At 42.9% G+C, this 63,813-nt stretch overlaps 3 protein-coding genes across 5 annotated transcripts; 2 read left to right on the forward strand and 1 right to left on the reverse strand.

The window, feature by feature from the left end:
• Positions 1-6,474: 6,474 nt before the first annotated feature.
• LOC135206143 (uncharacterized) lies at positions 6,475-17,366 on the reverse strand. Its single transcript, XM_064237400.1, has 4 exons — positions 17,269-17,366; positions 9,893-10,088; positions 8,888-8,967; positions 6,475-7,481 (listed from the first exon to the last, which is right to left on the reverse strand). Exons 2-4 carry the CDS (start codon positions 10,005-10,007, stop codon positions 6,579-6,581), a joined length of 1,098 nt encoding a protein of 365 aa, XP_064093470.1. The 5' UTR covers positions 10,008-10,088; positions 17,269-17,366; the 3' UTR covers positions 6,475-6,578.
• Positions 17,367-27,416: 10,050 nt separating this feature from the next.
• LOC135206144 (electron transfer flavoprotein beta subunit lysine methyltransferase-like) lies at positions 27,417-32,946 on the forward strand. 3 transcript variants are annotated; one of them, XM_064237403.1, is made up of 5 exons: positions 27,417-27,538; positions 28,586-28,761; positions 29,476-29,606; positions 30,019-30,199; positions 32,346-32,946. In XM_064237403.1, exons 1-5 carry the CDS (start codon positions 27,500-27,502, stop codon positions 32,515-32,517), a joined length of 699 nt encoding a protein of 232 aa, XP_064093473.1. In that variant the 5' UTR covers positions 27,417-27,499; the 3' UTR covers positions 32,518-32,946. The 3 variants fall into 3 exon arrangements, with proteins under 3 accessions (XP_064093473.1, XP_064093471.1, XP_064093472.1); XM_064237401.1 differs by lacking the exon at positions 27,417-27,538 and adding an exon at positions 27,642-28,095; XM_064237402.1 differs by lacking the exon at positions 27,417-27,538 and adding an exon at positions 27,643-28,095 and having other exon boundaries at positions 32,365-32,946.
• Positions 32,947-34,405: 1,459 nt separating this feature from the next.
• LOC135206145 (protein fuzzy homolog) lies at positions 34,406-55,608 on the forward strand (the record flags this gene model as incomplete). The annotated part of the gene is given in 4 exon segments (XM_064237405.1): positions 34,406-35,348; positions 37,096-37,217; positions 54,766-54,919; positions 55,492-55,608. Coding segments are annotated over 4 exon segments (474 nt in total), but the record flags the coding sequence as incomplete, so codon positions are not given.
• Between the last annotated feature and the right edge of the window lie 8,205 nt (positions 55,609-63,813).

Below are 63,813 nucleotides of genomic sequence, written 5' to 3' on the forward strand. Positions count from 1 at the left end.
CTAGTAATAATACATCTCGAGAATTTCCCTCTGGGTACTTTTCTTGATAAAATATCTGTGCTCCCGTTGATTTAAGACATTTTTATGTGGTGGTCAGTTGATTGTGGTGGGTCACAGTAGTGTAGGGAAGGTCAGGGTGCTTGAGAACTGCATCTCAAAAGACTTGCTAGGTTGCTGGCTGGAAGATTGATACCCTCCAAAGCCAGCTACCCTTTCCCAGGGGAATATATATATTTCATATATATATACTATATATTATATATATATATATATATATGATATATATATATATATATATATCCTTCGACACCAGTTAGATAGAACAGAGGGGGTTAGGTCGGAGGGGCCCCACGATTTTTAAGACGACCATTGGCAAGGAAACGGCATCTTATGAAAAGGTTTTTTGTCAAATGTGAAATAAAGTCAGAAACTTATTTTTACGCAGGTTATGATTATTATTATTATTATTATTATTATTATTATTATTATTTATTATTATTTACCATGTTCCCTAGAATTGCCTCCCTCCACGGAGGCAGGCAGTAAAACGTCGCCGAATTTCAGTGTCCAACTATGCGAGGACTATAGTAAAAGCCACTTCCCATTTCAACCGAGAGTCAGATTAAAGGTAGGCGCATTCGAACCAATGGCGCAGGAATGTTGGTCACGTCGTGATCTACGACACAGTGAGAGAATATGACTCAGTCCTCGCCTATGATTTGTAGAAGGGGCGGCTGGGAAATTTCTGAGTGGGTGGGAGGGGGATGTGTTGTAGTCTGGGACGAAAGATGGAAGTAGTTTGTGTTAGAGGGTGGGGGCCCATTTAAGTAATGTAATGTATATTAGCTCAGGGAGAAGGTAAAGCGAAGCCTCTTTGGCGGGCGTAAACGCTGGTAATTACGTAAATTGAAAAGGGTCACTCGGGCGATTGAAAACCAACTCTATTTTCCCCCGGCAATTTATTAGAGTGAAGAAGAAAAAATGACGCAAACTTATTATTAGAGTGTTATGAGGCGAGGTTATTCTGTAGAGTGAAATAACCCTTGTCAAAAAGAAAAATAAGGTCGATCCGTTGTGAACGAAAACACGATCGAATTAAGACGCCATTACAACTGAAGCTTCGGGGAAAATTAAGCTTGAGAGATGATTGACTTAGGTACATTTTCGAAGAAGAGATGGATTGTAAAGACCAAAACCCAGAACCTCGATCTCTGTGCCCCGTATTGATTTTTGGAAGTTACTCTCTCAGTCACAGATGCGTTACCTAGATACACACGTGGATACACAGGCCAACACGCATACGGACAATAGAGGCAGAGGTACGCTTTGTGAAATACGGAGCGGAAGATGAAGACAAAGAATATGCGACTCTCTCTCTCCCTGTTAAAAGAAGCTCTCCCAGAATCCGTGGCTCACATTCTTACAAAATAACCTGTGCAATGCCCCCCCATTCTCTCTCTCTCTCTCTCTCTCTCTCTCTCTGTCATAAAATAAGCTGTTCCTTCTTCACCCGCCCACCCCCTCTCGCTCTCTTTCTCTCTCTTGGAATGAACTTGCAGTCTCACCCTCTCATCTCTCTCTCTCTCTCTCTCTCTCTCTCTCTCTCTCTCTCTCTCTTTTAATAGAAACAGCTCCACCAGAATCCCTTTCTCTCTTTCGCTTCAAATAAGCTTTGCCTTCTCAGTCCCCCTCCTCCCCCACCCCCGCGCTCTCTCTCTCTCTTAAAAGAAGCTGTTCTTTCACAAACTCTCTAAATCGAAACTGGTCAGCCCTTTCCCTCCCGCTTCTCTTTCTCTTTTCCTTTCTCTCTGATAAAAATAACTCTCTCTCTCTCTCCCTCTCTGAGCTGCTCTAATGTTGTCCTAAAAATGACAAAGTAGGTACCACTACGGTGACTTGATTAGTAAATACATAATTATATAAATTGAACGTAGACGACAAGGTTATCTTTAATTTTCTTTCGCGCGAAATCTGAGAGCAGATCTAACGAGATTTTCCTGTATATGATTTATTCGTCTCATACTTTTCTAGTCCTGAATTATCTTGGGTATTAAATCGGCATGTATCCACCTTGGTCAAAGTCCAAGGTAAACTTTGCAAAGTAGAGTAGACGGCCGCACGAAGATATCGTTTACTAATATAATTCGTCGACCACACAATATAGAAATGAATGTATTATAATACTTTGATCCCTGAGGGGTTAGTACTAAACACGGCGTCCCAATAAGGGAGCTTCCTCCCTGCTTAGTACTATCTCACCTCGGAGTAGGTGGATACACCCATGCTCCGATTACTTCTCTAATTTCTGTATGAAAGATGAACACACTGGAGGGACATTCCCAACACTTGTCACGTCACTTTTGATGCTCCATTTACTTTGATTTGTATGAACTTTTGTGTTAATAAAGCTGCTGTATAGGTTTTATAGATTATCATTATCATTCCGCCACTCTTTACCTATTTCCCCCCAGTAAGGAGGGAGTGTCGCCAGTGCGCCTTACGCGGTGCACTGTAGGTATTAAGGTTCTTTGCAGCGTCCCTTCGGCCTGTAGCTGCAACCCCTCTCCTTCCTTTTAATGTACCTCCATTCATATTATGTTCTTTCTCTTCCATCTTACTTTCCAACCTCTCCTAACAATGGCTTCAAGGTCTACCTCCTGTTACACATTCATAACCTATTTAGTCTTAATTTCCTTGTCCACGCTCCATGACCTCATAGTACCCAGTGTTTGGCCTTTGGCATGTTCGTTCTCGCTTTCAAAATAATCGAATTACAATCGTGTTGCGAACGCCTTGGCTCCAGTTGGATTTCAAAATAAATTCGATATATATTTTTTCCTTTTGCCAGCTACACCTTTCTCTCTATCCCCTTGGGTCTTTGTTTATCATGCTTCCGATACCTCCTACTTCAAAGCCATGTGCGTAACAAACAGTACACCCCTGAAGATCCCAGTCAATTCATGAATATTTAACACACACACACACACACCATTTCTCGGCTTGGAATGTTAACAGTCTTGTCGTACTTTTTCAGGATTTGTCTCCTTTCATATTTCTCAGTATGAAACACACACACACACACACACACACACACACACACACACACACATATATATATATATATATATATATATATATATATATATATATATATATATATATATATATATATAATATCTAGACAAAGGACTAATTGTTGGAATAATGTCAAATGTTGTACGGAACTTTATAGGTGATTTATAACATCTTAAACGTATTTTATGTTTCGTATTTTTTTCTTCATGATTCAGTGCTTTCAAAAGCAGGCTTACTCAAAACGCGAAGGGGTTAAGTAATTAAAATACATGCATCACTTTAATGGGACTAATAGGTTTCGTGCTTTGCCTTCCTAATATTTACCAGCTAATTTTCCTTGGTGTGTATTTCTCGAACTGTTCCAGTGGAAATTGTATTTAAGCGAAACACTGAGCTTTGTATACACCTCCTCTTTGGGTAGTACCAATTTTCGAACTATGCTCTAATGTAAAGTATACCGTTTAAAAACCCCGGGAAGTTTGCCTGCTAATTTTCCTTTATTGTGTAAAATTCAAACAAAACGGTTTTACAACCGCCAATTGCAATAAAGTTCATCGCGCAATAACTTCTCGAACCTTTACTCCGTTTTCCGGACGCTTAGGTAGCAATATGCGGAGACATCGAAACATATTCACTTCAGTCAGCGCTCAAGGCTTGCGTCTACTCCAAAAATGTCTTGACGAGGAGTGATAGCTCTGGGACCTTCATTCGTTGAATTATTAGCGTCCAGTTGACAACTTTCATCTTCATGCTTGGGATTCACAGTCTCGATATCAACTGTACTACATTCTATAGAAGATCATGGGATCATTGCAAATCATGATATAACAATTTCTATATTTGCCGAGTCAGAAGATTCATGCAGCTTCGCAATAGAGAATATAGAATGACAGTACTTTTGGGTCAGAACTTGCCAAGGTTACCTTGAAATTTTAATGATTCACATCTCGAGCAACCGCTATTAGTTAAAACAAACTTATTAACTAAACGGCTCTAAAGAAATTCCCTCGTTAATTTGTGAATTTTGTAAACAGTTTTGTGAATGAATCCGGCAGCCATATATATAGATGTAGTTGTCTTGAAGTTGTCTGTCAAATCGTATGTTATCCCGAGAAGACGGTCGAATGGTCAACCTCCAGATCAGTGCTTCTTAAAGTGTGGTCCATGGACCCCCAGGGGTCCGTGGAGTGTTCCAAGGGGTTCTCAGATAATTTGGCCGTCGGTGTCGGATAAATTTTAAGCCAAAACGTGGCTCACTTTGTGTGCAAAATTGCAAAATTAACAATGTTGTGAAAGTTATTATAAGTGAAATATAAACATTCATGTTGAAGATAAACCATTAATAAAGAAATCAGTAACAATTTTAATACTATATATCATACACTGAAATCACTTTTAAACCCATGAAGAAAATTATCATAATAAGGGGTTCGCTGCACAAGAAAGTTTAAGAAACACAGCTCTAGATTAAATCCTTCCTGTTTTACTTGGAAACCTTCGCCCGCCTCTCCTGCATACTGGAATTAAAGGCTTGGGTGTAGCCATAGATATAGATATATCTAAGGGTGTGGCCTCCAGTTTTTACTTTATTTTTAAACTCCTCTTTTAGCTTTGATGGGGTGTGTAGAAGGTTATCACTGTGTGTTTCAGTTACTCTTGAAAGAGCGACTATTGTAAATAGCCACAGCGGCCTGTAGGAGCTGGTCAATGTAACCAACAGACTAGATAAAACTATAGACAGGCACTGATATTAGCGATGAGAGCGAGTGAGCTGAAAGCCAATTACCTCCCCGAGGTGTAACTGCTTGGCCATGAAGCACATAGGTGAATATACCTATAGACTATGAATAGTTTTCCGTATATTTAGATTTCGTTAATACATCCCGCGAAATAGCGAGCATTTTCACATCTCTTGACCAGGCGAGACCTTATAGGCCTACTGTAAAAGGCAAAGGAAACTTACAATCTGTGAAAATCTTTACTTTTTTATTGGTAGAAAATATCACACACAATGATCGATAGGATCGTCCGTTGAACATTAAGGCAAAGATAAGGTATATTTACAGTGTAAACAAAAATACATCTAATCTATTTTAAATGTGAAACTTGAGCTCACATTCACCACTGCTCGTCAGTAGCATCGCGTAAACACACAAAATATATGTATATGTATATCACACTGCTTGGCCATGAAGCACATAGGTCAATAACTATACTAATTTATATTTTTCAACATGTTTTGATTTCGTAAATGCATCCCAAGAAATGGCGCGCTATTTCATATCTTGACCCAGCGAGACCACAAAGGTCTATTGCTTCTTTCGTTGTTCAGTCCCATCCAACCGGCTGGGAGTTCTTTCTTCTTCCTCTTCCAGTTTTCCTCAGCTGTGTGCTAGAAATGCTATTATCAGAGCATTGTGTTACACATCGCACAAGTCTTTGCACTTCAAAAACGTTACGGGACATCTCACGTTACTTTTGTTTATGTTACTTTTCGGTCGTACTGTGAGGGACATGATATAAACATTGTAACCTTATACATCAATACACATAGACACCTTATAATTCTAGATGATTTTGATATTCCACATACACCTGACACCTACATATAATCAGCTACCTAGTGTTGTCAGTAGGAAGATCGGCTAGAGTTATCACGCACAAAATGACTTCGATAGTTATATTGTAAATTGATCTAATGCCAAAAAAGTCATTCGAGACAAATATTTTTAGCATGCTACTTACTATGATTATATTTTCCTTAAGGTCAGCACCAGTCATAGTTATTACAAGCAATGAAGCGTAGGGTCGATATGCTTCTTGTCTCACTAGAGTTTGGCGGCGTTGTAGAAAGGCTAATCCGCAAGAAACGATTAACCAGTTGTCACCTGATAATTCAAATGTTTTCACCGCTGTTTTGCAGTTCTTGTCATTATTAAAAATATCATTATTAAAGTATTTACAATTTTGTACATTAAACCTCACTTACAGCTAGAGATTCATTTTGCAGCCACGGAATTGTAGAAAACTGATTTTCGAGAATATCTAAGATGAAACGTTGACTGAAGAACAGCTATAGCACCACGGTTCCCGCTAATTTTAAAAACAGCCGAATCAATGGGCTCTGACTCACTGGGCATATTTCTCTCGGTTCCATTTATGTTCACTTATAAAAATACAAATTAGCACCCAGCTAATGATACCCAGCATTTTACAAAATTATGCTTTCCGCAATTACCTGTAATGATTAAAAAACGCTCTATAGATCCCCTTTTACTACGTCAGAAATATACAAAAGGAAAACATAGGTGTATATATATATATATATTATCTATATATATTATATATATTAATTATATTTATATTATATATATATATAATATATACTATATAATATATATTAGCATTTGTCCAGCTCGGTTAAAATGGAAACTTACCACTGAAAAACAAAATGTGCAATCCTGGTTCAGATCTTGATAAACCCAACTCTGCACCTGCAGAGCTCAGCTTCTGTGGGATCTCCAGACCTCTTCGAAGTTTGTTAGCGAACGATGACTGGCCCCGTCGTGCCTTTTCGAAGAGGGGCTCTTTCTCGGGTGGTTCCGCTTCCTTGACGAGACCTGCTTCCACCAGGTTCTGTGAAGGTTTTCGTCGCTCTGCAGGTACCGTCTTGCCGCGTCGGACGACGTGTCTCTCCTGTGGATTTTGTGCAGTCGTTGGAATTCTGTCTCGCTCTGCGACAGAGCCCCATTAAGACTTTGGTGGCGGGTTAGGCTGGCCCTCGCAATGAGGTAGGGTTTAGCACCGGTATTGTAGAAACTCTGATATTTATCAGCTCCCTGGTTCCTGTCTCGCCTCCGTCTCGAAGGGTTTCTTTCAAACTGTTGCTTTCCGCTGGGTACGCTCTGTGTCTCTGTGTTCTCGGATGTATCTTCGTCTTCATCATCACTCGGGTCTCGTGGGTCCAGCATCACATTTCTTATCAGTTCGGCTAAATCGATAGGTCTACTGTCGGAATTTATCTGTATTCTTGTCATTTGTTTCGCATTGCTTTCCTCGGCTTCATCATCGCAAGCCGTCCCCGTGTCCTCGTCATCTCGGCTCCCTTCTAAGGACACTGGGCTTTCCACCGGGGTTGTAAAGTAATCGGGCTCGGGTATGTAGACACCTTCGGCAGGTCCCGTTCCTCTAGAAGGACCTGGAGCCTCAGTTTCGGGTTGGGCGTTTTCAGGGTCAGGAGGGAGGCTGATGTAAGTCTCTGCGAAAAAATTTTGATTGTGTGCCGTTCCTTGGTCGACGATGCCCAAGGAAGCGCGTCTCTGCAAACTCTCGCGCCATCCATAACTCCTCGGGGGTGGTTGAGCACTGGGGGTATTAGTGTCGTTGGGTTGCGTCTCTGTCTCTACCTGTGGTATTAGATAAAGTAAACAATCACTTGTTTGTTATTCACTAATATAGATGTTTCAGTAAGCGTGAATACGTTCACATAATATTGAATAAAAAAATGGAATGTTGCGCATACGTTACATATCTGTTTTATTGTAGGTATATATATATATATATATATATATATATATATATATATATATACACACATATATATAGAGATATATATATGTATATATATAATATATATATATATATATATATATGTGTGTGTGTGTGTGTGTGTGTGTGTGTGTGTGTGTGTGTGTGTGTGCGCGTGTGTGTGTATATATATATAGATTAGAAAGAGAGAGAGAGAGAGAGAGAGAGAGAGAGAGAGAGAGAGAGAGAGAGAGAGAGAGAGAGACTTGAATTGAATGACCAAACATTACCTCGACGAACATAGCCTAAACTTACTGATCTTTTATTCTTTAGTTTATCGACGAACAAACAGTTTACGTCACTTCACAATATTCAATAGAACTGCATCTGTTATGAACCTATGAACAATAAACACATCGGACTCCATTACTTCTCTAGTTAGGAATCACACAGCCAGACAGTGTATTATACCTCGGACGGCATAGTTGCTGTTTGCCGTGAAAGGTATGTAAATAGGTGAAGCACTTTATGATTTTCATTGCTGGTAGAATTCAGGATTACGTAAGCTGTTTACCAAGAGTAACACATTACTGAAGATCAGTGTATTACAAAATTACGTTTTTTTTTTTTTTTTTTTTTTTTTTTTTTTTTTTTACTCTGTCAAGTGCATAACTGTCTCTCCCAGCTGGGGACGGTTGCAATATTGTTAGGCGCATTGGCTCAAAACAGACATTTAGTGATTGGATGTATCAGTGCGAAAATACAGATAAGTAATTTCGAGAATCTTCGTGAATATCAGCAGAAGCCTAGTTCTGCAGCCTTTACACTTAATCGGATCACGTTAACATCCCTTCTATCAGGGATACTTAACCTTTTGATGACTCCAGACAACCGCCCCCTCCCCGCCCCCCAGCAATGAATTGGCCAGTATGGTCCCATACGCCGTCTGCTCAAGTCCACAAAGGTCCTATTTGTTGACAATATAACTTAATATACTAAGCTTAATACATGCTTTAGGTATGAATAGCTAGGAATAGAACATACAAGAAAATCAAGAGCATTTACAGTTTTATATAGTTATTTACAAAATGTACCCATGTATACACTGACACATTGAAATAAAAATTCAGAGATCAAGTACCATACCCACAGCATGTGGTTCTCATACTCCCAAGGGATATGGATACCCCTGCCTTAGATGTTACATGCCTCTCGTGGTTCCAATTATTACCTTGCGCTTTTACTTTTAGCTAAATTTGTTATTACTTAAAAGAGGAATGCTTACACTGGCAGATGGAAGATGTGCAGGTTCTGTTTCTTCTAGCGAAGTCAGACTAGGGGCCGATGGTGTCGCTTCCTTTTTACCTGTGACGAGAAAGTAAGTATATCTTAGTTTTACCAGACCACTGAGCTGATTAACGGCTCTCCTAGGGCTGGCCCGAAGGATTAGATATTTTTACGTGGCTAGGAACCAATTGGTCATCTAGCAACGGGACCTACAGCTAATTGTAGGATCCTAATCACATTATATCGAGAAATTAATTTCTATCACCGGAAATAAATTCCCCTGTTTCCGCGTTGTTGGAGCCGAGAATCGAACTTCAGACCACCGGATTGGTAGCCAAGTCCGAAAACCACTCGTCCAACGCGGAACTGTCTGTGACAAAAAAGGAGACCAAAGGTCAGTAAGGTCAGTTATCACCTTTTGAAAGAACATGGGAAAATATGGTTGGAGCTAGATAACGCTATAGGACTTGACTTGACTGGCTGGTAGACTAAAATAAACAGGTATTACATTTACCAATGCTAATAGATGACTGTAAAAGAATGTTGAGATCATTCATTTTTGAAGAGTTTACGTCTGCTGAATAGTTTACCACAAAAATTAAAAGAGAACCTGTGCGCAAATTTTTACTACGTATGAGAAACATTTTCTGGGTAGCATTCTATACAACGTTTGAGTAAAAATACAAATCCACAGAGCACAAAATCTTTCAAGGAAGCTTAAATTCGTGGTCAGATCAATATAAAAATATATCCTTTTAAAGCCGAATCTGGTCTGAAAAAATGACAGGCCAAATCAAGCAAAGAGAAGCGGATCGTGGAAAGACATTTAATAAACTACTGGATAAATGAATGACTCCATCGACCATCACTGTCACCTCAAGAGGCTCGAATGGCGGATGGCTATTGCCCCTCTTCGAAATTAATTGCCATCACCACCATATGGATAGAATTGAGTTGAAACGCATAAAACTGACGAAACAAAAAGCTTTGGAGACAAACTCACTCGACAAAGAGCAGCAGTCGATGACGCACAAGTAGCAAGGAGGCTTGTGGACACCGCGGGTAGGGACGTGGCACCAACATTCGAGGTTGCAGAAGCCAGGAACGGCGCCAGGCATCTTCACTTGGACTCTTCGGCGTCTGCAGTTGGCGTTGAAAGCTCCTCGATCAAACAGTAATGCTTGCTTAAGGAAGCACACCTGAAAAGATAAAGGTAAACGTATGAAACTTATTATTTTTTTTTTCGAAAAGAAGTGTAACATTTGGAGGTGGTACTCTTTCGGCTCTTATAGCCAGTGCTGTATTTTAGGCTGAGACTGCTACAGTGCTACTCCCTTGCCAGTTTCCGTGACATTTCGTCCCCACTCGGGTGGACTACTGCGTAACAGGTCAAAGAGAGAACCAACAGATTTTACTCTTTCCCTCCCAGGAATCGAATCCTGGCCCTATCTCAAGTTCATACCGACAGGGATAACAAGGACGAAGCTAATATAACATGACGTAGGCCTATCATGGTTGCGACGCGACGTAACGGAAAGACTCGTGATTATGAAAGAGCGTGAAACCGAACATACAATTTTTTTTTTAAACAAACTAAATTTTATGCACCAGTCGGTTTTTTTTTTTTGTTTTTTTTTCTAAATTATTGTTATACATAATTCAGTGGCAGCTGGTTTACCGCGAACAGGAATAAACCCACGAAAATATTGTTGGCCAAACTGTTATGTCCTCGGAAATTTATCGACGCTGTCCACAAAGATGCACATTGGATTAATAAACTAGCGTTGCAGTGATACATATTTGTTTGTTTACGATATCTCTTCATAACTCGCGTGCCATTTTTTCCTCTTTGGAAAATAATTCATGACTTACGTTACTTCAGAAAGAGATAGGGTACTACCTCATAATTGTACCCTGTAGGATGATAATGCTATCAGTGCACCTCACAAGGTGTACTGTAGGCATTACTGAAGGCTCGTTGCAGCGTCCCTTCGGCCCCTAGCTAAAACCCATTTTATTCCTCTTACTGTACCTCCGTTCATATTCTCTCTCATCCATCTTCTTATCCACCCTCTCCCAACTGTGAGGGTTTGTAGGGTTGTTCCATATGAATAGGGTTGATCTGAATAATAACAATAATATCTGATTACTTGGAAGGCCAAAGTCAAGGAAACGCTCGCCAATCAAACATGCAAGCGCTATCGTAGCGCGATTTATATTCTGAAGTGAATATGATTCGGAATAAGGGTTACTCTCCATTTTCATTGGACGGATGAGGTCCATGTGCCTCTTCTTCTTAAGGACAGACGAATATATAACCGAATACCTGCACTAATCCCGACTCTTTTTAGTTTACTGTAAAAGAGAATTTTTAAGATGCTTTGTCTGTCCGTCTGCCCTCAGATCTTAAAAAACCACTGTGGCTAGATGGCTGCAAATTGGTATGTTGATCATCCACCCTCCAATCATCAAACATAAAACATTGCAGTCCTCTAACCTCGGTAGTTTTTATTTTGTTTAAGATTAAATTAAGCCATAATCGTGCATCTGGCAACATGTGAGCCATGCCACCACAGGGAGTGGTTAAAGTTTCATGGGCCACGGGTCCTACAATATTATACCTATACCACCGGAAGATAGATCTATATTTCCGGTGGCCTTGCTTATACGCTGTACAGAAAACTCGATTGCGCCTGAGAAACTTCGGCGCATTTTTTACTTGTTTTTATTAACGATGAAGCAGAAAACTTCCATGACCATTGAAATAAATTAACCAGTTTTTTCTAACCGGCTATACAAGAGAGCAACTCCACGAAGTAAAGGCCAGCTAAGAGAATAATTGGGGACATTCAGTATAGCGATATGCAACAAGGTACATTCATTAGCAATGTATGACAATGGTTTCGTATCACAAAGGGTGCATCTGCATAGCGATAACAATCTATCACACACAGGGCCTTTTAGACGAAAACATCTATCAATAAGGCAAACGATCTTCTCAATTAACTTTGGTTTCCTTATGTCAACGGTTATGGAATCAACAGCTGATATTCTTGTGGTCAGTCACGTGTGAGAGTCATGGTTTTAGATATTTAGATATACTTAAAGATAATACTGGATCATTTACTATCTTTATTTTTCTAAACCTTTCTATCGGCCCCTCATTCGGTGTATCAGGCTGACCACATTTAGTTATCAGTTAGTGTTTGTGTGTTTCTTCGATAACAAACAAAACACAAAAGTGTTTTAGTGAATATATTTTTAATGGAGTTACTCCTTAAATATCACACTTTTTAAATTCTTGAGGCACTTTATTGAGTAATTTTGTATAAAACCACATACGCATCGCCGAAATACTATTTGTTTAGCGCTTGTAAGTGATCTGAAAGGGACTAACGGAGCATTAATTAGTCCCATGGCAAACACGTTGTCAATGAGGCCAAGGAAGACGCAAATCTGTAATTATTTCGGTCAAAGAATAGATAGATATAGCTCATAAAACACCGCCAGCTCTCTCCATGGTGACTAGACTCATGTCAAAGAAATATCTTTTGGTCTAGTCTTGTAGGCGGGTACTTGTCGTAATGATGAAAATTATAACACGTGATGTGTTCACATAGCGTTAATATCAATAATATTTTTACTAAAAAAAGGGAGGGGCTGGATTCATTCAATTCAGCATACATCCTTGATGCTTCTAATTCCGTACAGAAAGAAAAAAAATATTCATAACGCTAAAAAGTATCAATGAGCACTTGACGTGAACTCGGATATCTGTGCATTTCATTCACCTTGAAATAAGGAATTTTTATGTCTCCCACATTTACATAATTTTCTAATTTGCCCAAATTTAGTAGAGAACCCTTTATTACGCAGAAGGGTCTGATTTGACCTAAGGGGAAACTGAAAATGCAGTTGAATTTTTTGTTTTGTGAAACAACTTAAGAAACGAATTATTTCCAAAGAGAAAAAATTTTGGCCCGCTATTTATGAAGAGATATCGTAAACACAGATATTCATTCCTGTGGCCTAGTTTATTAATGCAATCTGCATCGTCGAAGGCATCGGCGATAAATTTCGGAGACGATAAAGAGTTTTTCTAACAATATTTTTCCTGAGTTTAGTCCTATTTGCCATTGAATACCATATAACACAATAATTCTGCAAAAAAACTGACCAGAGTATAAAATAATTGGTTTCAGCCTGCAACAAAAGTCGGTTGTTCTTCGTTCTAATAATATATACAATTTAGTTTTGATGCTGACAGAATGCCTCTCCATTGAGTCTTGATCGTGCAAACATATTAAAATTGAATAAATCGACTGAGTTAATGGTAACAGGTAATAATAATAATAATAATAAATGCACACTTCTCATTTCTCTTACAACGCAGTCAGGAACTGTTTTACATCAATTTGATAGCAAATACTGATTTTCGCTTCCTCGGGGAGTAAGACTACAAACTAATTTGTTGTTGTTGTTGTTCTTGTTAGGGGGGAGGAAAGCCTAAAAAGGTCTGAAAAAGAGCTATTTCGCGTAGAGTTAGATATTTTAGGATAGGATATGTTTGATCTATTAAGAATGAAAATGTTAATAACAAATAATGTGCATGTTAAAAAGTACAGGAAAATTATTTCCAATAAAATATAGCGTATTATTTAAATTTTCGTTGGTGAAACAACGCTCTATTTTACCGTAGATTTTAGCACGCGGCCCCGAGTAAGTTGGAGGTCGGATCACGCCTTGTTCATTATGCTAAAATAAGCGTCAGCATGATAAAAAAAAAACAAACTAACATCGTCATGACAAACGATAGTTTATCTAAGAAATAAGTATCAGACTTTATGTAGATTACGTGATGACTACTTGTGTCTTGACACAGCAATACAAAAACAAGCATTCCAATAACATACGGCATCTTGCCTGACAACGACCAGATGTATACAAAAATACTGCAAAAATATATTCATCATGAACAGCTGATTTATTGTAGCTTCGTTTTGAGAATAATCCATACCTACCGCAGAGAGTCCATTGGTAGCGGATACCTTCATGGCAAGTCACATTGCCATGACGAAGTAAAAGGAAAAAAAATGTTAAGTATGACAGAAATATAAAACGGAGCGACTAGTCAGCAGTCATTAACCAGAAATGGAAATGAATATAGCAGCCGATGCGTCTGTCTGCGGAACATCGCAATAATGGCTTTAAAGCATGTTGCATTTCCATAGCAAGCAATGCTTTTGCAATTTCTCTCGTAACTGTGTCAGTCCGTAAGTAAAATATTACACCTCGAAAATGTAATTTTATAAAGGTCACCAGGTCATAAGTCTCGCAGTAACTATAGCACAGGAAGGCCAGAGAGAGAGAGAGAGAGAGAGAGAGAGAGAGAGAGAGAGAGAGAGAGAGGAAGTAACATTTTTCTTAAAGTGGTCATCACACATTACATTTTCTTAAAACAGAGAGAGAGAGAGAGAGAGAGAGAGAGAGAGAGAGAGAAAAAAAGATACATTTTACGATTCTGGTATCACCTTACATTTTCTTAAAACAGAGAGAGAGAGAGATTGAGTTTGTGTGTGTATTTCTCCACCATCCAGGTACCTCCTTCTTTCCACCATCCTCTGTCAATTGTTTCGTAGTGCAACTGCGAGGGTTTTCTCCTTATTACACATTTCACACCTCTACTACGTTTAATTCCGCTTTCAGTAATTTATATTAGGATAGGATATCGAGATAGATTCTTAGGCCAAAGGCCAAGCGCTGGGACCCTTGAGGTCATTTGGCGCTTTCAGCGCCAAATGACCTCAAGGGTCCCAGCGCTTGGCCTTTGGCCTAAGAATCTATCTCGATATCCTATCCTAATATAAATTACTTGTTTATAGACGAAATGAAACTCCTCAATATAAAATCTACATCTACTACTTTATCTTCATCTAGAGCACATCTACATATACCCAGAAGGTGGTCGACCTTATTCCACGTGTGCTGGGTACAGGAGGAGGATGTGATTAACGCAGGCTGGAGAGCGTATATATATATATATGTCTGTCTGGTCCTGAACTTTGACCTATGTCAGTTTTATTCAGTTTTAGATGTTCGCATTAAAGATCGTCGCGTTGGACCAAAGTTACGCCGAGTCTTTTCGTTTGGTTTACTTTTTCTTTCCAGAAACGAGAAAATATGAACAGGGCACCCTTATGCGTGTTAATGTGAATATGAATTTGCTGTCACGGTTGTACGTACAAATGAGTACAAGCCCAAGCCCACATACAATGTATATGTACACACAAACACACACACATATATATATATATATATATATATATATATATATATATATATATGTGTGTGTGTGTGTGTGTGTGTGTGTGTGTGTGTGTGTGTGTATTATAAAGGAGCCCATAAAAAAACGCCAAAATGTAGAAAGTAGCTACTATATTTTCAGCGACTACTGTCTCTCTCTTCAGGTAAGTAATGAGTGAGAAAATTTACAGAAAAGGCGGTATTTATACCAAGTGATCCATCCACAGGTAGCCGTTTGACTAGGTCACCCTCATTGATAATTTCTCTTTAATATTCTTAAGCGTTGGTTGAAGGAAGATTTTATCTATGATATCTGAATCCAAGGCACCCTTTGAAATGTTCATTACCTGACTTTGTTTGAACAAGGTTGACTCTATCATCTGGCTTCTGTGCCGACATTTGCTTCTATAAATTATACGTGACAAATTAAAGTTTATTCTGTGGTTATGGTCATCGTTATTTATATGGTAACACTGGCTTTAACGACTTTTAGTATATTAAAGCGCTTTGTGTTACATTGCGTTGCACGTTTTCTTTTTTTGGCAGCGTTTTGATTTGTTTGTTTGTATGGTGTTTTTACGTAGCATGGAACCAGTGGTTATTCAGCGACGGGACCAACGGCTTTACGTGACTTCCGAACCACGTCGAGAGTGAACTTCTATCACCAGAAATGGCAGCGTTTTGGAAACCTTGAGATTGTTAATAGGTTTATTTTCATTTATATATTATCCTCGGACAAAGACACTGATGTTTTAACGCTGTTGAATGTTTCCTTTCTGAATAGCAGCAACATCCGTGGCCATTGACCTTCCAGCGAAAATTTATGGAAGTGATGGCTTACCCATTTTACCTAACAATCGCCATAACGATTTCAACCTCATCTTTAACGCTTTCTCCCGTTCCATCTTCCATAAGTAATCCCAGCTATCTCCCTCCCTTGTTAGTGGGTGCTACTCGTTTTGAAGTGTTAGCATCCACATTCTGCTGAGTCACCTCCGTGTCAAACGCCTCTCGGGCACAGTTATGTCGTTGATTCTCTTCATGCAACACTGTCACACGGACAGTCTTCCTGACGGAATTGTGTAAGCTGGTGCTCGTAAAGAGGGAATATATGTTATTTGAAGGCGACACGCTCATTCGTAATTGTCTAACAAATCTCTCCGTTGATGTTATTGAATATATAGGCCAAATTCATGTAGTTACGGGTTTATTTGTTCACATCTATCGGTATTACATAACACCTCTCATTTGTTTGTTTACAACCAGGTATGTCTTTATGCATGAGCTTGCTTTGTGAGTTAATGGCCTCTCCCACACAAAGGCATTAGCAGTAATAATAAGCTACCGAAATGTTTGACCAATTTTGTTCAACCTGCGAATAGCAACTCTGTTTCGACACATACTAGACGCTAACCATCAAGCTCTCGTCTTCTGGTGTCAATATCAATATAAATGCAGCTAATTACCAGCTGAGCGAGATGTGTGAGGCAAGAAAAAGACTCCAAGACTATAATATATATATATATATATATATATATATATGTATATGATATATATATATATATATATATATATATATATATATACTATATACATAAATGTGTGATTGCGTATGTGCGTGTATAGATACATATATACAGTAATATATTTATGCAAAGGTGTAGCCTTTTCCCATAGGATGGCAGCTCCAGGTGTATATATATATATATATATATATATATATATATATATATATATATATATGTAATAACCATAGCCTTTTTCCCTTAAAGGGCCCATATATATATATATATATATATATATATATATATATATATATATATAAGTATATATATGTATACATATATATCATGTGTATGTACAGTATGTTTATACACATGATAGCGAAATAAGGAACACTGTACAGCACATACGTCACTGGACGTTACTCCTATGGATTACGTTGCAAGGCAACATAGCATTTACTCGCACAGAGCACAAAAGCATAAAGGGATTATTGCTGTGTAGTCTGGGAGAATAGTGAAGATATTGATATCGTTGAAGACCTTTAATAATGACCATTCGAACCTAACATACCTTGAAAGAAACGGCCAAGCAGATTAAGAAAAAAAAAGGACGGGGGAATATTCCACTATATCGATCCCAGCACGCGAACTCCACGTATCCACGGTCACTCTCAACGTGTTACTGGCTACATGTGTCTGTACCCAGCATTTATGAACAAACCTTGAAGAGTTGCCAGTTTCATGTTATCCATAGGATGCTTCCTCACAAGATACGTCGTGAGATGGTGCAACAGCATTCGCTGGAAGCATCATGAACCTCTGTCTGTGATTTGCATTGATGGTGCATTTCTTAAGTGAGATTGCTTTGGCTATTGATTTAGCTATACCAATTGTAGTTCTGCTTTAAGAGTGCTTTTGAGCCAGCCCCTTTCCCCGAATGGTATCCTATGTCGTACAGATTCAAAGTCGTTCGAATTTTATTAATTTATACCGTTTTCAGTTCGCTCAGTCTTCAATGAAAAAATATGATCAAGTTCGCCACCTTTGGACACTCGACCTATTCGCTAATAAATGTCAAGTTTAGGCTGATGGAATTTAATCGATAAATATCTTTAAAGATTAAATATTCTAGAGCTGCCTGAAGTAGAACAGTTAAAGGCAATCTTTCAAAGCAGCATTTCCTTTATGCTCGTGTGGAGCATTTTAAAATGGTCTTTCTTCCATACGATTCAATTATATATTTCGAAGTAGACTGACTGTGCTAAGATAAAAGTTGCAGGATAATCGTTGTCACAGGATACACCTGTCACAGAAAGGACCCTACGCTCTAGACTCAAAATAGGAAAATATGAAAAGGATAATTCCGGGGAATACAACGGTATCCTATGGTTTTATTCTAGTGTAGCGTTGTAAGATGCAAACTGTATAATGCAAAGAGGGGTTATGGGTCGTGCTCGACATTTTTTGTTCTAGTGAAAAATAAAACAATCCATACGTGGTTTGCTATCGTACGTCTGGCGAATACTTACGTCACACGAGTGAAGGGAATCTATTTTTTTTTTCTTATTTACCGAGATTTTGAAAGACGATCAATTATAACAAGCCAAGATTTCCGAAATGGAATTCAGAAGTTGCAATAAGTAAAAATATAATCATAATTCTTCGGTTCTATTAGATTTTGCACTTTTATCGAAGGCGACCGTTTGGGGTATTGAAGTTTCTCCATACATCTTTTGCTATATTATATTATAATAATAATTATATATAAGTATATTATATATATATTTATATAATATTGTATTGTATGGTATACATTATGATATACATACATACATTACAGACATATATATACTATATATAAATATATATATATATATGTATACATTTAATATATACATACATACATACACAATAAATATATATATATATATATATATATATATATATATATATATGGATATATATAGATATATATATAAAAATATATATACATATATATAATTGATTGGATTTCACGTAGTGTATTTTTTACTTGCCCTGAGCAGGGTGGTGACCATATCGACAATGTTCTCAACTCATGGGCTCTGCCTTAGCTTGGTATCAAAACCTTTCTGAGGCTTGGTTTGATATATATATATATATATATATATATATATATATATATATATTATGATCAGTTTTATTTATTACAAACAATTATTCACTGCATACGAAATTCTCTTTACCTAAATCCACTATTCAACTTTTTATTACCTAAGGAAAATGTGACGATATTCGCTGGCCGTATAGGAAGGATCTTTAAAAATCATTCATTTCATTACCGCCATTTTAACACATTCCATAGATATAGATATAGATAAAAAAAATTAAAAACGGGGATGTCAATCTCCTTTAATATTTACAAGCAACTTCCGTGTTTTTAAACATCATTTCATAATCTAAAAGAGAACGAAAGCAAGAAGAAATAAAAATTCTCTGAGAATTATTTTCTTCGGATTTCTCATCTCGGAGAACTGAGTGGTTAACGCATACTCAGCGGTTATCGAGGTGTCACAGGAACTGGTCCTTTTCCTAGTGTGGTTCTTTTCTTTTCTTCTCTGTTTTTTCTTTTTCCTAGATAGCGGGAATCTCCCCCTAACTGTGTATTCCTTTTAACTAGACAAGTGAGTGAAGATGCGTAATGCGCCGTAAATGGCTAAAGGCGAATATGCACGCTATTGCTAGTAACTAGACTGTTTTATTCTCCTGGTATGTTTACACACACGTATATATATATATATATATATATATATATATATATATATATATATATAATGTATAAATATATATGTATATTCATGTGTGTACACATATATGTATATATATTATATATGTAATGTGTGTAAGAGTGTGTGGCTGGCAACTTCATCCCTACATTCTTGGAGACTTGCAGAAAAACCGGAACGTATGCATCTTCGCATTAATTATCCTGTGTCGGTTTTCTGGAAAGATTTACCTCGGCTCACGTTTACTAGGTCCACTGACCAACCCTTCTGGGGTCAAGGAAATAGGGGGGGCGGGGGGAGGTGTTGGGGCTAGTAACCTCGCCCCTAAAGACTCCCTGAGAAACCAGAAGTCTGTGCAGGCGTCAACTTCTGCATGGAGGAAAATGTCCGATAGTGAACTAACAATACGCAACACGAAATCGACGGACAAAGCATGGGCAGTAATTTCAGCTACAACAATACTTGCAGTAACAATAAAAATGCATCAACAACAATACCCACAGTGACAATGAAGTTGACAACAATACCATTCAAAGGGCGAGTCACTGGCCCTATGGGAGGCATAAGAAAAAATCCAGGGGGTCAACACGTCAGCGATGAAGTCGGAAGATACTTGTTATATGTGCTGACAAATATAGCAGAGCCGTTTCAGAGAAATATCCCGCCTATTACTACTACTACTATTAGCTTACGTCGTTAATTTGTGTTGCGCACACTATGGTTATAGCATAATAGCCATTTACTTTACTTTTAAAACGGTATATTTTTTTTAAAGACTTCCGTGTGGTGTCTAGGCTCTTTTAATTACCTCTCTTCTTTTAACTGCGTAGGTTTTAAATATAAAAAAAGTTTATGAAAAAAGGATCGTATCCAGAGTGAGTGTCAGGTTATGATGGCAAATGGAAACCGCGAGAATGAAATCTTTACATGAGTAGCAGAGGGGTGGAAGGTGTTGATTTGAATGTGCATTTGAGGAGTAAACTTCATGAATGAAAGTAGGATGAGAGGACGTGAATCACACTATCGGCGAGGGTAGAGTTGTCCTTGCAAAACTCTCGGAAGAGAAAAAGGGTCCCTTGGAAAGTTAGAGAAGGAATGTGTGAAAGGGCTGTTGAACCAACTATCCTATTCGGAAGTGAAGTGTGTTGAATGCAAAGGAAAAATCAAGTATAGAAGTTGTTGAAATAACTTTTATGTGACGTATATGTAGAAAGAAGTGTTAAATGGTGATTTAACGAGCACACACAGATGATAAAAAAAAAAAAACCTTAGAGTAGGTGAAAAAGCTCAAGAGAGTTTATTGTGTTTGGGTCATATTGAAAGAAAAGGACAGCAAATAATGGAAAGGGGTACATAATTCAGAAGCTCTCAGACCAAGGAGATGAGGGTACCAAAGAAGAGCTGGCTGGATGATGTAGAAGTGACACTGTAACGGAAGGGCCTTACTATCCTGGATGTTCGAGAGTATACGAGTATGAAAGTTAAAGGGGGGAGGGGAGGGAGTTAGAAGTAGGGGTAGGGCAGCAACTGACCTCCTGTTGATGATTCATCTGCATATAAATAAAAAGTGGCTTGTTGAAGGTATATACGATGTAAGAAGAAGCGGGAATCAACTGGATGAAACTGGAAAACTTGTCATCACGCAGTACCCCGCAGCCAATCAGTCGCATCTTGACATGTTTTTGTTTCGAATTTGTTTTTGTGGATGCCCGCTTACTCATGAGTATCTTGCAGCCATATTACGGCATGTAATGTGACGGGAAATTTTGCTAGTGAAGACGCACAAGGGGAAAGTCCCTCTCTCCCTGGTAATTTACCGTATTCTCGACAAGGAAAGGACTCGCAACAATTGGTGGGTGATTCACATATTCACATTCCCTTAGCCTTTCTCACCCTCGTTGTACTCCGTGACTCCACTGATTGTCTTCAGTAACAAATTCCAGTTCTTTTAGCGACTAGCGATGACACCAAAGAAAACAATAAAAAAACATAAAAAATATTATCAAATAATATTCAGGGCGGACGACCATTGTGGAGGTGAACTACATATTTCTGATGAAGCTTCTGTGTATACATCAGGAGGTCCTGGTATATGTATAAAGCTAAAAGTTAAAATCATCGTTTCTATCCGAATATAATCTTCTCTGGGTTCGAATAACTATTTATGTTTTTGTCTGCTTTAAATTCAGCGCTTGAAAGTTTGGCAGTGACTTGTCCGGTTTTTTATAGAATAGTTCATTGAGGAAAGAGTTTACTTTCTAATGTCAACTGTTATTATCATTACAGAACGGTAAGCAAAATTAAAAGCATGTTACATTGCAAAACTAATTGCATTATGAAATTAATCTGTGAGACGTTCACGTTATGGGAGTATTTTCTTTCTTTCAAATCAATCTAAGAATATGAGTCACACATTTCCATTTTCCTTTAGTATTTTGGGTATTTCCCCGTGGTAACCGCCACGCCCCCCCCCCCCCCCCCAACTCTCTCTCTCGTCCCTTCTCTCCTGTCTCCAAATCCCTCTCTCCCGTCTCCTCTCATTCTCTCTCTCTCTCTCCTGTGTGTGTGAAGTATTATGAATACTATTCGGCTATCAATTTATTCCTAACGTCTTTTAATTGGCTTTCCAATATATATATATATATATATATATATATATATATATATATATATATAAAGATATATGCCACGAAGGAAAAATAAACGAAGGAGGTCTGCAAGATCTTTCGACTTTAAAAGTCCTTTACTGAGCAGATACTGACATAAATACGAGAAAAGACAATACAAGAAGGTTCGTATAACTGACAGATAGGGATTATAAAAGGATTAGTACCTAGAATCCGACACACCTGGAAGATAAGAAAAACCTTCCCCAAACAAGCATAAACAATGGGTGCAATTAAAGGTTTAAGACAATTATCTCAGATACAATTTCCAGACAATTAAAGGATTATAGGTGACAGCTATTCGGAACTTGGTAAACAAAACCATATTCACAAAACATGACAGACATACATTACAACAAAATTTAATAACTCTAAGGCAACTGATTTTTATTTAAGTCAGTAATTACATCTTTGAGGTCATTCTTAAACATGTTACAGATACAAGGGTCTAAATGAAAAAGGCCATGACTAACATTGAAATTACAATGAAAAGTAAGTTGTATTAAAGCAGATTCTAAAAGATTTCGTGATAAGACATCTCTTGACCATGCAATTACTGAACTATCAATCCAATTAATTCGGTGGTTGTTTTCACTTAAATGAATGAATAATGCATTAGATTTTTGCCCAGTATTTATGCTGGCTTAGCCATACTTCTAAGCCTTTGCTGGACTGTCCGCGATAGAATGAGGGACAATCCATACATGGAATTTTATATATTATGTTGTTGCTTTCTCTGGGGCCATTTTTTATTAACATTCTTTTTAGTGTGTTATTATAGGAAAAAACAAGGTTGACATTAAGAGCTTTTAACAATGGTTTAATGGTTTCAAATCCGTTAAAATAAGGCAAACTGAGAATGTTCTTAGGATTTTCTTTCTGTGTGTTATTTACAGTATAAAACTTTTTTTGGGCTTTATTATAACAAATGTCTAATATATGTGAAGGATAGCATAAATCTTTCCCTATTTTTCTTATATATTCAATTTCTTGATCCAAATATTGTGGACTGACAATTCGCAATGCTTGTAAAAACATAGAGGAAAAAATTGATATTTTTATATTAAGATGGTGGCCTGAGAAGAAATGAAAACATAAAGGTTAAGTTGTTAGTTTTCGGTTTCCTATAAAATCCTGAATTTTACATTGAAATGGTTCTCTATGTATCAAAACGTCTAACAAAGGGAGGCAATTGTCTTTTTCTAATTCTAGAGTAAACTTAATCGATGGTACCTGGTTATTTAATTTAGAGAGTAAATCATTTACATCAATACCGACAGGAAGAACAGCTAAACAATCATCAACGTAACGATACCACTTTACAGGAATATGAATGATATTAGGTAAGTAGCGTTTTTCAAAAAATTCCATATACAGGTTTGAGAGTAATGGTGATAAAGGATTTCCCATTGCCATGCCAAAAATTTTTTGATAAAATTCACCATTGAATATGAACTTACAATCACAAATGCACAAACTCGTGAGTGAAATAATGTGACTTATAGGTAGAGGTAATTCATACTGAGTTAGTTCATTGCTAAGATATTCTAAAATAGAGTCTATAGGGACTTTAGTAAAAAGAGAACATGCGTCAAAACTAACGAATCTATCAGTAGGGCAAAGAGCAATTTTGTTTAATTTATCAACTAAATCTAGAGAATTATATATATGAGAATCTGAGATGGTTCCAAGTAACGGGGACAAGATCTTAGTGATATATTTCGAGAGTTTATATGAAATTGAACCAACAGTACTGATAATAGGCCGCATAGGGTTATTTTCTTTGTGCGTTTTGACTAATTCGTATAAGGTAGCGAAGGAGATTTGACTGACAATTTGCTTAGTAGTTCTGTTTTATCTTTAAGGATACTTTTCACTATGCTATTGAAGTTTTTTATGACTTGATCAAGAGGATTTTTTGTTAGTTTTTTATAAGTCACATCATCATCCAGTAGGGCTTGCATACGTGATATGTAGTCAGCTTTATCTAAAATTACTATACTATTTGACTTATCAGCTTTTGTAATGTGGATAGTATTGTCCTTTTTAAGATTGGTCAAACTTTTCTTATAGCGAGCAGGGAAGTTACTTTCATGCTTAACATTGGCAGCTCCGTAAACAATACCTTTAATCATGTCAACATGATTTTGAGGAAGATCACAATATTTTTCAAATTTACTTAGGGATGACCCAATCATTAAAGCCGAAGGTCTACTTGTTACAAAGAAAGATAAACCATATCCAAGCGCACTCACAACATTTTCACTTATTTGTTTACTAGATAAGTTAACAACACAATCTTGATTGGACTAATTGTGCACGTCAAGATTGTGTTGTTAACTTATCTAGTAAACAAATAAGTGAAAATGTTGTGAGTGCGCTTGGATATGGTTTATCTTTCTTTGTAACAAGTAGACCTTCGGCTTTAATGATTGGGTCATCCCTAAGTAAATTTGAAAAATATTGTGATCTTCCTCAAAATCATGTTGACATGATTAAAGGTATTGTTTACGGAGCTGCCAATGTTAAGCATGAAAGTAACTTCCCTGCTCGCTATAAGAAAAGTTTGACCAATCTTAAAAAGGACAATACTATCCACATTACAAAAGCTGATAAGTCAAATAGTATAGTAATTTTAGATAAAGCTGACTACATATCACGTATGCAAGCCCTACTGGATGATGATGTGACTTATAAAAAACTAACAAAAAATCCTCTTGATCAAGTCATAAAAAACTTCAATAGCATAGTGAAAAGTATCCTTAAAGATAAAACAGAACTACTAAGCAAATTGTCAGTCAAATCTCCTTCGCTACCTTATACGAATTAGTCAAAACGCACAAAGAAAATAACCCTATGCGGCCTATTATCAGTACTGTTGGTTCAATTTCATATAAACTCTCGAAATATATCACTAAGATCTTGTCCCCGTTACTTGGAACCATCTCAGATTCTCATATATATAATTCTCTAGATTTAGTTGATAAATTAAACAAAATTGCTCTTTGCCCTACTGATAGATTCGTTAGTTTTGACGCATGTTCTCTTTTTACTAAAGTCCCTATAGACTCTATTTTAGAATATCTTAGCAATGAACTAACTCAGTATGAATTACCTCTACCTATAAGTCACATTATTTCACTCACGAGTTTGTGCATTTGTGATTGTAAGTTTATATTCAATGGTGAATTTTATCAAAAAATTTTTGACATGGCAATGGGAAATCCTTTATCACCATTACTCTCAAACCTGTTTATGGAATTCTTTGTAAAACGCTACTTACCTAATATCATTCATATTCCTGTAAAGTGGTATCGTTACGTTGATGATTGTTTAGCTGTTCTTCCTGTCGGTATTGATGTAAATGATTTACTCTCTAAATTAAATAACCAGGTACCATCGATTAAGTTTACTCTAGAATTAGAAAAAGACAATTGCCTCCCTTTGTTAGACGTTTTGATACATAGAGAACCATTTCAATGTAAATTCAGGATTTATAGGAAACCGACTAACAACTTAACTTATGTTCATTTCTTCTCAGGCCACCATCTTAATATAAAAATATCAATTTTTTCCTCTATGTTTTTACGAGCATTGCGAATTGTCAGTCCACAATATTTGGATCAAGAAATTGAATATATAACGAAAAATAGGAAGATTTATGCTATCCTTCACATATATTAGACATTTGTTATAATAAAGCCCACAAAAAGTTTTATACTGTAAATAACACACAGAAAGAAAATCCTAAGAACATTCTCAGCTTGTCTTATTTTAACGGATTTGAAACCATTAAACCATTGTTAAAAGCTTTTAATGTCAACCTTGTTTTTTCCTATAACAACACACTAAAAAGAATGTTAATAAAAAATGGCCCCAGAGAAAGCAACAACATAATATATAAAATTCCATGTAGGATTGTCCCTCATCTATCTCGGCAGGTCCAGCAAAGGCTTAGAAGTAAGGCTAAGCCAGCATAAATAACTCTGTAAAAACTGGGCAAAAATCTAATGCATTATTCATTCATTTAAGTGAAAACAACCACCGAATTAATTGGATTGATAGTTCAGTAATTGCATGGTCAAGAGATGTCTTATCACGAAATCTTTTAGAATCTGCTTTAATACAACTTACTTTTCATTGTAATTTCAATGTTAGTCGTGGCCTTTTTCATTTAGACCCTTGTATCTGTAACATGTTTAAGAATGACCTCAAAGATATAATTATTGACTTAAATAAAAATCAGTTGCCTTAGAGTTATTAAATTTTGTTGTAATGTATGTCTGTCATGTTTTGTGAATATGGTTTTGTTTACCAAGTTCCGAATAGCTGTCACCTATAATCCTTTAATTGTCTGGAAATTGTATCTGAGATAATTGTCTTAAACCTTTAATTGCACCCATTGTTTATGCTTGTTTGGGAAGGTTTCTTATCTTCCAGGTGTGTCGGATTCTAGGTACTAATCCTTTTATAATCCCTATCTGTCAGTTATACGAACCTTCTTGTATTGTCTTTTCTCGTATTTATGTCAGTATCTGCTCAGTAAAGGACTTTTAAAGTCGAAAGATCTTGCAGACTCCTTCGTTTATTTTTCCTTCGTGGCATTTATCTTTATATATATATATATATATATATATATATATATATATATATATATACTACCTAGGCTAGGTAGTATTCTGGGCTTAGAGCTACCAAGATACTATTTCATATCTAACAAGATTACAGAGTGCAAACAGTGTCCTGTAGCGTCAATGATTTTGTAAAATAACAACTGGTTAAGGTTTCGACTTTCGAAGTTTCGATCCAGGTAAAGGGGGGTTGTTGACTTGTTGTCGCTGAAAAATTGGGATACGCCGTTTTACGACTAATTGTAGTAGTAATTAGAAACTGTTCTTTGAAATGGCTCTCTCGCTGATGATAGTTTGCTTTTTATTATACAATTTCAAATTTGTCTACGTCCACTCTGTATAAACTTACCTTTTTATACCATTGGTACAAAAAAAATGGTACAATCCACATCTTGGTCTAATTTTGGAATTCACTTTCTCTTTGGTTTTCCATGCTTCCTATAATATTCCTCCTTTCTTAAAAATTGTTTGACTTCGTCCAGTCTGCAAAGCAATACGTATAGTTCCATACTTTAAAGATAACCAAAACCATCTATATATATATATAATATACTATATATATATATATATATATATATATATATATATATATATATATATATAGATGGTTTTATCTTTAAAGTATGAACTATACGTATTGCTTTGCAGACTGGACGAAGTCAAACAATTTTTAAGAAAGGAGGAATATTATAGGAAGCATGGAAAACCAAAGAGAAAGTGAATTCCAAAATTAGACCAAGATGTGGATTGTACCATTTTTTGTACAATGGTATAAAAAGGTAAGTTTATACAGAGTGGACGTAGACAAATTTGAAATTGTATAATAAAAAGCAAACTATCATCAGCGAGAGAGCCATTTCAAAGAACAATTTCTAATTACTACTACAATTAGTCGTTAAAACGGCGTATCCCAATTTTTCAGCGACAACAAGTCAACAACCCCCCTTTACCTGGATCGAAACTTCGAAAGTCGAAACCTTAACCAGTTGTTATTTTACAAAATCATTGACGCTACAGGACACTGTTTGCACTCTGTAATCTTGTTAGATATGAAATAGTATCTTGGTAGATCTAAGCCCAGAATACTACCTAGCCTAGGTAGTATACCTACTAGCTACTATTCATTGCAATCTTGGCTAGATTACTAGCCGATTTCTAGCCAGGCTACCTAGCCTATTTCAGACAGTGTACGGGCTCAATGGTTACGAAATATATCGTCATGGGTAAAGTAATCCCAACCCAATTGAACAACTTTATCCGATCAGGGTTATCGTTTTTTTCAAGGACTAGGTTTTCAACGGGATGCAACAACGAACCATCGAAGTCTGTGGGAAAGGTAACTTTAGAAAAAGGATTGTTGATGGTTCTGGCCAGTCTCCTACCAAGATATTTACCGCCTTTTATTTATAATTTTATTTCTGATTTTGTCTCATGTTTATATTTATGATATTTACTGTCTTTTATATTTAGTATGTTTTTACATTCATTCTTTGGTTGTTGGTAGGTATAAGGCTACTAGCCCAAACTTGGTGCCCATTTTGCACATTAGGTAGTAGCCTAGTACGTATGTCGAACTGGTAATTACTAAAGTAAAGGGCCGCTGTAGTAGTATTCAGTTTTACCAAAAGAAAGTTGCTACCTATACTAGGTAGGTAGCTTAAACATGGTTTCCATTTTGTACATAGGCTTAATGAGTAATTACTGAAGTAAAGGGACAAGAAGTTATTAGCCTACTTAGATTTACCCAAAATTCCCCAAAGATGAATATTTAACATTGAAAAGAAAGGATAAGTCTCATGGTAACTAAGTGTGATATAAATTTTCAGACATACAGAGACCACATCCTAGCTGAAACAGATTTAAGCCGAGATCATTTGACTCCAGAAATACAACTTTACCTCATTACTCAGAACTGCCGGTTGTGGAGGGCACGTCCTGAAGACTCGCCATTTTGTGAACCCTTCTGGGCATTTTACTGGCCTGGTGGACAAGCTCTCTCTAGGTTAGTGGACTGTTGCATTGGTATTGCATCAGAAAAATTTTTACTTTGTCTATTCATCAATCTATGTAATCTTGAAGGATGCTCAGGACAAAGAATAATCACAAAGGACACGCAAGCTCATAGCATTTATTAGACCTTATCTCCCATACTTTTAATTCTTATGAAAGTAACATGAACTCGCAGCGTGCCTCACTTGTACATTGAAAAATATTATTCATGGCCATTTCAGCCATCCTGTTTAAGGATCATATATTGTTGCTAGATCAAAGAAACTGAAAATTATCTAGTAAATTTAGCTATCACAGTGTTGTACTGAATATGTATTAAAGAGTAACATTTATAGAGCATCCAATCTCATTTGTGTAGAAGTTTTGCAAGTGAATAAAATTTAGTGTTTGTAATCTTCACCAAAAAATTTAGTGCAGTACATTAGTTATTCTACCACAGTTTTGGTTTATTCAATTCCAGAAGGCTGTATAGGCTATTATAGGGGATAGGTCAAATTGGTAATCATCTTGGGTATTTTGAGTTTCTCAGCAGTGTATGTACTCCCAAACTTGTGCTTTACAGTTGATGATAATTACCATCACAGTAGTATTCATGTTCTTTTATATCCATGTCACATTATGGATATAACTATTACACCAAACTTACAGTATTCAGTTTTTTTTTTTTTATAAAGTAACTAAGGGCATTCCATTTCATGCTTTTCAGGTACCTACTTGATAATAAAGCTGTTGTAAAAGGGAAAAGGGTACTTGATTTTGGCACTGGCTGTGGAGCAAGTGGATTGGCAGCAAAGTTATCTGGAGCAGGGCATGTTACTTTCAATGACATTGATCCAAGTAAGGCAAAATATATAAAGGTTTTATCTTTAACTTACTATTAAATCTTTAGTCAGTGCTTACAGTATACATATTATCCTAATTGTACAGAAAATACCTACATGGTATTCATAACTTATAACTCGCTTAGGTCCCTGATCATTTGGCATAAAAAGAAATGGATGTACAAAGGAAAACTGCACAATATATTTGTTCTTTTTGTTAAGAATTCAGTTTTATTTATTAGTGGCATAATTGAATATTGACAGGCATATTTTTCTCTCAAGTACATATTAAGTAGCTTGTGCTTACCCTTTCATGTTTCATTTCAGAGTTAGTATTTAATATTTTGCACTACGTACACGTATTTCTCAAAAGTATTAGAAATAGTGGTCTAATGTCTTTTTTGCAATGTTATTGTGAATTTTTTCAGTTGCTGCTGAAGTTGTTTTGTTGAATGGCACAGAAAACAAGATAGATATTGACAATTTCTCAACGGTGAATCTAATTGGATCATGCTGCCAAAATTTTGAAGTCCTACTGGTAGGAGATATGCTATATGATACAGAATTTGCTGATGAAGTTTTAAAGTGGTTGAGAAGTGAGCATGAAAAGTAAGTTGAGAACTGATAAGACGACTTGAGTAAATTTAAAATATGTGCGTTGTTTATAGTTATCAAATCATGTTCAGCTCTACTTCTGTCAGTCAGTTCATGCTTTTTCTTTCAAAGTTTTATCATACCTACTTACAAGTAATAAAATTTTGTGATAGACTTGAAACTTATCTCATGAAATGCATTTAGAAACAGTTTAAAAAAACCAGTACAGTGGCACCTCAACTTAGTGGATTTAGTTACTCAACACACTCGCCGAAGTCTGATAAAAATGATAAAAATGATAAAAATATTTTGTACTTACTGGAGAAATCCATTAACTATGATTCTTATTTGACAGCAGACCAAAGCTTAGTTTTGTTTGTGCCTGTGAGGTTGGAGGATGAATGAATGAAGAAACACATTTGTGTTGACTGATGCTCTCCTGGCTGTATCTGTTAGGGTGGATAGTAAACAAATACATGCAGATACATGACCAATGCTCTCCCCTGTGAGGAGCATGTTAGGAAACTATATGCTCTTACTATGGGCCCAACTCTCTCTCTCTCTCTCTCTCTCTCTCTCTCTCTCTCTCTCTCTCTCTCTCTCTCTCTCTCTCTCTTCTCTCTCTCTCTCTCTCTATCTCTCTGCTCTTCTCTCTCTGTCCTCTCTCTCTCTCTCTACTCTCTTAAAAACTCCTCTCATCTATCATATTGTTTGCAAAAAAATTTGGGGTACAGGTGATTGTATTGTATTAAAAAAGAAACAGAGTTTATATTTTATTGATATTGTGTGAGTTTTATATACAGATCTTTACATATCTTGTAAGCGTAAGTAGGTACAGGTACATTCAGATTAGGATATGTAATTCAATATTTTAAATTGAGTGTCAATTTCAAAATACAATTTAGAAAGGGTATTGGAGCTTTATGTGGAATTGCTCTCAACTGTAAGCTATGAGAGTCAGCCCAAAGGTTACACTATCGTATAGGTCTTTGTTGCTTAACAGATTTGGTTGCATAGCAGAAGGGGCAGACCCCTGACCTGTCTGTTAAGTTGAGGTGACGCTGTAAGTGCAGCCTGGTATATTTTAGTGATTGCAACCTGTAGTATCAACCTTTCATTGGTGCTCTGTCTCCTTTTCAATAGATGTTTGAATGTACATTTCATTAAATATGGTCGTGCTTTCTGTTGTCTTGTTAATTCATAATTGATTATTATAGGGAATACTTGAAAATTAAAAGAAAGAAAAACCAGTAAGTGATACTGCATACTGTGTCCTGCAAGGCTCACTGTAGGATGTATCCTCTATAAGGACTAGGTGTGTTTAGCATTAACATACACACTTTCCTTGGAACTCTGGTGTATAAATTTAAAGATTCTTTAGTTTTCCATTGTTACATATATCCAGTATTTATTAGTGTTTTTCTGAGTAAGTTGACAGCCTCTCTGACTGGGGAGGTATATTGAAAAGGATCTCTCCATTTGTAAAATTTGGGAAATCTTTGCTTTTGTGACATTTATTGCTTTTAAATCTCCCCATTACTTAGCTGTGTATCATGCTGAGAGAGTTCTTACAGTTGTGAAATTACTCACTTTTAATTCCTTCTGGCAACAGGTTATAATACAGTATATAGTTAACTATACAAGTTTTTGCTAAGTTTCTGAGAGAACGGGCAATTTTAGCCAAATGTCTACTTCTACCCACTGCTACTTTTTTATCTAAGGTATGGTTGCTGACTCAACAGGACGTTCTCAGGTTATTTTGGCCTGTAGTCAGTGAGTCTTCATAAAGTACTTTTTATATATTAAAATTTCTTTCCCGTTTCTTCCATGATCAAACAACATATCAATCAAAGTTGGTTTTTTAGTAGTTTCAATGGGGGTGGCTTCACCAACTAAGTCATAACTCTTTTGAGCTTTCAGCAAATAAAGTATATTGTGTTTTAATGACACATGTTATAGGTAGTTAGGCAAATGTTAGGTAGTTAAATTTTTGGATGTGGTACTTTTTTGTTACTGTAATTTAGTTCTCAAAAAGTTTGTCTGGGTTCTTGTGTCAAGAATTTTATATTTCAGTTTAATATTGGTATTTTTGCTATACGTAGTTTTAACTTGTGACTTATGCTCAAAGATCTAGTGTATAATATTTTAATTCTTTTAGCAGGTCATTTATTTTCTTGCAGGGGATCTGTTGTCTTTATTGGCGATCCAGGGAGATTTGCACTGGAATCCCATCCATTGAAGTCAAGTTTGAAGTGTTTAGCAAAATACGAATTGAAACCATCGACTGTATTAGAAAACAATGGGCATGTCCAGGCTTTTGTGTGGACATTTAAATAACATACTTTTCTACTTAATTTATGTGATTTATTCTCTGTGATACATGAAGTTTATGAATGCTGTGATAACTGTCTATTTATATATTTTGTATGTTAAGTACTTTTTGGCCACCATAAACATGAAAATGTAGTGCTCTATAGTTAATGCTCGTCAATACTCGTGAAATTGTTGACATCATTGCTGAAGCGCAGTGTGTCTTTGTTTGTGTGATGGATTTTAGTATTGTATAATAAAATTTTTCATTTGTGAATTCAGATGCCACTTGTGCAAGTCTTTTGATAGGAAACACTATGTATATTTTTAGATTATTTTGTTCTAAACTTCTGATTAATTTTTTCCTCATTCTACATATTTTTATAATCATAGAGGACTTTGTTATTAGAAGGAAGATATGTTAAGTTAAAAATAAATTAGTAATATTGTAATGAGCTATATTAGGTGCCCCTCTAATACTGATTAGTGGAAACTCTGCACCTTTATGATCACCTTTCTCTCATTTATTTTGTTGTGCTTAAAATAGGTAAAACATTTCTAAAACCCTGAGAGAGTATATACAAGAAAGCTTTAATGCACCATGAGATTTTTTATGAAAGCATAAATGATGCCAGTGAAGAAAGTTACAAGATTTTGCATTTATGACCTAGAAGAGTTGTACAAATAACACTTATGAAACATTCTTCGCATATATGACCTAGAAGAGTTTTACAGCTCTTGTGAAATATCCATGAGTAAGATTCATATCTTTGATGAGAAATTTTAAAGTTTTCAAGAAAATTACGAACACATTGGATGTGGATAATGGCTTTTTATTATTCTTGTAGAAAGAGCGTTCATGAGTGGGAACAACAGTGCCATATTCTTGATAGTGGTACACCATGGTAGATACGTGCCTCATTCAGTCATTGCTGAAGTGGAAAATGTATTGGCACTGAGAAGGATACACTAAGTCAGCTAGTGGACAAAGACTTTCCTCTTCAACCAATATGCTTTTGATAGCTTAATAAGTGTAGGTATATCATTATTCTTAGTTGGAGAGTTAAGTTAGAAGATGTAAGATAGTGCAGGGAATCATACACAGTGTCACAGATGATCACCCAGACCAAATGTGAATTCAGTTCGGCAGCCCCATGAGGGATAGTGCCATCAGTGCACTGCATGTGGTGCAGTGTACCCTTTGCTTGAGTTTCTTTACAGCCTCCAAAGTGAGGTAGTGCCATCAGTGTACCTCATGTGGTATACCGTAGGCATTACCTGAGCTGCTATGAAGCTTCCCTTTGGCCCCTAGCTGCAACCCCTTAAATTTCTTTTTACTGTACTGCCAGTCATATTCTCTTGCTTCCATCTGTCTTTCCACTCTCTCCTAACAATTTTTTCATAGAACAGCTGTGAGGTTTTCCTTCTGTTACACCTTTAAAACCTTTTTTACTGTCAATTTCCGTTTCAGTGTTGAATTTTCTCATAGGACCCAGCGCTTAGCCTTTGGCCTAAACTATACCATTCTATTTAACTCATTTCCTTTACTTTCTACCCTCTCCCAACAATATATAGATTCATAGTGCAACTGTGCAGTTTTTCTCCTGTTAAAACTTTAAAATCTTTTTATTCTCAGTTTCCTTTTCAGCACTGAATGATCTCATAATGCTTCTTGGCCTTTGGCCTAAATTTCACATTATGTACTTTTCCTATCAGCTGGAGAAGGATGAAGATTATGTAACAAAATCATTAAGAGGAGGGCCAAAAAAAAAAATAAATAAATGAATAAAATACGATTTAAACTTGAAGATATTACAGATAACAGATAACTAGTATTACTTTGATACATTAGAAGCTCACACAGTATACAGACAAGAATGTACATGAAATCATTATCACAAGATAGCAAGATATAGAGTCAATAACAGTAGTAACTAAGAACTCGCAGCATCTCATATGACATATTTGTAATTGATATATAATAAATGAAAATTATCAGAACTGTTACTATATTTTATAATGAAAGCACTGAATACAATGCAATTAATAGTACCGATTTGTGCCAGAAAACCAAGATGCAAAATCTGCGATGCTTAACATTTTGTATAACAAATATGTAACAGGTGATTACATATAAAAGAGAATGTAAAAAATGGCGCATAGCTTATTTATCTGCGAAAAGTATTGTGTCTGGGTGGCTGAAAGGTAGAGGAATTGATATATATATAATACCAAAAGTCACAGAAAAGTTTGATAAACTTGAAAGTTTAGCCGGAATATATTGGTATGTTCTTGTCATATGGACACAAAATGAGAGATCAATGTTCTTGTCAGACTACTTGAAGCAAGGGTAAAAGTTGAATCAGTACAAAGTTCACTGAAAGAAAAGCGCAAAGGTACTATATAGTACCTGGGCCTATAATATCTTCAGGAAAGAAGAGAGTGGAAGAGATATAGGACTGAATGGAGCCATATATATGAAAGGAATGTTGAGAACATGTTACCATCCACCAATTTTTTCGTCTTAGAACTGTGGCGGTTAAAGGGGATTAATTTTATAAGTGTGGTGAAATATGATCGTCTATATAGTTTGTGAAAAATATATATTTTGAAACATTATTATTTAGTAGTAAGAACTGTATCTACTGGCGATTTATGTTTTTATCAGTTGAATTACTGGAAAGGGGGCGTGTCCTTTCAAGAAAAAGTAAGAAGAAGAAATCGACTTACGACAAGAAAAACAAAAAAAAGGTCAATCTCAGAAGTAAACAATATGGCGTCGTGTACCCTTATAGGGTTGTATGTCAGTAGTGGAGTGCCTTTATTTGTAAGGCACACTGGACCAGGAAAACCGGTAAGTGTACAGATTTACGTTTAACGTTCTTGGTGAGAACTTTAAGTTGTGTCAAGGCAATTTTATGGGCCTAAATGTGTCATATACCATCTGGCTAAACGTCAGGTTGCTTTGCTGCTGTCACTATCAACAGGTGTCTGGAATTTATTTTCCTCCAAGTACGTGGTAGGGAAAATATTAGTTCAAGTTTGTATTCGTGGAATTCTGCCCAGAATATATATATTTTTTTTATTGTAGTCCTAACTTACGCTAGCATATTTATCGTAACTTGACAAAAGTAACCTACACTGAACTAGGTTAGCTAAGCATCCCTACTAGGCTAGTAGGTAGCTGTCTTCTGCTTGTAGGCAAACCTGAGCCCTTTAGGTTACATTGTTCTTAAAAACCCGTAAGGTATTACCTATTTTACTTTAAACTTATTGCATTTCGAACTTGAAAATATAGGTAGGCTAATTTTTTAATGTTGTAGCCTAATGTGTTCTTTGAACATTTTTTATATTTATTTTGTTAACAAATGGATATTTTAAGAGATAGATCAGCCAGTGACTATTCCTTTAGTATATCCTGCAATTTCGGGGAACACAGTGGGAAACCAAGGTTTTTGGGTTGGGGAAGCTCAAAATAGTAATTTTAATGAAGAAGAGCTCTGCACGGAGATATTGTTTATCATTGAAATTGTTCTCATAGTAATCCATGAAGGGGCTGATACTAAACATAATGTCCAGCAGAACTTTTCTGCATAAAAAACATAAACAAAAGATGGTAAATTTCTCACATTATTTTGATACGTTTTTCAAGTTATCTTACTTGTGTTGCATCACATACTATGACATTTTTTGTGCTGTTCAGTTAGAAAAATTGTATTGATAAACAATAGTTCCTATTAGTGCTTTTCCTTAGAATTACCCACAAAACGAGTTAAACACAGGGAACTTGTTCAGAATAAGATAAGTTCAGGGAAGGTTTTCAAATTATACCATGCACTAGAAGGACCTGGTATCCTAGGTTAGGTTAGGTGTGGTTTGTTAGGTCACTTGCTAATGAAACTAATAACAGAAACATTCAAAATGCAGTGTTCCCCCCGTATTCGCGGGAGATGCGTTCCAAACAGCTAGAATCAGAGAATAGTTGAAACCCCACTCAAGAACATCCCACTAAAATGTTTACACCTGGCTTTTTTAATATTTTTATCACAAAAAGTGTATTTTATGATGAAATTGACAAAGAAAATCAGGAATTTGTGGATATTTCTCATAGAAAATACAGCGAATATGCAAATTTTCCATGAATAGGTAATGGGTAGATAGGTTCTGAAGAGAAATCTGCGAATCCAGAGTGTGCGAATAAGAGGGTCAACTGTACACAATAGAAAATGTGAAAATTATATTTTCACATAAAAAATGTAATAATGGCTTAAAGTAGGATCTTATTGGAGAACAACGTTTGAGGTATGTGTAATGACTTACTAAGCTATCAAGACTCGGTGTCAACAATTTTTGAACAACTTGTTGTGCATACCCTAATAAAGCCAGTGGATGGAGTCAGGACATGAAGAGCAGCAGATGGTGTCAAGTTACTTGAATCAAGATGCAATTTGAAAGAAGGCTTCAGAGCCTCTAAATTTGCCACTCAAAGATTGTACAATAAACCCACTTAATATCAGGAAGACTGAAAATAGGAAACTTAGAGAAAACAGTGAGTTGTATCTTTTGTATTTCATGTCAATTCATGTATTTTTATATTTCAGCCAGCATATGCATTAATTGGCTCTTTGAATGGTGTGCATGTATTTGGAGAGAGCCATGGTGTGACTTTATGTACAACTAGAACACGTAGTTCATCTTTGACTTGGAAGACTTACCATGACAGGTGAGGATTTTTTTTTTTTTTCTCTGTAGAAAATTAGTCATATGTTTCAGATAGTTTGAGCACTTTCTGTGATGGAGCAGTGTTGGAAGTTGCTGGAGCAAATATTTCAGAGAAGTGGATGGAATAGGCTAGTCCTGTTGTTTGTTGATTAAAAGTTGGCTATTTTAGTGGAAATTATTTTGCTCTTGGTTTTCTTCCCAGAATGTTGTACTATAAGCTAAAAGTAAAAAATTGAAGAAATTCTCTTATCTGGTGAATATTTGTTACTATTAGCGTTATTGACATCATAGGATAGATGCTTATTTGTTACTCTCTTTACTTCTTTTGCTCTGTTTTTAGTATTTAGTATCTATTAGGATTAAGCTGCTTAACCCTAATAAAAATTGTATATGTATTACTCTACTGTACTGTACGTATAGCACACTGAGAAAAAGGCATGGCATTAAGCTGAGAAGAAGAAATCTCAAGACTTTTGCCATTTATGTAGGCACCATACTATTTTTACCATTAAGTTATATGATGTGAAGATATTCTTTTATTGGTGCTTAAAGGGATGAGAAATGCAAGGGCACTTGATAGACCCATGTCCAGTTTACCTTTCAGCCAAAGTTACCCTGAGACATAAATAGTTTAAATTGCAATTTTGTCATTTGAGTATGAAAGTTAATTCATCACATAAAAACTTGAAAGTAGTTAAATGGGCAGAAAACCTATTTTATGAGGGTAATATATTCTGTACAATATTCATTATAAGCAGTGCATCAGCCTGCTTACATTGCTAACTGACCTGTTTAAGAATCTAACAGAATGGCCCCAGACCTAGCTCCAGTTTCACTGCAAACAGTTTTACTTGAGTATGTAAACAGTATCATGTATTGTTGTGTAACATTTTCCTAGTACAGGCGGTCCCCGGGTTACGACGTTCTGAGGTTACGACGCTTTTTCTTAAATATTCAATGGAAAAATCCGTCCTGGGTTACGACGCTGACGCTTCCGACGCTCCGAGTTAACGACGCTTTTAAAAAACTCATACTATGATAAAACTCCTTTATAGTTTAGCACAGTATATTAATAAAAATAAGTTTCTGGTTAGATTACAACAAAAATTTTGAGGTGGTTATGATGATTTTCGACACTTTTTATGTCGTATTTTTCTATGTTTTTTAGTGACGCCTCTAGCGGAACTAGTTTCCGAGCGAACTTAATACATACTAGCTTGCGGTGCGCAAAGTTTACATATAACAGTCCAAAAGCACAAATAATGAAAAAAAATCATTGCTTGTTTCCAGTAATAATAACAAAACAAGAAGTTTCTGGTTAGTTACAATGAGAGAGGAGAGAGAGAGAGAGAGAGAGAGAGAGAGAGAGAGAGAGAGAGAGAGAGAGAGAGAGGCGTCTTCCGACGCTCCGAGTAAGGACAGAGAAGTGTTCGTTTCGTTAAACGGCCTCTGACTCATGCCAGTAAATGTTTTGTTGATACTAATAATATAAGCCTATTTTAAAGATACGTTTACTTTAATTAGTCTATATGATACGTAATAGTAATCCACTGTTCTTGTAGCCCTCAAGATTTGGCAAAATCGAAGTATCCAAAGAGAGACATTATCCAGTATGTAATTTGATCAGAGAGAGAGAGAGAGAGAGAGACGCCTTGGCAACAATGGTCACCGTCTCGGGGATTGACGTAACATTTATTTTCTGAACAGATAGGACAGAGAAGTGTTCGTTTGTTCCGATACGTAATACAAACCCTCGGTCCTTTAACAATAGGAAGTAGCTAGCGGCAGCTGGAACGGTCGTAAGCTTCGAACAAGGGAGAAACGGTAGTTAACTGCTTGTCCGATCGTCGCGCGTAAACAAATCACTTTTGCTTTCGCCGTGTGAGGATAGGACGTGCTCGTCATCGCTCTGCCCGCTTTGTCGTTTGCTTTGAGTTTGAGTATTTGCCCTCTCTTTCTGTATAATTCAGAGTGATTGTAAGTACTTTGCATTTCTTTTGTTAATCATTATGATGAGTGAAGAAGAAATGGAGATTTCACCACGCCCCCCGGTCGCCCGTAGAGTGTGTCCCGGGCTGGAGGGGCGTAGATGTGGAGGATTCAGATCGTTTGTTGATGTAGATCCTCACGAGGTTTGTACTCGTTGCGGGGTGGCGAGAGTGCTCCCGCAACGAGCCCTGTGTAACGTGTATGCATTGGTCCGAGGCGCAGTGGGTGCTGTACGAGGGCAGGAAGAGACTTAGGCCGCCCAAGAAGTCATCGGAAAGTCCAGTGACTCCTTTGGTAACGGACACTTCGTCCTCTTTCCTGCCCCCCGGCCAGCCCCCACGTTTCGCGCCTTCCCCTGCGGAGGCGGTAGCGGAGTCCTTCTCCTCTCTCGATCCGTCGAGTGTGGAGGAGGGCGGCCCGCTACCCGGACGTCCAGTTGTACTCGGGGTCTTCCGTCCGCTCTGGGGGGGGTTTCTTCTTCCCCCAGGCGGCGAGGAAGCCCCTCTAACTAACCCGACTGTGCTTCCGCAGGTGTGCCATCAGCGAAGGGACGACCTGGGACAGGTGTGGGAGTCGCTGGGACTGCAGGGAGTGCGAGCATACAGGGGTTGATTCAGCGGTGGCGGGGTCGGCAGTGGTCACTCATGGTACGGTAACCACTACAACCACAATCTCGACACCAGCTATGAGATGCCACCGCATCTGGTGTACACACCACATGTCATGTCGGTGACACCCACGGCTGCAATCCAGAAACCAATTCCTGCCGTGCCAAAGAGGACGGTGCCACCGCCACCTGGGTTCTTTGTATTGCCGACCCCGGACTTCCGCTGCCCAAAGAGTACCCCCCTGGACCTGCCGCCAGTGCCGAGGATGACGGTAGCTGCCGACAGGACGCCTGGCTCTCCTGTGGTACCTGCCGTGCCTGCCGTACCTGTGCTGTCCCAGCCGCTCATTCCCTTTCAGATCAGGTGCCTGCTGCTCATTCACTTTCAGATGTTCCTGCCGTTCCTGCTGTTCCTGGACCTGTTCCTGTTGTTCCTGCTGTTGGTGGTGCTGTCACAGTCTCAGGTCTTTCCGGACAGGTGCAGTCGCGGGCCCTGTTGCTTCGGCAACTGCCCGGCTCCCTCCTGGATGGAAGACCTGACGTCTGTCCTGCGGAGCCTGGCGAAGAAGAAGAGGAAGAGGAAGAAGGTGTCGTCGTCGTCTTCGTCGTCTTCGTCGTCTTCTTCGTCGTCTGCTGCCTCTCCTTCCCCTTCGACTTCTAAGGCTAAACAGCCGAAGAAGAAGAAGGTTGCCTCCTCCCCCCCTAAGAAGACTCCTTCGGGATCTTCTAAGGGCCCGGCTCGCTCAGGCGAGCTGGGGAGCTCTTCTGCTGGTCCTCCTGTTCCTTCGGGAACGGGGCCCGTCACTTCTTCTGCAAAGAAGAAGTCGACGGGGACCAGAGGTGCACCAGCCTCGGCTGGTGCGTCCTCACCTGGTGTTAGCGGTTCTGCCGCTAAACCAGGTTCCGTCTCGGCCGCTTCTCGTTCGCGAGAAGCACCGAGTGGACGCTCTTCCAAAGAAGACCGTCCAGCCAAAGTTTTGACGCCCGAGCTCGCTCGCCGTCAAGACAGCGGCGCGGAGCAGAAGGCTGGCGAGAGTCGTGCACACGACTCTCGCCAGGCCAGTGGACGCTTCTCGCAGCGATCAACTGGCTGCTCGGGCTGACGTGACGGTCGCTGACGGCCACGGGTTTTGAGGCGAGGAAGGAGTCCCCCCCGCGCGGCCGCCGGTACCAGCCACGGCTGGTACCAGCGGCTCGACGCGCCGAGAGGACGCTGGCGGTCTCGACGCGACGAGAGCCTAGCAGGTCACCCGTCCGCCGCTCCCGATGGGACCGGCGGAGACGGTGACCAGCGGCAGCCTCGCCTGACGCTTAGAGATCGGTCTCGACGTTCTCAGCCGAGCCAATCGCCCCAGGCGAGCGGCAAGGCTAGGCCTGCTGCTCGACCGTCACCGCGGGGTTGACGATCAGCAGCAGCCCTCCACGCACGCTGGTCCTGCCAGCGAGCGAGGGGGGAGCGTCAGGTCTGCCTCTCCCGTACCTTCAACCTCCTCGGGCTATACCGGGAGGAGCGAGGTACCGAGGAGCGATCACGAGAGGTGCGCCGCTCGTGACCCAGCTATGACGCCGTACGGCTCAGGCACGGTTTTAGGACCGACCAGAAACGTACGCGCAAGTAGTTGGAGGCGACCGTCAGGGGTCTGTCGCTGTTCCTCCTTCTGAAGGAGGAGTATCGCGGGATATGCTCTTGCTGGAGGGACTGGGACGGTCCTACTCCACAAGACGCTGTAACTCCCGAGATACAGAGGAACTTTGCAGAGGTCATTAAGCTGATGCGTCTGCATAATGACCTTGCGAAGGATCGCCGCTACCACCGGCAGAGCCCACGTCCCGGCTCGAATCATTTTGGGGGTCCCAAGAGGGAGCCCAAAATGATGGTGGGGTTACCGCGATCTGAGCTTGCAGACTCGGTCCTGGATCAGGTGGAGAATCTCGTCTCAGGACGGGAGGACTCGCTAAAGTCCGGACGGTCTTCTAAGCTGCTTCCTCCTCCTCTACAGCGGCAGAGGCGATTCTACATGCCTTCGGAAGACCCGATACTGCCGAAACAGGTTAACCCGGAGTTTAGCGAGGCTGACTCCAGGGTGTGTCCCTGCAGCAGCTCCTGTCCGGAGAACCTATGGTTCTCGCAGCAGGAGGCACTTGCCCTGGAATCTACCGCTATGGCAGCATTTCCAGGCAGTTTCCTGGTTGGATTTGTGGTCCCTCACAATATCCAAAGTAGCGGCCGGCTCTGGGAGCTCTGCTCTCGAAGACGACGCTTCTTTTAGGAGACTGTGCCAGTTCTGGAGGAAGAGCAATCTCTTACCTCGCCCATCAGACTGCTAACCTGTGGGCCAACTTGGTTCTTTCGACGTAGGGACGCAGTCCTTACCCGAGTGACCAAGGGGGCCGGGCGTGAAGCGGCACTCGGGCTTCGAAATGGACCTCTTAGGAGTTCCCCAGCTCTCTCCCTGGAGAGATGGTGGACGCTGCGGTGGAAAGGCGGCGCACTGACGAGAGTGACCGCTTAGTTCACCAGGCAGTCTCGAAGGTTACTGGGGCAATCTCGAGCGACTGCGGCCAAACCAAAGAGCTTGGCTAGCGCTTCCACGGCGGCGAAGACGGTTGCACCGTCCAAACCCCGTGTGAAGACTCTGTTGTTTTCAACTTCTGCTAGAGGAGGCCGCAACCAGCCCTCCTCCCAGCCCTCCTTTCCCCGAGGGGGTGCTGGAAAGAAGTCGAAACGAGGTGGGAAACGCTAGGGACGGCGTTCTCCCCCTCACATGCTGCCGGAAGTGGGGGTGCCTAGCGAGCCATTGGGCGACTTGGCAGCGCTACGGCGCCGAGAACTGGATAGTAGACGTCCTTCGGGAGGGATATCTACTACCCTTCGAGTCTCGGCCCCCCCTCATCTCCAATCCGGTCCACCTACAGACCTATGTCGGGGATCAGCAAAGGACAACGCTCTTCGACAGGAGATCAAGACCATGCTGGCGAAACGAGCTGTAGAAATCGTGGAGGACCAGTCACCGGGGTTTTACAGCCGCCTCTTCCTAGTGGAGAAGGCTCGGGGCTGGCGTCCGGTGATAGACCTCTCTCCCCTGAACCGCTTCGTTCGCACGACGAGGTTCACGATGGAGTCGGCACGCTCGGTGCTCGACTCGATCAGGGAGGAACGATTTCATGCTTTCAGTGGACTTGAAGGACGCGTATTTTCCAAATACCCATCCATCAGTCCTCCAGAAAGTACCTCCGCTTCATCTTCGCTAAGGGACGTGTACCATTCAGGGCACTTTGTTTCGGTCTCTCAACCGCCCCAGGCGTTTTCACGCGAGTGTTCACTCTGGTGTCGGCTTGGGGCCCATTCGCACGGGATACGTCTTCTGAGGTATCTCGACGATTGGCTAGTCCTGGCGAGCTCCCGCTCGCAGTTGCTACAGGACAGAGATCGACTTCTCAAGTTTTGTCGCGATCTGGGGATCGTGATAAACTACGAGAAGTCCGATCTCGAAACCCACCGCAGAAGATGAAGTATCTTGGGTATGCTGATAGACGTAGCAGGGCAAGGTCTTTCCCGCAGACTTGCGTATCAGCAAATTCAGGGTGGGCCAGGCCGAGCCGGTCGGTTCCTGTCTCGGCAGGAACAGGCAGCCACAGCAATGGCAAGTCGTGATCGGCCATCTGTAGTCACTCGAGAAGTTAGTCCTCACGGGCGTCTTCACCTGCGGTCTCTCCAGTGGAGACTAAGGGAGAGTTGGTCTCAGGCCAAGGATCCTCCTTACTTTCCCGTGGCTATCACGGACAAGTGAGGCAGGACCTAGCTGGTGGCTCGACGACAAGAACCTCTTAAGAGGAGTGCCCATACGCACTCCCCCCCGGAGAGCCTCTGTTCTCAGACGCATCGACCGAGGGATGGGGCGCACACCTGGAGGAGTTTGCTGACTGCAGGTGGTGTGGGACCATCACGAAAAGCACCTTCACATCAATGTCCTGGAACTCAAGGCGGCGTTCAACGCTCTCCAAGAGTTTCAGGGACCGCTTGGTGGGACACTCAGTGGTGTTGATGTGCGACAACACCACAGTAGTGGCATATGTCAACAAGCAGGGGGGGCTAGTGTCTCTTCCGCTCCATCAGTTGACGGTGCAGTGCCACGAGTGGGCCACGGCTCACTCGATAGAGCTGTCAGCACGCTACATTCCAGGCAAGAGGAATGTTAGTAGCAGGACAAGCTCAGCCGTCGGGATCAGGTGATAGGGACCGAATGGTCTCTACACCAAGACGTAGCGGAAAGGCTCTTCAAACCTGTGGGGGCGCGACCGGTCGTAGACCTGTTCGCCACCCGGCACAACAGAAAACTTCAGGTTTTCTTTTCAGCTGTGCCGGACCCATGGCAGCTGCAGAGGACGCTCTCCAACACCCCTGGGACAACCTCTTCGCTTACGCCTTTCCTCCCTTCTGTCTGATTCGGAAAGTGATCAGTCGAGCGCTGGTCACTCCCAATCTCAGAATGATCCTGGTGGCTCCCAAAACGGCCTCAAGCCGTTTGGTATCCGGACCTGCTGGCTCTTCTTGCGGACTCACCGAGAGAGCTACCCACTTGGCAACAACCTTCTAGCCCAGCCACACGTAGAACGGTACCACCAAGCAGTCCAGTCCCCTTCAACTTCACGGCTCGCTGTTATCCACCATCTCTTGCGAACGAGAGGCTTTTCTCGTAGCGCAGCAACAGAGATGGCTGGACCGTCCGACAGTCCTCTGCAGCTGTGTACCAGGGGAAGTGGGCCGTCTTCTGTGGTTGGTGTCGTAGACCAGGGTCTGTCTCCTCTCAGAGCCACTCTTCAGGCAGGTAGCGGATTTTCCTCGTGTTTCTTCGCCGAGAGAAGCTCCTCTCAGTACCCACAGTTAAAGGATATAGAGCAGCACTGGTGCTCGTCCTAAAACTGAGGGGACTGGACATCTCGAATTCGTTCGAGATCTCCTTGCTAATGAGGAGCTTCGAAAGGTCTTGCCCACCCAGGGAACTCAGGCCCCCTGCGTGGGATGTGACTCTCGTACTTAGGAGTTTGACTCGAAGACCCATTCGAAGCCACTCCGAGAGTCGTCAGACAGGGATCTGACTCTCAAGACCCTCTTCTTGCTGGCCCTGGCATCGGCGAAGAGAGTAGGGGAACTACATGGCCTTTCTTATGATGTTAAACACACCAGGACTGGGGATCTGTGGACGCTCGATTTCGTCCCGAACTTCGTAGCTAAGACTCAGAATCCGTCGATCCCTGACGACAGGTTCGAGTCTTTCACGATCCCCTCCCTTCTGGACTTCACCGATAACGATGCGGATGAGATGCTGCTTTGTCCTGTGAGGGCGCTACGGCGCTATCTGAAGAGAACTCGACATCTCAGGCCTGAGTGTCGACGCCTCTTCGTTAGCACTGGGGTTACCAAGAAAGAAGTTTCCAAAGAACACGCTTCTTTCTGGCTGCGTGAGGTGATCAGGAGAGCGTACGAGGCTGATGGTAGCGACGACATCCGTACGCTCCGACAGAGAGCCCACGAAGTCAGAGGTATCGGACCCTCCTTAGCGTTCCGTAAGAACTTCTCCGTGGCGCAGGTCCTGAAGGCAGGTGTCTGGGCCAACCAGACCACCTTCACGTCCTTCTACCTTCGGGATATTGCCCACAATCCTTGGATACTTTTTTCCTTGGACCTGTGGTGGCTACTCAACACGTTGTGTAAGCTTACCCAGCACCCGAGCAGGCAGAACAGCATCGATTCCTGGTATTGACTGGGAGAATGAATGTGCGAATGAGAGAGTGACTGGCTTCTCTTCACCATCTTTCTCTACCTCTACCTGTGGGCAGAGGGATACGGTCGTTACCTCGCTGGAAGGGAGTCAGATGCAGGTAAGCTACTCAACAGAGCTCCATCCTATCTCTTTAACTAGAGATAGGAGTGTATATCCACCACTTTCTCCAACAAGGGGGAGAAAGTGGATGCCTACATGAGACAAACCCATTACTTTACATTTGCTCATGTAAAGGAAAAAGTTCTTACAATGCTAGTACAAAGAGATACGCTTGCCTCTCTCTTAGTACTCGGCCCAGAGGTCTGACCATTGATCCTGCGGTGCACACCCCGATCAATCGGACAGAGGCTTGGATCCCTCCCTCGCTCTTACGACCAGGGAGGCATTCCAGGATGGACGAACACCAGTCTGTTCATCAAAAGACTCAGATTCCTCCCACCAAGAAGTGAGTCTTCCTATTGTTAAAGGACCGATGGTTTGTATTACGTATCGGAACAAATGACAATTTGTCGAAAATTGCATTTTTCCTAACTATACAAACCTGAGGTCCGTTTACATATAGTCCCTCCTCATGCCACCCCTCACTCTGCGTATTTTGCATGGGCCAAAAGCAAAAAGTGTTTGTTTACCTCCCAGTCGCGCGGCGCGCGACGATCGGACAAGCAGTTAACTACCGTTCTCCCCTTGTTCGAAGCTTACGACCGTTCCAGCTGCCGCTAGCTACTTCCTATTGTTAAAGGACCTCAGGTTTGTATAGTTAGGAAAAATGCAATTTTCGACATTGTCATTTCATTAAACGGCCTCTGACTCATAGCAGGAAATGTTTTGTTGATACTAATATATAAGCCTATTTAAAGATACGTTTACTTTAATTAGTCTATATGATACGTAAATAGTAATCAGCTGTTCTTGTAGCCCTCAAGATTTGGCAAAATCACTCCAGGTTGTACATAAAACTTCAAGAATGTAGTGTCACCAGAGGATTACAATAGTTTTTACCTTCAAGAACCAGCATTCTTTTATGAAAATAACTCAGGTTCTTGTACAAAAATACATACAAGGAAACAACATGTAGTGTAACCAAAGGATTACAAGTAAGGTTTTTATAACTTTTTATTAGTTTAAGACATATTTCCAAGCGTCGTTCCGGCTTACGACGATTTTCGGCTTACGACGCGGCTCAAGAACGGAACCCCCGTCGTAACCCGGGGACTGCCTGTATGTCTTTACAGTCTACAGTTTGTCTTGCCTGGTGAACTGTGGATGGTACTAAAATGTCCTTTGCATTGACACTTTAACCCTTAGATGTATGTTCCACCTTTCTTTTTTCTATTGGCCTTTCCCACATAACTCTCCAATTTCTTAAACCTGCTTCAGTTTTTTTTCCTTCTCATCAAGAATAAATTCTTATGATAATCTAGAAAATATAGTTGAGTTTTGCTAAATTACTTTACAAAAATAAAAAGATACTGATATCTAAAAATTCCTGAAGTGTAGAATTTTCTATAGAGATTTACAGTTGTTCCGACACGGCATACAAACCTTCGGTCCTTTTACAATAGGAAGGTACTAGCGGCAGCTGGATAGGTCGTAAGCTTTTCGAACAAGGGGTTCGGTAGTTTTAACTGCTTGTCCGACAGGCGCGCCCGCGCGCGACTGGGAGGTAAACAAACCACTTTTGCTTTCGGCCTCACAGCGAGTAGACGTGTGTGTTCGACGCTCTCTGCCCGCTTCTCGTTGTTTGCTTTCCTTGAGTATATGGTTGTGTTTGTGTATGAAAGAATCATTGTAAGTACAATCATTCTCTTTATTTATTAATTGTGATTTATTGGTCAATCATGGAATCTCCTCGCCTCTCTACCCCACGGAGAACTATGGCCCGGGTACCGAAGGGCGTAAATGCGGACCAAAGTTTTCCGCTCATTCCCGGAATTGACCCAATATTTTGTGCGCTCGGTGTCGGGGGCGCGAAGGCACCCGAGCCGAGCCCTGTGAAGTGTGTAATAATTGGTTAGAGGCGCAGTGGACTTTGTATGTGGGCGGGAGGAGGCGAAGGCCTGCAAAGGAGTCGTCGGAAAGCTCTCCCGCGACTCCTTTGGTTACGGACACTTCGTCTCTTTCCTGCCGCCTGCTCAGCTTCCACGTTTAGCGCCTTCCCCTTCGGGGGGGGGTTTTCTGGGTCCCGGGTCCTCCTCACCTGAACTTTGTCGAGAGTGGAGGAGGGCGCAAGATACCCTGACGTCGAGTTGTACTCTGGGTCCTCTATCCGTCCGTCTCGCGCGAGAGCGGATAGAGGATCCTGCTAATCACCCGACTTTTGCTTCCTCAGGTGCGGTTGCCGCTAAGGACGACCTCGGTAGGTGTGGGCATCGTTGGGATCGCAGGGCGTGCCGAGTGTCCAGGGGCTGCTCTATCATCTCGCTGGCTCAGTGGCGGTCACCCATACGACGGTTACGACCACCACCACGACCCTTACAACACCTGGCTACGCTTTACCTCCTCACCTGGTGTACACCCCGCACGCGGTCTCTGTAATACCTACTACATCGGTGCAGGCGGGGCCAGTCGCCGTACCACGGGTTGGGGGAGTGTGATGCCGCCAACTGGGTTTGCCGTGCTGCCGCGACCGCCTTCGTGTGACCGAAGAGCTCGCCCCTGGACCTCCCACCAGTACCTGGAGTCTGTTCCGCTGGTCCGTCCAACTGGACAGCCTGCACAGCCTGCCGTACCTGCCGTACCTGCTCAGCCGCCGTTCACGGACGTGACGTTGATGACCACTGATGCCGTTACTGTACCTGCTCCTGCCGTCTCTACTGCTGTTCCTGTGATGCCTGCACCTGCTGACTTGTTTCCTGTTCCTGGCCCGCTGCTCCCGATGCTGATCTGTTCGGACAGGTGCGTCCGGGCCCTGTTGCTTCGGCAACAGCAGCCCCGGCTCCGCTCTGGATGTCAGATCTGACGTCGGTCCTGAGGAGGTTGACGAAGAAGAAGAAGAAGAGGAGGAAGGTCTTCATCGTCTTCTTCGTCGTCATCGTCGTCTGCCGCCTATTCTTCCCTTTCTTCGTGCTAAGGCCTCCCCCGCCGAAGGAAGAAGAAGGTTCGCCTCCCCCCGCCCCCCCCTAAGAAGTCTCCTTCGGGAACTTCTAAGGGCCCGTCTCGCTGGCTGAGACGGGGGGTTCTTCCGCTGGTCACCCTGCTCCTTCGGGGGGCAGGACCCGTCTCTTCTTCCGCGAGGAAAGAAGACTACGGGGACCAGAGGAGTGCCGGCTAACACCGGCACTTCCTCACCTGCTGGTAGTGGTTCGGCCACGGCAGCAGGATCCGTCTCGGCCTCTCGTTCGCGAGAGGTATCGAGTGTACGGTCGCCTAACAGCGACCGTGCAGCCAGGAACCAGACCTCTGAGTCTGCTCAGCGTCAGGTTCACGGCACGGAGCGGAAGACTGGTGACAGCCGCTCACGCGGCTCTCACCAGACCAGCTCTCGCTCTCGCGGCGAGTAGCTGGCTACCCGGGCGGACGTGACGGTCCATGGACGGCCACGGGATGAGGCTGGGAAGAGGTCCCCCCGTTCGCCGGCACCAGCCACGGCTGGTACCAGCGAACTGACGCGCCGTGAGGACACGCACCGGTCTCACCGTGACAGTAGAGCTCGCCGGTCGCCTGACCGTCACTCGCACAGAGAGCGATCGGGTACGGCGACCGGCACCAGCTCTTCTGACACACGAGACCGGGGCCGCTGTTCTCGGTCCAGCCGTTCTCCACAGCGAGACGGCTCGACTAGGTCTGCAGCTCGATCGCCACCGCGGGTTGACGATCCGCCTGCAGGCTTTCCAAGCCCGCTGGTTTCTGCCAGCGAGCGAGGAGGGAGCGTCAGGTCTGCTAATGATCGTGAGGGGTGCGCCCCTCAGGATCCCACCACGTCGTCGGACGTACCAGGTCGTACGCACAAGTGGTTGGAGGAGACCGAGAGGGGTCTGTCGCTGTTCCTCCCCTTGAGGGAGGAGGCTCTCGGGAGAGGCTCCTGTTTGAAGGACTGGATGGTCCGACTCCGCAGGACGCAGTCACTCCTGAGATCCAGAGGAACTTTTCCGAGGTTATTGCGCTGATTCGTCAGCACAACGACCTCGGGGAAGGATCGCCGCTCCCACCATCCGAGCCCACGTCTCGGCTCGAGTCGTTCTGGGTCCCGAAGAGGGAACCCAGACCGACGGTGGGTTTGCCGCGTTCCGAGCTTGCCGACTCACTGCTGGACCAGGTGAATCGCTTGTTTCCGGACAAGACGGTTCGCTCAAGGCTAGCAGGTCGAGCAAGCTGCTTCCACCTCCTCTGCGGCGACAGCGGCGTTTTTTACGTGCCATCTGAAGACCCGATGCCGCCCAAACAGGTGAACCCGGAGTTAGCCAGGCTAACTCCGGGTGTGTCTCTGCAGCAGCTCCTGTCCGAGAACCTGTGGTTCTCGCAGCAAGAGGCGCTCGGCCTGGAATCTACCGCCATGGCAGCTTTCCAGGCCGTCTCCTGGCTAGATCTGTGGTCCCTCACAGTATCTAAGGCCGCAGCCAACTCCGGGAAAATTTCTCCCGAAGATGACTCGGCCTTCAGGAGACTTTGCCAGTCTGGGGGAAGAGCCATCTCCTTCCTTGCCCACCAGACGGTGAACCTGTGGGCCAACCTGGTCCTCCGACGAAGGGACGCCGTCCTTAATCGGGTTTCCAGGGCGGCCGGGCGTGAAGCGGCGTTGGGACTTCGCAACGGACCTTTAAGGAGTTCCACGTCTCTCTTTCCAGGAGAGAGGGTGGACGCTGCGGTGGACAGACGGCGCACTGACGACAGTGACCGTCTGGTAAACCAGGCAGTCTCGAGGCTTTTGGGCAGCCTCGGACTGCGGCCAACTCTAAGAGTTCGGCTAGCGCTTCCTCGGTGGCCAAGACGGTAGCTGCGTCGAAGCCCCGGAGAAAGACTCTGTCTTCTTCGACTTCTAACAGGGGGAGCCGTAACCAGCCCTCCTCCCAGCCCTCCTCCTCCCGTGGAGGCTCTGGGAAGAAGTCGAAGAAAAGGGGGAAACGCTAGGGACGGCGTTCCCCCTCACCTGCTGCCGGAGGTGGGGGGGTGCCTGGCCAGCCATTGGGCAACTTGGCAGCGCTACGGCACCGAGACCTGGATTGTAGATGTCCTTCGGGACGGATATCTATTACCCTTCGAATCTCGGCCACCCCCCACCTCCAACCCGGTCCAACAGCAGTCGTACGTTCCAGGTCTTCGAAGGACGTGGCACTGAGACAGGAGATCAAGACCATGCTGAGCAAGAGAGCTGTAGAAATCGTCACGGATCAGTCACCGGGCTTTTACAGTCGACTCTTCCTGGTGGAAAAGTCTAAGGGAGGCTGGCGCCCGGTGATAGATCTCTCCCCTGAACCGGGTTGTTCGCCAGACACGGTTCACGATGGAGACGGCACGCTCAGTGCTCGACTCCATCAGGGAGAACGATTTCATGCTTTCGGTGGACTTGAAGGATACGTATTTCCAATACCCATTCATCAGTCCTCCAGAAAGTACCTCCGCTTCATCCTCGGCGGGACGGTGTACCGATTCAGGGCACTTTGCTTCGGTCTCTCAACCGCCCCACAGGTGTTCACGCGAGTGTTCACTCTGGTGCCTGCTTGGGCCCATTCGCACGGGATACGTCTGACGAGGTATCTCGACGATTGGTTAGTCCTGGCGAGCTCCCGCTCGCAGTTGATACAGGACAGGGATCGACTGCTCGAGTTCTGTCGCGATCTGGGGATCGTTGTGAACTTCGAAAAGTCCGATCTCGAGCCCAAGCAGAGGATGAGGTACCTGAGTATGCTGATCGACACGGTAGCAGGGCGAGTCTTCCCCGCAGACTCGCGGATCAGCAGATTCAGGGAGGCAGCCAACCAGTTCCTGTCTCGACAGGAGCAGGTAGCTCAGCAGTGGCAAGTCGTGATCGGACACCTGTCGTCACTCGAGAAGTTAGTCCCTCACGGGCGTCTTCACCTGCGGTCTCTTCAGTGGAGGCTAAAGGAGAGTTGGTCGCAGGCGACGGATCCCCCAAGCTTTCCAGTGTCACTGACACCGGAAATAAGGCAGGATCTAGCCTGGTGGCTGGACGACAGGAACCTCTTAAGAGGAGTGCCTCTGCGCATTCCCCCCCCGGACATGCAGCTGTTCTCAGACGCATCGACCGAGGGATGAGGCACACACCTGGAGGAGTTGCTGACTTCAGGAGTGTGGGACGAGAACGACAAGCACCTTCACATCAATGTACTGGAACTCAAGGTAGCGTTCCTCGCTCTCCAAGAGTTCCAGTACCGCTTGGTGAGACACTCAGTGGCGTTGATGTGCGACAACACCACGGTAGTGGCCTACGTCAACAGACAGGGGGGCCTAGTGTCTCTCCCGTTGTACCAGTTGACTCGGCAGGTGCACGAGTGGGCCGAGGCACACTCAATAGAGCTGTCGGCACGCTACATTCCAGAGAAGAGGAAGGTAGTAGCAGACACGCTCAGCCGTCGGGATCAGGTGATAGGGACCGAATGGTCTCTACACCAGGACGTGGTGGAAAGGCTCTTCGACCTATGGGGGCAACCAGTCGTGGATCTGTTCGCCAACCGGCACAACAGGAAGCTCCAGGTGTTCTTCTCGGCTGTGCCGGACCCATGGGCAGCTGTAGAGGACGCTCTTCAACACCCTGGGACAACCTCTTCGCCTATGCCTTTCCCCGTTCAGCCTGATTCGCAAGGTGATCAGTCGAGCACTGGTCACCCCGAATCTCAGGATGATCCTGGTGGCTCCCAAATGGCCACAGGCCATTTGGTATCCGGACCTGCTGGCTCTTCTCGCAGGAGACCCGAGAGAGATTCCCCCTTGGCACAACCTTCTCGCCCAGCCACACGTCGAGCGGTGCCACCGAGCAGTCCAGTCCCTACGTCTTCACGGCTGGCTGTTATCCGCCATCTCTTGCGAACGAGAGACTTTTTCTCGTAGCGCAGCAACAGAGATGGCTGGAAACGTCCGTCAGTCCTCTGCAGCTGTGTACCAGGGGAAGTCGGCCGCTCTGTGGTTGGTGTCGTAGACGGGGTCTATCTCCTCTCAGAGCCACTCTTCAGCAGGTAGCGGATTTCCTCGTTTTTCTTCGCCGAGAGAAGCTCCTCTCAGTCTCCACAGTCAAAGGATACAGAGCCGCCTTGGCGCTCGTCCTGAAACTGAGGGGATTGGACATCTCGAACTCGTTCGAGATCTCCTTGCTCGTGAGGAGCTTCGAAAGGTCTTGCCCACCCAGGGAACTCAGGCTCCCTGCGTGGGATCTGACCACTCTTCTTGCTGGCCCTGGCATCGGCGAAGAGAGTACGGGATCTTCATGGTCTTTCCCATGATGTACGACATTCCAGGGGATGGGGATCGGTGACGCTCGATTTCGTCCCGAACTTCATTGCGAAGACTCAGAAACCGTCGATCCCTGACGACAGGTTCGAGTCGTTTCACGATTCCCTCCCTAATGGACTTCACCGATAATGATGCGGATGAGATGCTGCTTTGTCCTGGGAGGGCGCTACGACGCTATCTGAAGAGAACTCGATACCTCAGGCCTGAGTATCGACGCCTCTTCGTTAGCACCGGGGTAACCAAGAAAGGAGTATCCAAGAACACTCTTTCTTTCCGACTGAGTGAGGTCATCAGGAGGGCGTATGAGGCTGATGGTAGTGACGACATCCGTACGTCCCGTCCGAGAGCTCACGAAGTCAGAAGTATTGGCCCCTCGTTGGCGTTTCGTAAGAACTTCTCCGTGGCGCAGGTACTGAAGGCAGGGGTCTGGTCTAACCAGACTACCTTTACGGCCTTCTACCTTCGGGATATTGCCCACAGGTCCTTGGATACCTTTTCCTTGGGACCCGTGGTGGCTGCTCAACAAGTTGTGTAGCAAACCCAGACCCTCGCAGGCTGAAACAGCATCGAGTCCTGGTGTGACTGTGTGGATGGATGGGGAATGAGTGAGTGACTGGCTCCCCTCTTCCGTTCTTTTCCTCCTCCTCTACCTATGGGCGAGGGCCCACGGTCGTCACTACGCTGGATGAGGACGAGATGCAGGTGAGCTATATGACAGAGCCCCATCCTATCCCTTTCACTAGGGATGGGAGCAAAATATCCACCACTTCCTCCTACAAGGGGGGGGAAGTGGATGCCTACAGGAGTCAAATCCATGACTTTATATTTGCTCCTGTACAGGAACAAGTTCTTACATTGCTGGTACGAAGAGATACGCTTGCCTCTCTCTTAGTACTCGGTCCAGAGGTCTGACCATTGATCCTGCGGTGCACACCCCGATCAATCGGACAGAGGCTTGGATCCCTCCCTCGCTCTTACGACCAGGGAGGCTTCCAAGGTTGGGCGCAACACCATTCTGTTCACAAAAGACTCAGATTCCACCCACCAAGAAGTGAGTCTTCCTATTGTAAAACGGACCGAAGGTTTGTATGCCGTGTCGGAACAAATGACAATTTGTCTAAAATTGCATTTTCCTAACTATACAAACCTGAGGTCCTTTTACACATAGCCCACCTCATGCCACCCTCACTCTGCAGTTTTTGCTTGGGCCAAAAGCAAAAGTGATTTGTTTACCTCCCAGTCGCGCGCGCGCGCCTGTCGGACAAGCAGTTAACTACCGAACCCCTTGTTCGAAAGCTTACGACCTATCCAGCTGCCGCTAGTACCTTCCTATTGTAAAAGGACCTCAGGTTTGTATAGTTAGGAAAAATGCAATTTTAGACAAATTGTCATGTTGGGGCTCTATTACTTTATTTTAGAATTCCTATTGGTTTAACCCTTTCAGTAAATAGTTCCATTTTTTTGTGTAACCAATTTGATTTGTTTATAGAGAGTTTTTAGGAAAATTCAGCTCATTAAGTTACGTGTAATTGCACATCTAGTACGTATATGAAATAGGGGACATGCAAAATTTGAGTTCTGCAAATTGTTTTATCAGCCATTTTTCTCCATAAGTGTTAATACACATAAACTTTTGTCATTTTATAATTGGTATACTGTACACCCAATGACAGATTGTTAGATTTAGAATAAGTAATGGAAGATGTAGTGCTTTTTTTTTTTAAACTTTCCATAATTGTTTTAATTTTTTCCATGTTGCACAGCATAAGACTGATTATGATAAGAGGGATAGATTGTGTTGGAGACAGTTGTGATGGCACTCTTCTTGACTTGATGTTTTCATCGTTAGTCCTTCTTCTGGGATTGGATGCCTTAACCACAGCTTCAAATGTAGAGAGATTGAAGAGAGATTTAAGGGTAAGTAAATACACTGAATCATTAAACCACATAGTCATCCCTCATGAACCTTATAGGATTCATGACTACTGTAGACAATACTGAGTACATTGTACTGTCTGCCAGCATGCAGGACATGTCAGTATTATTACTATTATCAATTACATAAAGATCACCTCGTCAAATTTCTAAACTCAAGGATTGCCCCAAGGATTTGTTGCAAGTTATTATTGAATAGTAATTATTCCTGAATGAAAGTGATAAAAATTGGGTTGTACTGTGTATAAATACAAGTTAGATGTTTAAATACATTTATTAGACATTGTTTATGGTCCCTCTGTTTTTACTCTTATTGGTACTAGAGGCATCAGTTTAAGAGAAGAATTTTAGAAGGGAATGGGAGTTAAAGCACATCAAGATATGATCTTGATAAATTATAACTTATTCTTCCGTAGATATGAAATTATAAACTTTAGTGAGTCAGTTGTTTTCATTTACAGAACAGAATATTAAATAGTAAAATTTTTTGCTTATTGTGTATAATGTGTCCAATGATTTTTTCATAGTATATTGAATTGCTATAATTTTTTCAGCCATGTTATCCGGTACTAGATGAACTTTTATCAAGATCTATAGGTGAAGATCAAGGATTTTCACATCTAACTGGATGTGCAGAATGCCTGTTACCTTCAGAACAGCATACCTTACAGGTAAGTACTTAATTGCCTTTGCAGTAGCATTATTAGTTTGTTATAAAGTATGTACGTACTAGTTTATTGAGTGATGTTTCTAAACTTATAGGGCTTACCCAAAATATTTGTGGTTAAATAGCAAATAGAAACACAGTTAAAGAAGTTACTGCTAAATGACAAGGGACCATAGGCAATGAAAAAGAAGTAAAAAAGCAAAGCAAAGCATCTAGGGGCTGAAGGGGTACTGCAAATTTTTTTAAGGCCACCTGCAGTGTACCAGACAATGCACACTATAAACAGTACTTTTGTTCCGATACGTAATACAAACCCTCGGTCCTTTAACAATAGGAAGGTAACTAGCGGCAGCTGGGACGGTCGTAAGCTTCGAACAAGGGGAGAACGGTAGTTAACTGCTTGTCCGATCGTGCGCGCGCCCGAGAGGTGAAGAATCACTTTTGCTTTCGGCCGCGGGTGTGAAGGACGTGTTCGTCATCGCTCTCTGCCCGCTTCATCGTCGTATGCTTTGTTTATATTGTGTTTTCTACTAATGGTTGGTTTGACTTGAAAATGAAACTGTAAGTACACTGTTTTCATTTTCATTACTTAATTATGAATCAACATGGAGCTATCGCCGTAGAGACGGCGATTTCCGCTCTTTTCATGAATTGAACCCTTGAATTATGTCTCGGTGCCGAGGGCGGGCGCACTCGCGCCGAGTCATGTATTTTGGGCGAAAGTGTGTAATTGAAAGATGTAAGTACTCTTTTCATTATATTTTTTTGCCCTGTGCGTTCGTTGCCGAGAGCTTGATTGCGCTCGCAAGAGCCTCTTATTTTTGTATGAATAGAATGCAATGAAAGTGGATTCGCAATGCAGTTTTCTTTTCATTTTCATTTATTAATTGCATCAAATTTAATTTTGGATCAATTTCCGCTCTTACCCGGGAATTAATCCTTACGATTTATTGCTGTGAAAGTGAAAATAGCAAGTGCAGTATTGTTCATTTTCATATATATTATGATAGCATCATATTATTATGGATCAAGTTTCCGCTCTTACCGGGAATTGATTTTTCCCTCTTTAAGTTCTATGAAGTGAATCGCAAGTGCAGTATTCTGTTTCATTTTCATATTACTTTTCACTGCTGTGCGGGGGTAGGGGAAGCGAAGGTCTGCCAGGAAGTCGTCGGAAAGCTCTCCCGCGACTCCCTTGGTATCCGATTCTTCGTCTTCTTTCCTGCCCCCCCGCTCAGCTTCCTCGTATTTTGTTTTTGGGGTCTTCCTTCCGTTCGGGGTGGGGCATGTCTCCCCCCCGTGCGTGAGGGAACCCCTCTTACTAATCTGTCTGTGCTAACCGCAGGTGCTACAGCCGTGGGAGACGACCTTGGACAGGTATGGACCACTGCGGCTGCAGGGCGTGCTAGCATCCACGATCTGCTGCAGAGCCTAGCGAGGTCTGGGGCGGTGACCTTGGAGTGGTCTCCACTACACCTTCACGGCCGCTTATGCTGCTTCCCCCCGCTGGTCTACACTCCCCATGCTGTGTCGGTGACGCCGTCTGCCGCTTCTAGGGCCGGTCGCCGCCGTACCGAGGAGGGGTATGCCGCCGCCGCCTGTGTTTTCTTCGTGTTGCCTGCCCCAGACTTCCGCTGTTCCAGCAGCTCGCCCCTGGACCGGCCGCCAGTACCACGCGGGCTGCCGATGATTCTACGAGGCGATGGCTGGGCCTGCCGTACCTGTCGCTGATGTGGTTCCCGCTACTGGCTTGGCTGTCCCTTCTGTGTTTACCGCGGCCGCTGTTCCTGCCGCTCCTGAGCTGGTTGCTGTTCCTGTCGCTCCTGGTTCCTGCGCCTGTCCATGCTGGTCCTGCCCATGGTGTGTCTTCCCCAGTCCCAGGTCCTCCGGACAGGTGCAGTCGGGCCGTGTTGCTTCGGCAATAGGCCCGACTCCGGCCTGGATGGAGGACCTGACGACTGTCCTGCGTGAGCTGACGAAGAAGAGGAAGGTGTCATCTTCGTCTTCGTCTGTTGCTGCCTCTTCCCCTTCGACTTCTAAGGCCCATAAGCCGAAGAAGAAGAAGGCTGCCTCCCCCCCTAAGAAGTCTCCTTCGGGAACTTCTAAGGGCCCGTCCCACCTCGGTGGACGGGGGGTCCTTCTGCTGTCCTCCTGCTCCTTCGGGAGCGGGGCCCGTCTCCCCTTCCGTAAGGAAGAGATAGACGGGGACCAGAGGAGTATCGGGTTAGCTCTGGTATTCTTCCTCGCCTGGTGCTAGCGGCGATGCCGCTACGCCAGGTTCCGGCTCGGTCTCTCGTTCGCGGGAGATCCCGAGTGTACGCTCTCCCTCGGGAGACCGTGCAGCCAAAGTTTCGGCGCCAAGAGTTCGCTCGGCGCCAAGACCGCGGCACGGAGCAGAAGGCTGGCGAGAACCGCTCAGGTGACTCTCGCCAGGCCAGCGGCCGCTCTCGCAGCGACCAGCTGGTAACCGGGTTTTGTTATTCCCCCTAAGAAGACTCCTTCGGGAACTTCGAAGGGCTCGTCACATTCCGGTGTGACGGGGGGTTCTTCTGCTGGTCCTCCTGTTCCTTCGGGAACGGGGCCCGTCTCCCCTTCTGAGAAGAAGAAGAAGACGGGGACCAAGGTGGTGTGCTGGCTACCGCTGGTACACCCTCGCCTGGTCTTGGCAGCTCTGCTGCTAAGCCATGTACCGGCTCGGTTTCTCGTCCGCGAGAAGTTCCGAGTGTACGGTATCCTTCGGGTGACCGTGCAGACCAAAGTTAAGACGCCTGAGTTCGCTCAGCGTCATGACCGAGGCACGGAGCAGAAGGCTGTCGAGAGCCGCTCAGGTGACTCTCGCCAGGCCAGCGGCCGCTCTCGCAGCGACCAGCCGGATACCTCGGGTGGACGTGACGGTCTCTGACCGGCCACGGTTTAAGGCTGGGAAGAGGTCCCCCAGGTCCCCTCGACCGACGGTACCAGCCTCGGCTGGTACCAGCGGTTTGACGTGCCGCGAGGACGCTCACCGGTCCTCACGGCGAAAGCGAGCTCTGCAGGTCACCTGACCGCCGCTCCCACAGGGACCGGGCGAATACGGTGACCAGCAGCAGCTCGTCTGACGCACGGGACCGGGGGGGTCGACGTGCTCAGTCGAGCCGCTCGCCACAGGTGAGCGGCACGGCCAGGCCTGCAGATCGATCCCCACCGCGGGTTGGTGATCGGCTGCAGCCCCCCACGTACGCTGGTCCTGCCAGCGAGCGGGGGGGGGGGAGAGCGTCAGGTCTGTCTCTCCACTACCTTCAACTTCCTCGGGCTACACCGGGAAGAGCGAGGTAGCTAGGAGTGATCGTGAGAGGTGCGCCGCTCACGATCCCGTCACGACGCCGCACGTGCCACGTATGGTCTTAGGACCAACCAGGACGTACAGCGCAAGTGATTGGAGGCGACCGTCAGAGAGGGGGTAGCGTCAGTTCTGTCTCTCCTCCGATACCTTCAACTTCCTCGGCATACGCCAGGAAGAGCGAGGTATATAGGAGTGATCGTGAGAGATGCGCCGCTCACGATCCCGTCACGACGCCGCACGTGCCAGGTTGGTCTTAGGACCAACCAGGACGTACGCGCAAGTGATTGGAGGCAACCGTCAGGGATCTGTTGCTGGTCCTTCTTCTGAAGGAGGAGGGTCCTGGGAGCTGCTCTTGTTGGAGGGACTGGACGGTCCTACTCCTCAAGACGCTGTAACTTCCGAGATTCAGAGTAACTTTACCCAGGTTATTGGACTGATTCGTCAGCACAACGACCGGGGGGAAGGATCGCCGCTCCCACCAGCAGAGCCCATGTCTCTGCTCGAGTCGTTTTGGGGCCCGAGAGGGAACCCAAACCGACGGTGGGTATGCCGCGATCGGAGCTTGCCGATTCTGTCTTGAACCAGAGTCTCTCGTCTCCGGCCAAGAAGGCTCTCTCAGTTCTGGGCCGGTCGATCAAGCTACTTCCACCTCCTCTACTGCGACAGCGGCGTTTCTACGTGTCTTCGGACACCGTATTTAAATACTCCTTCGGTCCTCCTGAGAGGTTTCGACCTCGACGAGGACTGGAATGAGTCAGAGGACGGTATCGGCTCTCTCCTGTCAGGTGTCGATCAGCCCCACCCAGACGACGTTCACAGTGGCGCAGACCCTTACCTACAGTGAGAGTTCGTACCCTCCTCGGGGAAAACGTTTTCTCCTGACGATACGTTTTCCCAGACTCTGAGAGGCCATCGCCGCAAGGCGATGGCTGCTCCTACTCTTCTCCAACTGCTAGTTCCACTGGGAAGGCGAGCGAGTATCCCAATTCCTCCCCCATTCCCTCTCTCCTTACGGCTACGAGGGAAAGGGGAAGGATCCTACAGAGATTTCTCTGTAGGATCCCACGTTGGGGACTGCGCTACCAGGGGGGACCTTCGGTTCCTACCTGACGTAAGCCCCGGTCGTTGAGGATGGATCCTGCCCCATTCTCGATTTCTACGGAATCGAGAGGACCACCAGCCGATATCGTTTGACGAATTCGGTGGAGGTTTCGCAGACTGCTTAGAATTCTACGGAATTTCTAGCGCATTCAGAGTGTTAGAGTTTCTTACGATCTCCAAACACTTAGGCGAGACCACGGTCCAAAGTGAGCGAGACGAGAATCCCGATATGTTACACGATAATCGGTAACCTCGCCTATGCTCGAATTCCTGGAATTTCTAGCATTAGGAAGAAGACTGCTGCTGAAAGAAGACTATCTCACAGTAGGCGACCAACCTGGAATAGAGAAGAACGGACGGGAATATCCAGTTTGGCTGGAACTATCGTCTTAATATTCTGTTCACCATTGAAGCTTTCCTTCGAGGAAGACTTCTCCTTCACTCTCTTTAATAGAGAACGAAGGTGGTCGATCTCCAATCCTTATTTTGTTTTCTTGAAGGAAAGAATTTAGGATGGAGATCGTTGTTCAGAATCCTACAAATATACTACGTATATTAACCTCGCGACATGATTCTGCTAAGCAGTTGAATGGTCCGAGGGGTAGGCGCATATCCTGGTTATTCTACGGATTGCGACTTAGACGAAAAGTATTCTAATTGAACTGCAACCCGGGTTGCCTGCAACCTCCCAGGAGTTTCCAGTTTCAATTTTATATACTTATGGTGTTGTCACAACAACACCATTCAAGCTTTTATATTTACCGAAATTCGTTTCGCTTAAATATAATTGCTCGAGCATATCTTTTTATGCTCGGTGGTTCTAGCCGAACGCATTCCTTCGTGGAAAGGATTACTTGGCAACTCAGGATGACGAGTCAGCGACAGCTACTGCGTATTGAATTGCCCGAGGCATTTCAGTATCAGCTGCCGCTTTGAGATGGACGGTTGATTATGTCTTTCTCACCTGCTTTGATTGAATAACAACCGTATCTCTGCCCAACAATCACGGACTTAAGTCTCTGATTAACGGGGATTCTCGCATACATGAATGACCATCTACTGCTGAGAGACGCCTAGTATTCATCGTCTTCGTATTGCGAGAATTTTAAACAGAGATATCTATTCGACTCTCATCTTTCTGTTTACCGCACGGTAAAAGAATTCTGTAATAGTCTCTTGCTGCATCGTATCCCGATAATGCGAATGATTTTTTGCGGAATCTGAGTTTGTCCTCAAAATATCTTGTATTCGGAGGTGTACAATTGTTTCATTGTTCACCCCGGATTAGCAGATGTATTGAAAGACATCGCCTACTCCCACACCTGCCAGCTCTACTTCCAAACGTTCAGCCCATGAGAAGCAGTTCTTCAAGCGGCTCTCCCCTGTGTTTCATTACTGAAGAACGCCCCGCTTTCATTGCACAACGGACAGCAATGAAATGGCGGTTAGCGTTTTCAGTCATTTGTAAGCACAGGTTTAGAATCTTGAGATTCCTTCTCTCGATTCAGCTGGAAGACGTAGGTTGCATTCATTGTGCCTACCTTCGTCTTCACGTCACATAGTGTTGTTTCTCCTTAAGCTGAGATCAACGTCTATGAGATTTTCTTGCCATCAGGGACCTTGGTCTTTTGAAGGCAATTGACTTTCGCCTTTTGAGCTTATGCATTAAGAGAATCATCGCCGCGCCGTCCGGCATCGGTGACTAACAAATATTTTATTTGTTTGGTCTCTCAGCATAACTCTTAAAGGGCGAAGGTCACGTGACTTACCCGGATGCTTGGACAACTTGCCTCTACTGATTCCGAACCAGTCAGTCAGTCGGCAGCTGTCAGAGCGCCCGAGTCAGTTACGAACTATGCTGTGGACTTAGTTCGGTTGTTCCAGAGCAATCATTACTTCGTCTTAATAGCTTGTCAGTATGAGTACTGTACATAACCAAAGTCGAGAAGAGGGATAGGTCATACGACTATTCCCTTCTTTTCGTCTTAGGTAACTGCATGACTTCTCTTGAAGAAGTCAAGCACAAAGGGATGGGGATTTGTGACGCTCGATTTCGTACCGATCTTCGTAGCGAAGACTCGGAACCCTTCGGTAACTGACGATTGGTTCGAGTCCTTCACAATACCCTCCCTAATGGACGTCACCGCCTCCGATACGAAGGCTATGCTGCTTTGTCCTGTGAAGGTGCGACGGAGCTGTCTGAAGAAACTCGACACCCAGGATGAGTGGCGGACGCCTCTTCATCATTCTCTCGCGTTCCGCAAGAACTTCTCCGTGCGCAGGTAATGAAGGCAGGCGCCTGGTCCAACCGGACCGCATGCACCTCCTTCTACCTTCAGGATATTGCCACAGTTCCTTGGATCTTTTTCCTTGGGAACCGTGGTGGTTGCTCAACACGTTGTGTAGTTAACCCAGACCCTCGCAGGCTGAACAGCATCGAGTCCTGGTGTGACCGTAAGAATGGATGAGGAATGAGAGTGTGACTGGCTCCTCTTCCCATCTTTTTCTTCCTCTACCTTTGGGTAGAGGGACACGGTCGTCACCCTGCTGGGTAAGGACGAGATGCAGGTGAGCTACTCAATAGAGCACCATCCTATCCCTTTCAGTAGGGATAGGAGTAAATATCCACCACTTTCCTCCAACAAGGGGGAGGAAGTGGATGCCAAATTGAGACAAACCCATCATTTTTATGATTGTCTCTTGCAAACAGGAACAAGTTCTTGCTTGCTGGTACGAAGAGATACGCTTGCCTCTCTCTTAGTACTTGGCCCAGAGGTCTGACCATTGATCCTGCGGTGCACACCCCGATCAATCGGACAGAGGTTTGGATCCCTCCCTTGCTCTTACGACCAGGGAGGCACTCCAGGGTTGGACGAACACCAGTCTGTTCACCAAAAAGACTCAGATTCCTCCCACCAAGAAGTGAGTCTTCCTATTGTTAAAGGACCGAGGGTTTGTATTACGTATCGGAACAAATGACAATTTGTCGAAAATTGCATTTTTCCTAACTATACAAACCTGAGGTCCTTTACATATAGTCCCACCTCATGCCACCCCTCACTCTGCAACTTTTTGCATGGGCCTAAAGCAAAAGTGATTCTTCACCTCTCGGGCGCGCGGGCGCGCGCACGATCGGACAAGCAGTTAACTACCGTTCTCCCCTTGTTCGAAGCTTACGACCGTCCCAGCTGCCGCTAGTTACCTTCCTATTGTTAAAGGACCTCAGGTTTGTATAGTTAGGAAAAATGCAATTTTCGACAAATTGTCATTTTTGGAGAATTACAGCAGTACCTAATTATACAATGGTATTTACTTTTGTAGAGTAAGGTTTGTTACATAGTATCAGTAGTATCAAAGTAATGTTCATATACTTTATATTGTCTTGAGTCTGAGGGTGCAGATGAACTGAATGCAGAAATTATACCTATAGATGAAGTATGCAGGGATTAATGGGTACCTACAATAGGTGGGAGATGTTACTCCTGTTGCTAAGCAATGACAACAATTAGCCATTATTGGAGTGTCCACTTGTAACCAGGCCTTTAAACAAGTAAAAACAAAAGGCTTGTTTTAAGAAATTTGGGATTGTTCCGATACGTAATACAAACCATCGGTCCTTTAACAATAGGAAGTAGCTAGCGGCAGCTGGAACGGTCGTAAGCTTCGAACAAGGGGAGAACGGTAGTTAACTGCTTGTCCGATCGTCGCGCGCCGCGCGACTGGGAGGTAAACAAATCACTTTTGCTTTCGGCCGTGTGAGGATAGGACGTGCTCGTCATCGCTCTG

Source organism: Macrobrachium nipponense, chromosome 29 (assembly GCF_015104395.2).
Source record: "Macrobrachium nipponense isolate FS-2020 chromosome 29, ASM1510439v2, whole genome shotgun sequence".
In the NCBI taxonomy this organism is placed as follows: domain Eukaryota; kingdom Metazoa; phylum Arthropoda; class Malacostraca; order Decapoda; family Palaemonidae; genus Macrobrachium; species Macrobrachium nipponense.

What these genes read in the sequence shown, in the direction of transcription:
- LOC135206143 (XM_064237400.1), bottom strand. Translation starts at nt 10,007, where the DNA reads ATGCCTGGCGCCGTTCCTGGCTTCTGCAACCTCGAATGTTGGTGCCAC. An exon ending in CGACTGCTGCTCTTTGTCGA is followed by an intron (nt 8,968 to 9,892) that starts GTGAGTTTGTCT and finishes TTCTCGTCACAG; the next exon opens with GTAAAAAGGAAGCGACACCA. An exon ending in CACATCTTCCATCTGCCAGT is followed by an intron (nt 7,482 to 8,887) that starts GTAAGCATTCCT and finishes CTAATACCACAG; the next exon opens with GTAGAGACAGAGACGCAACC.
- LOC135206144 (XM_064237401.1), top strand. Translation starts at nt 27,958, where the DNA reads ATGGTTACGAAATATATCGTCATGGGTAAAGTAATCCCAACCCAATTG. An exon ending in CATCGAAGTCTGTGGGAAAG is followed by an intron (nt 28,096 to 28,585) that starts GTAACTTTAGAA and finishes ATAAATTTTCAG; the next exon opens with ACATACAGAGACCACATCCT. An exon ending in TTGAGAAGTGAGCATGAAAA is followed by an intron (nt 30,200 to 32,345) that starts GTAAGTTGAGAA and finishes TTCTTTTAGCAG; the next exon opens with GTCATTTATTTTCTTGCAGG.